The 72,089-nt window shown below is 46.2% G+C and overlaps 1 protein-coding gene and 1 pseudogene across 2 annotated transcripts; both read right to left on the bottom strand.

Moving 5' to 3' along the window:
• Nucleotides 1-2,615: 2,615 nt before the first annotated feature.
• LOC123120519 (putative cysteine-rich receptor-like protein kinase 20) lies at nt 2,616-55,842 on the bottom strand (annotated as a pseudogene).
• Nucleotides 55,843-67,730: 11,888 nt separating this feature from the next.
• LOC123121268 (putative cysteine-rich receptor-like protein kinase 20) lies at nt 67,731-71,557 on the bottom strand. 2 transcript variants are annotated; one of them, XM_044541172.1, is made up of 8 exons: nt 71,044-71,557; nt 70,610-70,665; nt 70,248-70,333; nt 69,457-69,638; nt 69,138-69,339; nt 68,696-68,933; nt 68,450-68,597; nt 67,731-68,306 (listed from the first exon to the last, which is right to left on the bottom strand). In XM_044541172.1, the coding sequence occupies exons 1-8, from the start codon at nt 71,479-71,481 to the stop codon at nt 67,959-67,961; spliced, it is 1,698 nt and encodes a 565-aa protein (XP_044397107.1). In that variant the 5' UTR covers nt 71,482-71,557; the 3' UTR covers nt 67,731-67,958. The 2 variants fall into 2 exon arrangements, with proteins under 2 accessions (XP_044397107.1, XP_044397108.1); XM_044541173.1 differs by having other exon boundaries at nt 70,610-70,662; nt 71,044-71,556.
• Nucleotides 71,558-72,089: the final 532 nt, after the last annotated feature.

Genomic DNA, 72,089 nt, shown 5'->3' on the forward strand with positions numbered 1-72,089 from the left:
TATGACTTGATAGTCGGTACATCAAGGACTTGCTTAGCTCAAAGCTTCACTCACACATACACACAAGAGTTCACCAACCAATGCTACTCGTCAGAAACTGCAACTTTAACTCACCACGACGCCAATGCCTAAAAATCCAAGTCAGCCAAGATTAATTTTACAGGAGGGTCAGCATAGTCTCCAGACGCTAGGCAGCTCACATGATTACTGTGTGTATCGACAAGTTCAATTCTACTCCTTTTTTCCTGCTACAAGCCGGGTAGCAAACGGGCATTTTGGATTTTGCGGCGAGTGCGTTTTACGCTCTGTCTCGTGCCAGAATTGCAGTACATGAGCTTCCTTTTTAGGCTCATCTGCTTTATTTTGATTTATTGAAAATGCCCTTTATTTACTTAAACCCTTACTTAGGACCAGGTGTGGATGTAGTGTAACTATGCCGTACACATCTTAACAAGGTTTTTGGTGCCTAGCTAGATGGAGACTCTGCTGACACTCTTGTAAAATTACTAATGACTGAAAGGGATTGAAAGAACACTAGAAATCTTGGTGATTAAGTGCAGAACCTAGAGATGCAAAGATTAAATGAAACTCATGTGTGAATGGTTTAGGAAGGACTAGCTTAACTCGAAGGCTCACCCACACGGACTCAAGAAAGGAATTGGTTCCTCTGCTTCCTCTGCTTTGCTTCCTCTGATGCAAGACTACCACCAGCAAGCCTGCACTGCTGATGATTTCTTCCTCTGCTTCGATCACCCGAGCGCTCATCCATGGATTTGCATCGCTTGAGCAAAGTCCCGTCGACGAGCCATCTCGAGGAGGTGAGCTTGATAACGCCATGCGTGCTGTCTTGCTTTGAGCAGCTCCTCAGGGGACTTGGTCACGTCGGAGTGATGGATCCAGGGGTCGTTGAACTGCACCGTGTCCGCCATCTGCTCCACCTTTCGCCGGGCCTCTGCTCTGCTGCGCTCGATCTCCTGCCGACGGTTGGCCTCTTCTTTGGAGGCAGAGCGAGCCTTGTCGAGGCGAGCCATGGTGAGGCGAGCTTTCTCGATCAGTTCGCGCATGCTCATCTGCGGCTTCAGTTGCGTCGCGCTCTCCGGAGATTCGGCGACCTGGTTCTTGATTGCGGAGGAGTGGAGCGGATCCTTGCCGCTGCTGGGAGACGGAAGCTTGCTGCCGTTCTTGATGTTGGCGGGGACGGCGACATGGAGCTCGCCCCCGGAGCAGGCACCGCGTACGCGCTTCGCCGGCGGCGGTTGCTCGCCGCGCACGGATCCGGGGCGCTTTGGCTTCTTGGCATCCGCGGGGTTCGCCATCAAGGCGGGGTTCACGCGCACGCGGGAGGAGCAGGAGTGCAGGTCGGCGGCGGCGGCGACGCTACGGCGCGGGAGCAGAGACGGCGGGAGCACCGTGGTGCCGGCCATGGTCGCGGCCGCGGAGTTGATCGAGGAGCAACGATCCGGCGTTGGGAGAGAGAGGAAGATGGATCGAGGGGGGCTGATCGGAGGGCGAGGTCAGATGGATCGGGATTTGGGGAAACACGGCGAGCAAGAAAACAGGGACGCGGGAAGCAATTTGAATCCGAGTCGAAGTCGGCCCAGGCGTAGCTAAAACGCGCACTTTGGTTTTTCAATCCGAGTCGACCCAGGCATGCATAGCTAAAACTGGCGGTAAGAGACTCGGATTCAAATTGCTTTCCAACGCCTGAGAGAAAGCACAAATGAGTTTTCCAAAGCATAAAGGCTAAAGCCCAGAAGAGCAAGATTAAACATAACTAACTACTCATAAAGCACAAATCATAAATCCCTCCTGCCAGTATATAAGAAATCTCCTTTCCCTTTCTAAAAAGAGTACATAAGAAATCTATTCTTGGATTGTAACTCCTCGGAAAGCACAAATGACCTGCAGAAGAATGCCTGCTTGTAGCATTGGGTTCACTTGGCGGTGTGCCAAAATCAGAAGAATGCCTGCTTGTAGCATTGTTTCCCTTACGCTTTGTTAACTTTCAGGCCTTCAGTTCAGAGTTAAACATCTTAACCAGCATGGTGCATTCAGAACTTCTTTTTTATCTTGAACAGCGCTTATTTGGAGATCCTGATGTGTCCACTGTAATACTGTAGTTCAGAGTTCAGAACTTTATCTTGAACAACACTTATTTCGAGATCCTGATGTGTTCGTAGTGTGTGCATCTACAGATCCTTATCTTAACTCTGAGCTCTGTGGTTGCTGCTTGTCAAGTTGAAGTTTGAGGATTTCTCATTTCTCAAGTTGAATGTGCCGGCTAAGTATCAGTTTTGGTTTGCAAACAGTCGTTCTCATGTCAATATAAAAGGACATGCGAATAACTGTTCCCAAACATGAGCAAACCTGGCTAAAGTCACTAAGAACTGGCTAGAGTAGCAGCAGAAAAACATGAAACATTATACGTTTGAATTACAATGTAGCCGATGGGAAATCAGTCTGGTAGCTGGTACCAACCACACACACATGTTTATTTCACTCCACAAAACTGATCTTTGATATCTCGACTATGTACGCCACCTGAGCCGTAAAAAGCCCATAATGCTCGCTCACATTTTTTTAATTATATATGCTACTGAATGTTTGCCATCATATCAAACCTCCGGGTCTAGAATGATTCAAACTCTAGTCGACATTGGAGCTGAACTCGTTATGCTTATGTCTATTGTCCTGCTTGATTGTCCCATGTATGTCGATGTCGTGTCTCTGTCGGCACACCCATGGATCAGCGCAGCGGGCTGCTTAGGCTCCATTGGTAAGCTTATGCTTCCAGAGTTCAACATTGCAGCAACATCTGTCATGGCAGGCCGGTCTTCTGGATCTTCCTGAGCACAAAGCAGTGCCACCTGAGCGCATTTGGTTATCTCAGCGACTTCATATCCGTCTCCTAACAACGGATCCACAAGCTCATGCAACCTTTGGTCCTTCCACATATGCCAGGGCTGAAAGAATACATTTGACTTTAAAGAAATGCAATGTAAATCTAAATCAATGGTAAAGATTAAAACTCCCTTCTTTATTTAGAAACTGTAGTGAGTCTATTTTCTACTAGTATTGAGCAGTGAAAAATGTTTTCATTCACATCTCGGACAAGATCACCAACAGTATCCCCTTGCTTGTCGAGAATGGTATTCTTTCGTCCACTAATAATCACCAGAACCAAGACGCCAAAGCTGAATACATCTGTCTTCAGCGAGTAAACTCCTCGAGATGCATAATCTAGAGCTTTCTAACCACTGAAAAAGTGAAACAAAGGATGTCAAAACTGTAAGATTAGAACATTTGAACACAAATGATGGGAATTTGTGATTATTCATATAGCAGGCAGATGATACCTGGTTCCTGCGACCCTACTCGTGCGCTCTTCTGCTACATCTGAACTCAGTGTTCTAGCTGATCCAAAATCAGTAAGCTTCAGGTTCATGTTATAATCCAAGAGGATATTATGTGGTTTCAAGTCTCTGTGGACAGCCAGAACATGGAGCCTTTATGCAGGTAAACAAGGCCCTCTGTTAACCCTATAATTATCTTGAATCGCTTAGCCCAGTCTAGCAATCGTCCTTTTATTCTGTCTGCAAAAGATAATGCAATTGCAGTTCCTATCAACTGTTGACGTATTGCTCTAAACTAAACTAGAATAGTTTTTATGATTCGAGCAACAAAGAATCAGGTCAGGTGAAAACTAGTTCTGTTGTAGCTTTCCATTTAACAGTAGATGTTTTGAATTTGTGCACATATTTACTAGGAATTAAACAAGGTGTGAGGATTTAGTGGTTGCTACTATGGTCATCAATGAGCACATTTCTAGGCAGTGGCCCAGGTTTAGGGGGTCTGTGAACAAAATTTTGAACTACACTAAATTTGAAAAAGGCGAACATTTTTCGAATTTGTGAACAAAAATTGAAAACAAGAACAATTTTGAAAGCATGGACATTTTTTTAAGTCCCAAATATTTTTTGAAAAAACAAAAAAATTGAATTTGTGAACAAAATTTGAAAATGAAAACATTTTTAAAGTTTTGAACAATTTCTAAAAAACATAAACATTTTTTGACATAAGGAAAAGTAAATTTTAAAAAACAAACAGTAAAAAGGAGACGGAAGAAAAGGAAAAATAAAGAAACAGTAATAAGAACAAGAAACGAAAGAAGGAAAAAATGGTTTAAGAACCTCCTAGAAGGTTCCCAAAATAAAAGAACTGGCTGGGAACCTTCTAGAAGGTTTAGTGGTAGAAACCATTACAGAGAAACCTATGCTAAGGATGGTAAATGGGCCGGCCCACAATGTTACTCACTTCGATCATTCTATGCGTTTAGTCGACAACTTGAGGCAATGAGCGTCAATTAGAAATTCCATATGTTGGGGAGTAGCGTCAAATAGACAGTGCCACGCACCGGAGGCCGCTCGACTGGGCCAGCCAATTGTCGCGCGTGAAAATATGGAATAAATCACCAAAATTACAGTTTTAAGTAACTGTTTTAAATTATGATTTTAAATTCTTTTTATTCAAATATTTATTAAATGCTTTTAAAAAGCATTTACTGTTTTCAATTTTATCTTTTTGTATTTACTAGTTATGTTAAAAACGAATAATAACAGTTTAAAGTACATGTTGGAATTATGATTTTAAATACCTTTTCCTTCAAATTTGGAATGAACCTGCTGGCAAAAGTTTGGGTCATTTCAAAAATATCCAATAATACACCATGTACAATGTAGGGTATTCGGGTAGGCTAGAAGGCTCTATTTGAGAGCACATTGTTTCTCAACATCCGTCAGATGACCCCTTTTTTTATGGCCTTGTATGTCCAACTCAAGGCACCATGCCAATTTGTTTGTATTTTCGACAAGTTTTGCATTTTCTGGAGTTTTCTTGATGAAAAATATCGATAAATGGTCGTACGTGTCGCGATGTGTATAATGTGTCGGAAGTCCTTCAAACCTGGTATGCATACGTACCATGGTCATACCCATATGATGGTAAAAGTTGGGGTCATTTCAAGGATGTAAATTTTTTACCATGTTCAACATAGGCTATTCGGGTAGGCCAGAAGGCTCTGTTTGAGAGCATGTGTTTTTTGACATACGTCAAATGACTTCATTTTTTCCATGGCCTAGGATGACCAATTCAAGGCCCCGTGCCAAGTTGTTTGGATTTTCGACAAGTTTTCAATTTTCTAGAGTTTTCTTGGTCAAAAAGGCCGATAAATGGCTGGACGTGTCGCAACTTGCATACGGTGTCAGAAGTCATTCAAGCCTGGTACGGATGCCTACCATGGGCGTGCCCTAGTGCCCACCTGGTGGAAAGAGTTGGGGTCATTTCAAGGATGTCCACAAAAACACCATGTTCAATAAAGGGTGTTCGGGTAGGCCAGAAAGCTCCACCTGAGAGCATATTGTTTTTCGACATCCTTGAAATGGCCCCAATTTTGTTCCATGACCTTGTATGACAAATTCAAGGTACCAGGGTTTCAACATTTTGCAATTTCTAGAGTTTTCTCGGTCAAAATGCCGATAAATGGTCGGACGTATCGCAACTTGCATACGGTGTGACATGGATGCCTCATATGTCTGTGCTAAGTTGTTGCAAGAAGTTGGGTCATATATGCATAGTCCAAGAAAACCACAATTTGAGAGAAGTGTGCCAAACTAGGCCAGACGGGTGCATCCGTGAGCATGTAGTTTTTCCTAATTTAAATGCTTCTGTTATTTACAATTTTGCATTATCTATCAACATGAACATTTTTTTATATCCTAATCATTTCTTAAAATTTGTCAGAATTTTGGAATTTTAAATAATGCATGAAATATCTAAGAAACTTGAACACTTTTCCAACATTGTAAATAAATACCCAACAATTGACGATTTTTACAACAATTTCAAGCAACATACTTTAAAAAATATCAACTTCTTTTGAAACACAAACATTTTTTTTTAATTTATGAACAATAATATTAAAAAATAGGAATAATTTTGAAATTGCAGATCATTTTTTAAAATTGTAAAAAACATTTGAAAAAAACAAGAACATTTTTGGTATTCCAAACAATATTTCAAAATTTTCTTCTACATTAAAATTGATGATTAGGTGTGATAGACTCTACGTTCACATACAACGGGTGCAAGACAGTTTTGCACATGCAGAATACTTGGGTTAAACTTGACGAGCCTAGCATGTACAGACATGGCCTCGGAACACTGGAGACCGAAAGGTCGAACCCGAATCATATAGTAGATATGATCAATATAGAGATGTTCACCATTGATAACTACTCCTCTCACGTGATGATCAGAGATGGTTTAGTTGATTTGGATCACGTATCACTTAGATGACTTGAGGGATGTCTATTTACATGGGAGTTCTGAAGTAATTTGATTAATTGAACTTAATTTATCATGAACTTAGCCCTGATAGTATTTGCATATCTATGTGGTAGATCAATGGCCCGTGCTACCATTCCCCTGAATTTTAATGCGTTCCTATAAAAAGCTAAGTTGAAAGATGATGTTAGCAACTACACGGACTTGGTCCGTAACTTGAGGATTATCCTCATTGCTGCATAGAAGAATTATGTCCTTGATGCACCGCTAGGTGAAAGACCTGCCGCAGGAGCATATGCTGATGTTTTGATTGTCTGGCAAGCTCGATCTGATGACTACTCGATAGTTCAGTGTGCCATGCTTTACGACTTAGAATCGGGACTTCAAAGATGTTTTGAACGTCATGGAGCATATGAGATGTTCCAGGAGTTGAAGTTAATATTTCAAGCAAATGCCCGTGTTTAGAGATATGAAGTCGCCAACAAGTTCTATATCTGCAAGATGGAGGAGAATGGTTCTGTCAGTGAACACATACTCAAAATGTCTGGGTATCAAGAAGGAGCATCAAGTGTTGATGGTTAACAAGACCACTAGTTTCAAGAAAAAGGGCAAGGGAAAGAAGGGGAACCTTAAGAAGAATGGCAAGCAAGTTTCCACTCCCGGGAAGAAGCCCAAAGCTGGACCCAAGCCTGAAACTGAGTGCTTCTACTGCAAAGGGACTGGTCACTAGAAGCATAACTGCCCCAAGTATTTGGCGGATAAGAAGGATGGCAAAGTGAACAAAGGTATATTTGATATACATGTTATTGATGTGTACCTTACTAATGCTCGTAGTAGCGCCTGGGTATTTGATACTGGTTCAGTTGCTCATATTTGTAACTCGAAACAAGAGCTACGGATTAAACGAAGATTGGCTAAGGACGAGGTGACGATGCGCGCCAGGAATGGTTCCAAGGTCGATGTGATCGCCGTCGGCACGCTACCTCTACATCTACCTTCGGGATTAGTTTTAGACCTGAATAATTGTTATTTGGTGCCAGCGTTGAGCATGAACATTATATCTGGATCTTGTTTAGTGCGAGACGGTTATTCATTTAAATCAGAGAATAATGATTGTTCTATTTATATGAGTAATATCTTTTATGGTCATGCACCCTTGAAGAGTGGTCTATTTTTGTTGAATCTCGATTGTAGTGATACACATATTCATAATATTGATGCCAAAAGATGCAAAGTTGATAATGATAGTGCAACATATTTGTGGCACTGCCATGTAGGTCATATTGGTGTAAAGCGCATGACGAAACTCCATGCAAATGAGCTTTTGGAATCACTTGATTATGAATCATTTGATACTTGCGAACCATGCCTCATGGGAAAGATGACTAAAACTCCGTTCTCCGGAACAATGGAGCGAGCCAATGACTTATTGGAAATAATACATACCGATGTATGCGGTCCAATGAGTGTTGAGGCACGCGATGGGTATCGTTATTTTCTGAACTGCACAGATGATTTGAGTAGATATGGGTATATCTACTTAATGAAACACAAGTCTGAAACATTTGAAAAGTTTAAAGAATTTCAGAGTGAAGTGGACAATCATCGTAATAAGAAAATAAAGTTTCTACGATCTGATCGTGGAGGCAAATATTTAAGTTATGAGTTTGGCCTTCATTTAAAACAATGTGGAATAGTTTCACAACTCACGCCGCCTGGAACACCATAGTGTAATGGTGTGTCTGAACGTCGTAACCGTACTTTATTAGATATGGTGCGATCTATGATGTCTCTTACCGATTTACCACTATCGTTTTGGGGTTATGCATTAGGGACAGCTGCATTCACGTTAAATAGGGCACCGTCTAAATCCGTTGATACGACACCGTATGAGCCGTGGTTTGGCAAGAAACCTAAGCTGTCATTTCTTAAAGTTTGGGGTTGCGGCACTTATGTCAAAAGGCTTCAACATGATAAGCTAGAACCCAAATCAGATAAGTGTGTCTTCATAGGGTACCCTAAGGAAACAATTGGGTACACCTTCTACCACAGATCCTAAGGCAAGATCTTTGTTGCCAAGAATGGAACATTTCTAGAGAAGGAGTTTCGCTTGAAAGAAGTGAGTGGGAGGAACGTTGAACTTGATGAGGTAATTGTACCTTCTCTCAATTTGGAAAGTAGCACATCAGAGAAATCTGTTCCCATGACGCCTACACCAACTAGAGAGGAAGCTAATGATGATGATCATGAAACTTCGGATCAAGTTACTACTGGACCTCGTAGGTCGAACAAAGCACGTTCCGCACCAGAGTGGTACAGTAATCCTGTCCTGGAAGTCATGTTACTAGACCATGACGAACCTACGAACTATGAAGAAGCAATGATGAGCCCAGATTCCGACAGATGGCTTGAGGCCATGAAATCTGAGATAGGGTCCATGTATGAGAACAAAGTATGGACTTTGGTGGACTTGCACGATGATCGGCAAGCCATAGAAAATAAATGGTTCTTCAAGAAGAAGACTGACGCTGATGATAATGTTACTGTCTACAAAGCTCAACTTGTCACAAAAGGTTTTCGACAGTTCAAGGGGTTGACTACAATGAGACTTTCTCACCCGTAGTGATGCTTAAGTCCGTCCGAATCATGTTAGCAATTATCGTATTTTATGATTATGAAATCTGGCAAATGGACGTCAAAACATCATTCCTTAATGGATTTCTTAAAGAAGAGTTGTATATGATGCAACCAGAAGGTTTTGTCGATCCTAAAGGTACTAACAAAGTGTGCAAGCTCCAACGATCCATCTATGGACTGGTGCAAGCATCTCGGAGTTGGAATATACGCTTTGATAAGGTGATCAAAGCATATGGTTTTAGACAGACTTTCGGTGAAGCTTGTATTTACAAGAAAGTGAGTGGGAGCTCTGTAGCATTTATAATATTATATGTAGATGACATATTGTTGATTGGAAATGATATAGAATTTCTGGATAGCATTGATACGTCCATTTTGCATCATGCTTTTATATCGATATTTATTGCATTATGGGCTATTACTTCACATTATATCACAATACTTATGCCTTTTCTCTCTTATTTTACAATGTTTACATGAAGAGGGAGAATGCCAGCAGCTGGAATTCTGGGCTGGAAAAGAAGAAAATATTAGAGACCTATTCTGCACAACTCCAAAAGTCCTGAAACTCCACGAAAGTCAGTTTTGAAATATATTAAAAATATTGGGCGAAGAAAGCACCAGAGGGGGGCCACCCACTGTCCACGAGGGTGGAGGCGCCCCCCCTGCCTCGTGGGCCACCTGGAAGCCCCCTGATGCCCATCTTCTGGTATAAGGTGTCTTTTGCCCTGGAAAAAGTCATAAGGAAGTTTTCGGGACGAAGCGCCGCCATCTCGAGGCGAAACCTTGGCGGAACCAATCTAGGGCTCCAGCGGAGCTGTTCTGCCAGGGAAACATCCCTCCGGGAGGGGGAAATCGTCACCATCATCATCACCATCGATCCTCTCATCGGGAGGGGGTCAATCTCCATCAACATCTTCACCAGCACCATCTCCTCTCAAACCCTAGTTCATCTCTTGTATCCGATTTTTGTCTCAAAACCTTAGATTGGTACATGTGGGTTGCTAGTAGTGTTGATTACTCCTTGTATTTGATGCTAGTTGGTTTATTCGGTGGAAGATTATATGTTTAGATCTTTTATGCACATTAATACCCCTATGATTATAAACATGAATATGATTTGTGAGTAGTTACGTTTGTTCCTGGGGACATGGGAAAAGTCTTATTATAAGTAGTCATGTAAATTTGGTATTCGTTCGATATTTTGATGAGATGTATGTTGTCTTCCTCTAGTGGTGTTATGTGAACGTAGACTACATGACACTTCACCATTGTTTGGGCCTAGGGGAAGGCATTGGGAAGTAATAAGTAGATGATGGGTTTCTAGAGTGACAGAAGCTTAAACCCTAGTTTATGCGTTGCTTCGTAAGGGGCTGATTTGGATCCATATGTTTCATGCTATGGTTAGGTTTACCTTAATTCTTCTTTTGTAGTTGCGGATGCTTGCGAGAGGGGTTAATCATAAGTGGGATGCTTGTCCAAGGAAGGGCAGTACCCAAGCACCGGTCCACGCACATATCAAATTATCAAAGTAACGAACGCGAATCATATAAGCATGATGAAAACTAGCTTGATGATAATTCCCATGTGTCCTCGGGAGCACTTTCCTTTATACTAGAGTTTTTCCAGGCTTGTCCTTTGCTACAAAAAGGATTGGGCCACCTTGCTGCACCTTTGTTACACTTGTTACTTGTTACCCGTTACGAATTACCTTATCAAAAAACTATCTGTTACCGATAATTTCAGTGCTTGCAGAGAATACCTTGCTGAAACTGCTTGTCATTTCCTTCTGCTCCTCGTTGGGTTCGACACTCTTACTTATCAAAAGGACTATGATAGATCCCCTATACTTGTGGGTTATCAAGACTCTTTTCTGGCGCCATTGCCGGGGAGTAAAGCGCCTTTGGTAGGTGGAATTTGGTAAGAAAAAATTTATATAGTGTGCTGAAATTTAATGTCACTTGTTACTATGGAAAATAATCCTTTGAGGGGCTTGTTCGGGGTATCTTCACCCCTACCAGTAGAGCAAAGAGTTGCTCCTAAACCTACTGAACCTACTGAAAAATGTTTACTTTGAATTCCTTCGGGTATGATAGAGAAACTGCTAGCTAATCCTTTTACAGGAGATGGAACATTACATCCCGATATGCACCTAGACTATGTGGATGAAGTTTGTGGATTATTTAAGCTTGCAGGTATGCCCGAGGATGTTATCAATAAAAAGTTCTTCCCTTTATCTTTGAAGGTAAAGGCATTGACATGGTTTAGGCTATGTGACGATATTGGATCATGGAACTACAACCGATTGAAATTGGAATTTCATCAGAAGTTTTATCCTATGCATCTGGTTCATCGTGATCGTAATTATATATATAATTTTTGGCCTCGCGAAGGAGAAAGTATCGCTCAAGCTTGGGGGAGGCTTAAGTCAATGTTATATTCATGCTCCAATCATGAGCTCTCAAGAGAAATTATTATTCAAATTTTTTATGCTCGGCTTTCTCTCAATAATCGCTCCATGCTCGATACTTCTTGTACTGGTTCTTTTATGATGAAGACTATTGAATTCAGATGGGATTTATTGGAAAGAATTAAACGCAACTCTGAAGATTGGGAACTCGACGAAGGTAAGGAGTTAGGTATAACACCTAAGTTTGATTGTGTTAAATCTTTTATGGATACCGGTGCTTTTCGTGAATTTAGCACTAAATATGGACTTGACTCTAAGATAGTAGATTCTTTCTGTGAATCATTTGCTACTCATGTTGATCTCCCTAAGGAGAAGTGGTTTAAATATCATCCTCCCATTGAAGTAAAAGTAGTTGAACCTATTAAATTTGAATAAAATACTATCACTTATAATGTTGATCCTATTGTTCCTACCGCTCATATTGAGAAACCACCTTTCCCTGTTAGAATAAAGGATCATGCTAAAGCTTCAACTGTGGTTCGTAAGAGTAATGCTAGAACACCTACACCCTCTGAGCAAATTAAAGTTGAACCTAGTATTGCTATGGTTAAATATCTCTTAGTTGATAATATTGATGGGCATGTTATTTACTTCTATAATGAAGCTGCTAGAATTGCTAGACCCGATACTAAAGGTAAACATAGACCTGTTGTTGGCATGCCTGTTGTTTCTATTAAAATAGGAGATCATTGTTATCATGGCTAATGTGATATGGGTGCTAGCGCGAGTGCAATACCTCATTCTTTATATAAAGAAATTATGCATGATATTACACCTGCTGAAATAGAAGGTATTGATGTTACTATTAAGCTTGCCAATAGAGATACTATTTCACAAATTGGGATTGTTAGTGATGTTGAAGTCTTATGTGGGAAAGTTAAATATCCTACTGATTTTCTTATTCTTGGTTCCCCACAAGATGACTTTTGTCCCATTATATTTGGTAGACCCTTCTTGAATACTGCTAATGCTAGGATAGATTGCGAAAAGGATATTGTTACTGTTGGTTTAGGGGATATGTCTCACGAGTTTAATTTTGCTAAATTTCGTAGACAACACCATGATAAAGAATTGCCTAGTAAAGATGAAATTATTGGTCTTGCTTCTATTGCCGTGCCTCCTAATGATCCTTTAGAACAATATTTGCTAGACCATGAAAATGATATGTTTATGAATGAAAGAAGGGAGATAGATGAAGTATTCTTTAAACAGGGACCTTTATTGAAGCACAACTTGCCTGTTGAAATCCTAGGGGATCCTCCTCCACCCAATGGTGATCCCGTGTTTGAGCTTAAACCATTACCTGATACTCTTAAATATGCTTATCTTGATGAAAAGAAGATATATCCTGTTATTATTAGTGCTAACCTTTCAGAGCAGGAAGAAGAGAAATTATTGAAAACTCTGAAGAAGCACCGTGCTGCTATTGGATATACTATTGATGATCTTAAGGGCATTAGTCCCACTCTATGCCAGCACAAGATAAAATTGGAGAAAGACGCTAAACCGTTTGTCGATCACCAATGACGATTAAATCCTAAGATGAAAGAAGTGGTAAGAAATGAAATACTAAAGCTTCTGGAGGCAGGTATAATTTATCCTGTTGCTGATAGTCAGTGGGTAAGTCCTGTCCATTGTGTCCCTAAGAAGGGAGGTATTACTGTTGTTCCTAATGATAAAGATGAATTGATCCCACAAAGAATTGTTTCAGGTTATAGAATGGTAATTGACTTCCGCAAATTAAATAAAGCTACTAGAAAAGATCATTACCCTTTAACTTTTATTGATCAAATGCTAGAAAGATTATCCAAACATACACATTTTTGCTTTCTAGACGGTTATTCTGGTTTCTCTCAAATACCTGTGTCAAAAGAGGATCAGGAAAGACCACTTTTACTTGGCCTTTCGGTATCTTTGCTTATAGACGTATGCCTTTTGGTTTATGTAATGCACCTGCTACCTTTCAAAGATGTATGACTGCTATATTCTCTGACTTTTGTGAAAAGATTGTTGAGGTTTTCATGGATGATTTCTCCGTGTATGGAACTTCTTGGTCATGAATTGGGAGAAGTGCCACTTTATGGTTAATGAAGGTATTGTCTTGGGGCATAAAATTTCTGAAAGAGGTATTGAAGTTGATAAAGCTAAAGTTGATGCTATTAAAAAGATGTCGTGTCCTAAGGACATTAAAGGTATAAGAAGTTTCCTTGGTCATGCCGGTTTTTATAGGAGGTTCATTAAAGACTTCTCAAAAATTTCTAGGCCTCTGACTAATCTCTTACAAAAAGATGTTCCTTTTGTCTTTGATGATGATTGTGTAGAAGCATTTGAAATAATTAAGAAAGCCTTGATTTCTGCACCTATTGTTCAGCCACCTGATTGGAATTTACCCTTTGAAATTATGTGCGATGCTAGTGATTATGCTGTAGGTGCTGTTATAGGACAAAGAGTTGATAAGAAATTAAATGTTATCCAATATGCTAGTAAAACTCTAGACAGTGCCCAGAGAAATTATGCTACTACTGAAAAAGAATTTTTAGCAGTTGTATTTGCTTGTGATAAGTTCAGACCTTATATTGTTGATTCTAAAGTAACTGTTCACACTGATCATGCTACTATTAAATACCTTATGGAAAAGAAAGATGCTAAACCTAGACTTATTAGATGGGTTCTCTTGCTACAAGAATTTGATTTGCATATTATTGATAGGAAGGGAGCTGAGAACCCCGTTGCAGAAAACTTGTCTAGGTTAGAAAATTTTCTTGATGACCCACTCCCTATTGATGATAGTTTTCCTGATGAAAAATTAGCTGTCATAAATGCTTCTCGTACTGCTCCATGGTATGCTGATTATGTTAATTACATTGTTGCTAAATTTATACCACCTAGTTTCACATACCAGCAAAAGAAAAAGTTTTTCTATGATTTAAGACATTACTTATGGGATGATCCACACCTTTATAAAGGAGTAGATGGTGTTATTAGACGTTGTGTACCTGAGCATGAACAGGAACAGATCCTACGCAAGTGTCACTCCGAGGCATATGGAGGACACCATGCTGGAGATAGAACTGCACATAAGGTATTACAATCCGGTTTTTCTTGGCCTACTCTTTTCAAAGATGCCCATAAGTTTGTCTTGTCTTGCGATGAATGTCAAAGAATTGGTAATATTAGTAGACGCCAAGAAATGCCTATGAACTATTCACTTGTTATTGAACCATTTGATGTTAGGGGCTTTGATTATATGGGACCGTTTCCTTCCTCTAATGGGTATACACATATTTTAGTTGTTGTTGATTACGTTACTAAGTGGGTAAAAGCTATTCCACCTAGTAGTGCTGATCATAACACCTCTATTAAGATGCTTAAAGAAGATATTTTTCCGAGGTTTGGAGTCCCTAGATAATTAATGACTGATGGTGGTTCTCATTTTATTCATGGTGCTTTTCGTAAAATGCTTGCTAAGTATGATGTTAATCATAGAATTGCATCTCCATACCACCCACAATCTGGTGGTCAAGTAGAACTGAGTAATAGAGAGATTAAGTTAATTTTGCAAAAGACTATTAATAGATCTAGAAAGAATTGGTCCAAGAAACTTGATGATACATTATGGGCCTATAGAACTGCATATAAAAATCCTATGGGTATGTCTCCGTATAAAATGGTTTATGGAAAAGCATGTCACTTACCTCTCGAACTAGAATATAAGGCATATTGGGCCATTAAAGAGCTCAGTTATGATTTCAAACTTGTCGGTGAGAAGAGACTATTTGACATTAGCTCACTTGATGAGTGGAGAACCCAGGCCTATGAGAATGCCAAACTGTTTGAAGAAAAAGTTAAAAGATGGCATGACAAAAGGATACAAAAGCGTGATTTTAATGTAGGTGATTATGTTTTGTTATACAACTCTCGTTTAAGATTTTTTGTAGGAAAACTCCTCTCTAAATGTGAAGGTCCTTACGTTATAGAGGAGGTCTATCGTTCTGGTGCCATAAAAATCAACAACTTCGAAGGCACAAATCCGAAGGTGGTGAACGGTCAAAGAATCAAACATTATATCTCAGGTAATCCCATAAATGTTGAAACCAATGTTATTGACACCGTAACCCCGGAGGAGTACATAAGGGACACTTTCCAGAACATTTCAGACTCCGAAAAGGAATAGGTATGTGCTACGGTAAGTAAACCGACTCCAAAACAGTTCTAATATCAATTTTTCTCCGTTTTGGAATATTAAAAAAATAGGAAAATAAGAAGTAGTCCGAAAGGGACACGAGGCATCCACGAGGGTGGAGGGCGCGCCCTACCCACCTGGGCGCGCCCCCTGCCTCGTGGGCACCTCGTGTGCCCTCCGGACTCCGTTTTCTTGCACGATATTTCTTTTGGTCGGTAAAAATTCATTATATGATCTCCCGAAGGTTTTGACCACCGTACCACGACAAAATCCTCTGTTTTTGTTTTGAGTTGTTTCTGTCGCAGATTAGAGCAATATGTTGTCCTAGGATTCGGAGGGAGAAAGCTATGTGGCTGATTACCTTGCAGACCCTAAGGTCTACGGGAACTTGGAGCATTGTGGTTGGACCATGGAGGAAGAAGAAGACTATGATCCTAGGGGAAAGGAGGAGACGAGCTCAGATGAAGATGAAGTCCCATTACCTCAACCAGGGGACATGCATGTGGAGTTCAAAAAGTCAAGCCTCCTTGATAGAGCAAAGAAACCTAAGATCGAGTTTATCCCTTTTCGCCTCTTGCAGAAGAACAAATAGGAACTATGCAAAAAAGATATTAAGCCTTGAGCAGGAGATCGATGACCTAAGGTAGCAAAATTCTATCCTCAAGCGCAAATTAAGGAAGAAGCCTACATCATCAACAACTCCATCATCACCACCTCCGAAGAAAGAGACATAAATACATGGGTATGGGCACTCCCTTTGGCAACTGCCAAGCTTGGGGGAGGTGCCCCGGTATCGTATCATCATCACACTTCTATCTTTACCATTTTTCTTAGTTCGATCCTTTTGGTTATATCTTGATCTAGTAGAATAAAGTTTAGTATGAACTAGCTTTGAGTTTTTGTGTTGATCCTTATCTATGTAATCGAGTCCGTGAGCTATATATAATAAAGATTAGTCTTGAGTCGAGGGCTTGGTTATCTTGCTATGATCTTGAGGGAATAAAAGAAAAAATAAATAATAAAAAGAAATAAAGAGATCATATTGATCTTATGGAGAGTAATGACTTCACATATAAAGAGTATGATGAATAAAAGATGTTGAGAGTTGACAAACATAGTTTTGGTCATCGTTGCAATTAATAGGAAGTAATAAAGAAAGAGAGGTTTTCACATATAAATATACTATCTTGGGCATCTTTTATGATTGTGAGCACTCATTAAAATATGACATGCTAAAAAGTTGACGTTGGACAAGGAAGACAACGTAATGGGTTATGTTTTCTTATATCCGAAATAAATTATATTGTCATGGATCATCCAACATGTTGAGCTTGCCTTTCCCCCTCATGCTAGCCAAATTCTTTGCACCAAGTAGAGATACTACTTCTGCTTCCAAATATCCTTAAACCCAGTTTTGCCATGAGAGTCCACCATATCTACCTATGGATTGAGTAAGATCCTTCAAGTAAGTTGTCATTGTTGCAAGCAATAAAAATTGCTCTCTAAATATGTATGATCTATTAGTGTGGAGAAAATAAGCTTTATACGAGCTTGTGATATGGAAGAAATAAAAGCGATAGACTGCATAATAAAGGTCCCTATCACAAGTGGCAATATAAAGTGACGTTCTTTTGCATTAAGATTTTGTGCATCCAACCATAAAAGCACATGACAACCTCTGCTTCCCTCTGCGAAGGGCCTATGTTTTATTTTTGTCTTATACCTTATACAAGAGTCATGGTGATCTTCACCTTTCCTTTTTACACTTTATCCTTTGGCAAGCACTATGTGTTGGAAAGATCCTGATATATATATATCCAATTGGATGTGGGTTTTCATAAAGCATTATTGTTGACGTTACCATTGAGGTAAAAGGTTGGGAGGCAAAACTATAAGCCCCTATCTTTCTCTATGTCCGATTAAAACTTCATACCCATAAGTATTGCATGAGTGTTAGCAATTGTGAAAGACTAAATGATAGTTGAGTATGTGGACTTTCTGAAAAGCTCTTATATTGACACTTTCCGATGTTATGATAAATTGCAATTGCTTCAATGACTGAGATTATTGTTTGCTAATTTTTCAATGAAGTTTCTGATTCATACATTACATTGTGAATATATTGTTACTTCAGCATAAGAAATCATATGACAATATATATATATATATATATATATATATATATATGTTGCTATTCTAAGAATGATCATGATGCCCTCATGTCCGTATTTTATTTTATCGACACCTCTATCTCTAAACATGTGGACATATTTTTTGATATCGGCTTCCGCTTGAGGACAAGCGAGGTCTAGCTTGGGGGAGTAGATACGTCCATTTTGCATCATGCTTTTATATCGATATTTATTGCATTATGGGATATTACTTCACATTATGTCACAATTATTTTACAAGGTTTACATGAAGAGGGAGAATGCCGGCAGCTGGAATTCTGGGCTGGAAAAGGAGCAAATATTAGAGACCTATTCTGCACAACTCCAAAAGTCCTGAAACTCCACGAAAGTCAGTTTTGGAATATAATAAAAATATTGGGCGAAGAAAGCACCAGAGGGAGGCCACCCACTGTCCACTGATACGTCTCCGTCGTATCTATAATTTTTGATTGTTCCATGCCAATATTATACAACTTTCATATACTTTTGGCAACTTTTTATACTATTTTTGGGACTAACATATTGATCCAGGGCCTAGTGCCAGTTCCTGTTTGTTGCATGTTTTTTGTTTCGCAGAAAATCCATAACAAACAGAGTCCAATGGGATAAAAACTGACGAAGATTTTTTCGGAATATATGTGAATTTTGGGAAGTGGAATCAACGCGAGACGATGCCCGAGGGGGCCACGAGGCAGGGGGCGCGCCCCTGACCCTCGTGGACACCCCGTAAGGCAGTTGTTGCCCTTCTTTCGCCGCAAGAAAGCTAATATCCGGATAGAGATTGTGTCCAAAATTCAGCCCAATCGGAGTTACGGATCTCCGGGAATATAAGAAACGGTGAAAGGGCAGAATCTGGAACGCAGAAACAGAGAGAGACAGAGAGACATATCCAATCTCAGAGGGGCTCTCGCCCACCCCACGCCATGGAGACCAAGGACTAGAGGGAGAACCCTTCTCCCACCTAGGGAGAAGGCCAAGGAAGAAGGAGAAGGAGGGGGGTTCTCTCCCCCTCGCTTCCGGTGGCGCCGTAGTGCCACCGGGGCCATCATCGTCACCGCAATCTACACCAACAACTTCACCGCCGTCATCACCAACTCTTCCCCCCTCTATGCATCGGTGTAACCCCTCTTTTACCCGCTGTAATCTCTGCTTAAACATGGTGCTCAACGCTATATATTATTTCTCAATGATGTATGGCTATCCTATGATGTTTGAGTAGATCCGTTTTGTCCTATGGGTTAATTGATGATCGTGATTGGTTTGAGTTGCATGTTTTATTATTGGTGCTGTCCTATGGTGCTCTCCGTGTCGCGCAAGCGTGAGGGATCCCCACTGTAGGGTTTGCAATATGTTCATGGTTTGCTTATTGTCTGTGTTGCGTGAGTGACTGAAACACAAACACGGATAAGTGGGTCATGGCGTATGGGAATAAAGAGGACTTGATACTTTAATGCTATGGTTGGGTTTTACCTTAATGATCTTTAGTAGTTGCGGATGCTTGCTAGAGTTCCAATCAGAAGTGGATATGATCCAAGAAGAGAAAGTATATGCCTCTCCCTCAAATAAAATTGCAATAGTGATTACCCGTCTAGTTATCGATTGCCTAGGGACAAATAACTTTCTCGTGACAAAAAGCTCTCTACTAAAACTAACTTAGTTGTGTATTTATCTAAACAGCCCCTAGCTTTTATTTACGTGCTCTTTATTATCTTGCAAACCTATCCAACTACACCTACAAAGTATTTCTAGTTTCGTACTTGTTTTAGGTAAAGCGAACATCAAGCGTGCGTAGAGTTGTATCGGTGGTCGATAGAACTTGAGGGAATATTTGTTCTACCTTTAGCTCCTTGTTGGGTTCGACACTCTTACTTATCGAAAGAGGCTACAATTGATCCCCTATACTTGTGGGTTATCAAGACCTTTTTCTGGCGCCGTTGCCGGGGAGTTATAGCGTGGGGTGAATATTCTCGTGTGTGCTTGTTTGCTTTATCACTAAGTAGTTTTTATTTTCTGTTCTAAGTTGTTCTCTATCTTTAGTTTTGGATATGGAACACGAAATACCAAAAAAATTAGGTTTACTTGCTACTCATGGAGATGGGGAACCTCCTAAAACCCTCGATGCTCATTATGTGAAAGATAGTATGTACTACTTTGATAATCCTGAGAAAACCCCATTCACCTTTGTAATGGGAGACACGTTGGATCAACGTGAATACTTTAGGGATTATCGCTTGTCTCAAAAAGGGAAACTATTATGGGATCAAATTTCTATGTTACATTGGTATGCTCGAAAACTATGCTTGAGATATGATTATACTTGTTTCTCTAGGTTGAAGGCTCCACACCTTCCCTTTTCATGCAAATTTAATGATGATAAAACCTTGGCTTCTTATGCTAATGGTATACTCCCTCCGTTCCTTTATCTAAGGTGCATTTTGTTTTACAAAAATTTCACAATGTAAGGTGTATTTATTGTAATCTCACTTAATCCCTCTTTTACCCCTCCACCGCCACATACATGGTAGCTATCCTCCTGATGCTAAAATCAAGCCAAGCACTTAATGCGTTTGTTGGGAAAAAAAGGGCCCCATCATTAATTAGGAAAATGTATATCCTCCCATCCCATGCAATCCCATTATTTTAGTGTTTCCTTTTGAGAGCGTATAGAACAATTTTCTCTACCTGATTACTATGATGTGGAACAAATAGAAGAATTCGTTGCTTTTATGGGTGCTTATGAAATTGAATCTTTGTTTAAAGAGTTTGAAGATTTTGATGATTCAGTTTATAGACCTGAATATTTAGCTATCCTTAAATATTGCTATGAGAATTATGAATTCAATTCCTATATTGATGATTTTATTCAAAGAGTCTCCGCTGTCCAAGAAGAGACTAATATTTTGCAGGAGTCTATGGAAGAAGAAATTGATGAAACTGTGAGCTCATTGGATGAAAAAGATGAGGAGGAGAGCGAAGAACAAAATGAGGAAGAGCGGATTAGCTACCCGTGCCCACCTTCTAATGAGAGTAACTCTTCAACTCGTACATTGTTTAATTTCCCTTCGTGCTTACCGAAGGATGATTGCAATGATAATTGCTATGATCCCTTTGATTCTTTTGAAATATCCCTTTTTGATGATGCTTGCTATGCTTGTGGCCAAGATGCCAATATGAATTATGCTCATGGAGATGAACTTGCTATAGTTCCTTATGTTAAACATGAAATTGTTGCTATTGCACCCACGCATGATAGTCCTATTATCTTTTTGAATTCTCCCGACTACACTATATCGGAGAAGTTTTCCCTTATTAAGGATTATATTGATGGGTTGCGTTTTACTACTACACATGATGATTTTGATGAATATAATATGCATGTGCTTGCTGCTCCTACTTGCAATTATTATGAGAGAGGAACTACATCTCCGCCTCTCCATGTTTCCAATAAGATAAAATTGCAAGAAACTGTTTATACTATGCATTGGCCTTTACTATGTGTGCATGAATTGTTCTTTTATGACATGCCGATGCATAGGAAGAGAGTTAGACTTCGTTGTTGCATGATATATGTTACTTTGTGCTCACTACTAAATTCCAAATCATTGTTAATAAAAATTGGCTTTGATATACCTTGGGATCCGGGTGGATCCATTATTTGAGCACTTTATGCCTAGCTTAATGGCTTTAAAGAAAGCGCTGCCAGGGAGACAACCCGGAAGTTTTAGAGAGTTGTTTATTTCTGTTGAGTGCTTTTATATAGTTTAAAAACAAAAAAATAAAGAGGGAACCCAAAACTTTTCAAAAAAGAAAAGCGAAAGTGAGAAAGACGAGCATTGTTAAAGTGGGAGCTAGCCTTGAACTTTGTTCATGCTCACGGAAACTTTGTGAATCTTGATTACAGAAACTTTTCAAAAAAAATAATTATCCCCTTGTACAATTCCATTGTATAATAAAAAAATGTGCCAAGGTTTGCCTTTAGGATGTTTACAATGCTTGTTGGTTTGTGCGGTGCAGGACAGAAACTTTGGCTGTAGTGCGTGATTTTACATTTTTTACTGGAACGTCAAATTGTTCTGAAACTTTTTGCACTATCTTTATATACAAATTTTTTATTTTTACTAATTTTGGCAGAATCTTTTGAGTAACAGAAGTATGGTGAATGTTCAGATTACTACAGACTGTCCTGTTTAAGACAGATTCTGTTTTTGATGCATAGTTTGCTTGTTTTGATGAAACTATCAATTTCTATCAGTGGATTAAGCCATGGAAAAGTTATATTACAGTAGCTAAAATGCAAAAACAAAATATGAATTGGTTTTCAACAGTACTTATAGTAGTAATTTTCTTTATTATACTAACGGATCTTACCGAGCTTTCTGTTGAAGTTTTGTGTGGATGAAGTGTTCGAAGATCGAGGAGGTCTCGATGTGAGGAGAAGGAGGAGAGGCAAGAGCTCAAGCTTGGGGATGCCCAAGGCACCCCAAGTAAATATTCAAGGAGACTCAAGCGTCTAAGCTTGGGGATGCCCCGGAAGGCATCCCATCTTTCTTCAACAAGTATCGGTATGTTTTCGGACTCGTTTCGTTCATGCGATATGTGCAAATCTTGGAGCGTCTTTTGCATCTAGTTTTAACTTTTCTTTTATGCACCATGCTGGTATGAGATAGTCCTTGGTTGATTTGTAGAATGCTCTTTGCACTACACTTATATCTTTTGAGTATGGCTTTATAGAATGCTTCATGTGCTTCACTTATATCATTTGAAGTTTGGATTGCCTGTTTCTCTTCACATAGAAAACCGCCATTTGTAGAATGCTCTTTTGCTTCACTTATATTTGTTAGAGCGTGGGCATATATTTTGTAGAAAGAATTAAACTCTCTTGATTCATTTATATCTATTTAGAGAGATGACAAGAATTGGTCATTCACATGGTTAGTCATAAAATCCTACATAGAACTTGTAGAAGTAGATCACTGAATATGATATGTTTGATTCCTTGAAATAGTTTTGCGATATAAAGGTGGTGATATTAGAGTCCTGCTAGTGAGTAATTGTGTATTAGTAGAAATACTTGTGCTGAGGTTTGTGATTCCCGAAGCATGCACATATGGTGAACCGTTATGTGATGAAGTCGGCGCATGATTTATTTTTTGATTGTCATCCTTTGTGTGGAGGTCGGGATCGCGCGATGGTTAACTCCTACCAACCCTTCCCCTAGGAGCATGCGTGTAGTACTTTGTTTCGATGGATAATAAATTTTTGCAATAAGTATGTGAGTTCTTTATGACTAATGTTGAGTCCATGGATTATACGCACTCTCACCCTTCCATCATTGCTAGCCTCTTCGGTACCGTGGATTGCGCTTTCTCACCTCGAGAGTTGGTGCAAACTTCGCCGGTGCATCCAAACCCCATGATACGATACACTCTATCACACATAAGCCTCCTTATATCTTCCTCAAAACAGCCACCATACCTACATATCATGGCATTTCCATAGCCATTCCGAGATATATTGCCATGCAACTTCCATCATCATCATACACATGACTTGAGCATTCATTGTCATATTGCTTTGCATGATCGTAAGATAGCTAGCATGATGTTTTCATGGCTTGTCCATTTTTTGATATCTTTGCTATGCTAGATCATTGCACATCCTGGTACACTGCCAGAGGCATTCATATAGAGTCATATCTTTGTTCTAGATATCGAGTTGTAATATTGAGTTGTAAGTAAATAAAGTGTGATGATCATCATTATTAGAGCATTGTCCCATGTGAGGAAAGATGATGGAAGCAATGATTCCCTCACAAGTTGGGATGAGTCTCCGGACTTTATGAAAAATAAAAGAGGCCAAAGAAGCCAAAAAAAGAGGCCGAAGAAGCCCACCAAAAAAATAAAAAAAAATAAAATAATGAGAGAAAAAGAGAGAAGGGGCAATGCTACTATCCTTTTACCACACTTGTGCTTCAAAGTAGCACCATGTTCTTCATATAGAGAGTCTCTTCAGATATCACTTTCATATACTAGTGGGAATTTTCATTATAGAACTTGGCTTGTATATTCCGATGATGGACTTCCTCAAATGCCCGAGGTCTTCATGAGCAAGCAAGTTGGATGCACACCCACTTAGTTTCCAGTTTGAGCTTTCATACACTTATAGCTCTTAGTTCATCTGTTGCATGGCAATCCCTACTCCTCACATTGACATCAATTGATGGGCATCTCCATAGCCCATTGATTAGCCACGTCGGTGTGGGACTTTCTTCCTTTTTTATCTTCTCCACACAACCTCCACCATCATATTCTATTCCACCTATAGTGCTATATCCATGGCTCACGCACATGTATTGCGTGAAAGTTGAAAAAGTTTGAGAATACTAAAGTATGAAACAATTGCTTGGCTAAAACCGGGGTTGTGCATGATTTAAATACTTTGTGTGGTGAAGATGGAGCATAGCCAGATCATATGATTTTGTAGGGATAACTTTCTTTGACCATGTTATTTTGAAAAGACATGATTGCTTTATTAGTATGCTTGAAGTATTACTGTCTTAATGTCAAATGATAGACTATTGCTTTGAATCACTCGTGTCTTAATATTCATGCCATGATTAGATTACATGATCAAGATTATGCTAGGTAGCATTCCATATCAAAAATTATCTTTTTTATCATTTACCTACTCGAGGACGAGCAGGAATTAAGCTTGGGGATGCTGATACGTCTCCGTCGTATCTATAATTTTTTATTGTTCCATGCCAATATTATACAACTTTCATATACTTTTGGCAACTTTTTATACTATTTTTGGGACTAACATATTGATCCAGTGCCTAGTGCCAGTTCCTGTTTGTTGCATGTTTTTTGTTTCATAGAAAATCCATATCAAACGGAGTCCAAACGGGATAAAAACTGACGGTGATTTTTTTTGGAATATATGTGAATTTTGGGAAGTGGAATCAACGCGAGACGATGCCTGGGGGGGCCACGAGGCAGGGGGCGCGCCCCTGACCCTTCTGGACACCCCGTAAGGCGGTTGTTGCCCTTCTTTCGCCGCAAGAAATCTAATATCCGGATAGAGATCATGTCCAAAATTCATCCCAATTGGAGTTACTGATCTCCGGGAATATAAGAAACGGTGAAAGGGCAGAATCTGGAACGCAGAAACAGAGAGAGACAGATCCAATCTCGGAGGGGCTCTCGCCCCTCCCACGCCATGGAGACCAAGGACCAGAGGGAGAACCCTTCTCCCACCTAGGGAGAAGGCCAAGGAAGAAGGAGAAGGAGGGGGGCTCTCTCCCCCTCGCTTCCGGTGGCGCCGGAGTGCCACCGGGGCCATCATCGTCACCGCAATCTACACCAACAACTTCACCACCGTCATCACCAACTCTTCCCCCCTCTATGCAGCGGTGTAACCCCTCTTTTACCTGCTGTAATCTCTACTTAAACATGGTGCTCAACGCTATATATTATTTCCCAATGATGTATGGCTATCCTATGATGTTTGAGTAGATCCGTTTTGTCCTATGGGTTAATTGATGATCGTGATTGGTTTGAGTTGCATGTTTTATTATTGGTGCTGTCCTATGGTGCTCTCCGTGTCGCGCAAGCGTGAGGGATCCCCGCTGTAGGGTTTGCAATATGTTCATGGTTTGCTTATTGTCTGCGTTGCGTGAGTGACTGAAACACAAACACGGATAAGTGGGTCATGGCGTATGGGAATAAAGAGGACTTGATACTTTAATGCTATGGTTGGGTTTTACCTTAATGATCTTTAGTAGTTGCGAATGCTTGCTAGAGTTCCAATCATAACTGCATATGATCCAAGAAGAGAAAGTATGTTAGCTTATGACTCTCCCTCAAATAAAATTGCAATAGTGATTATGGGTCTAGTTATCGATTGCCTAGGGACAAATAACTTTCTTGTGACAAAAAGCTCTCTACTAAAACTAACTTAGTTCTGTCTTTATCTAAACAGCCCCTATCTTTTATTTATGTGCTCTTTATTATCTTGCAAACCTATCCAACAATACCTACAAAGTATTTCTAGTTTCGTACTTGTTTTAGGTAAAGCGAACGTCAAGCGTGCGTAGAGTTGTATCGGTGGTCGATAGAACTTGAGGGAATATTTGTTCTACCTTTAGCTCCTCGTTGGGTTCGATACTCTTACTTATCGAAAGAGGCTAAAATTGATCCCCTATACTTGTGGGTTATCATCCACGAGGGTGGAGGGCGCGCCCCCCTGCCTCGTGGGCCACCTGGAAGCCCCCCGATGCCCATCATCTGGTATAAGGTGTCTTTTGCCCTGGAAAAAATCATAAGGAAGTTTTCAAGATGAAGCGTCGCCGTCTTGAGGCGGAACCTTGGCGGAACCAATCTAGGGCTCAAGTTGTGCTGTTCTACCGGGGAACATCCCTCCGCAAGGGGGAAATCGTCACCATCGTCATCACCATCGATCCTCTCATCGGGAGGGGGTCAATCTCCATCAACATCTTCACCAGCACCATCTCCTCTCAAACCCTAGTTCATCTCTTGTATCCGATCTTTGTCTCAAAAACTCAGATTGGTACCTGTGGGTTGCTAGTAGTGTTGATTACTCCTTGTAGTTGATGCTAGTTGGTTTATTCGGTGGAAGATTATATGTTCAGATCCTTTATGCACATTAATACCCCTCTGATTATGAACATGAATATGATTTGTGAGTAGTTACGTTTGTTCCTGAGGACATGGGAGAAGTATTGTTATAAGTAGTCATGTGAATTTGGTATTCGTTCGATATTTTGATGAGATGTATGTTGTCTTTCCTCTAGTGGTGTTATGTGAACGTAGACTACATGAAACTTCACCATTGTTTGGGCCTAGGGGAAGGCATTGGGAAGTAATAAGTAGATGATGGGCTGCTAGAGTGACAGAAGCTTAAACCCTAGTTTATGCATTGCTTCGTAAGGGGCTGATTTGGATCCATATGTTTCATGCTATGGTTAGGTTTACCTTAATTCTTCTTTCGTAGTTGCGGATGCTTGCGAGAGGGGTTAATCATAAGTGGGATGCTTGTCCAAGGAAGGGCAGTACCCAAGCACCGGTCCACCCACATATCAAATTATCAAAGTAACGAAGGCGAATCATATGAGCATGATTGACGGTGTCCTGGACGAGGGGGGACTCACCATGTCATCTCCCGACCAGCTGGATCGGGCAGAGGACCCCCATGGCGGTTCAATCATGGGCCACTTCGGGCAGCCCACGCCACATACAAGGAAGATCCCACAAGACTTGGCGCCCAAGACAAGGATTCCTCTAAACCCTAGGTCTACGGTGCATATATAAACCGAGGCCAGGCTAGTCAGTAGACAATCTCATTACTATCATCTTGTGGTAGAAACATGTACTTTGTACTATACCCATATCAATACAATCAAAAGTAGGATGTAGGGTATTATCTCTTCGAGAGAGCCCGAACCTGGGTAAAACCCTGTGTCCATGTTACCATCGCTCTAAGACGCCTAGCTTAGGACCCCTACTACGAGATACGCCGGATATAGAACCGACATTGGTGCTTTCATTGAGAGCCTGCTCGACGTTTGCCGCGGATCGGTGGGATGATCAGGTGCTATTTTTTCAATCAGATTCGTCTTACACGAATCGAATTCTTTGAGATTATTGTTGTTGGATTGCAATTTTATTCCGCAGGCTTGTCCGGGATCGACTTCGATCGTAAATCGGATCAACGAATTTATGCGTCAGGCAGCCGCTAAGCGTCAAGGGATCAGCACAACCGAGGACAAGAGCGTTGTCATCGCCGGCTAAGCGCTGGCCTCGTGTGATCCCGAGTCCCAAACGGCCACGGTGGGCCAGAAGCCGCCCTCCTCGGGCAGTGCACGCATAGGGATGATCCTCTCCTTTTCTTTTATTGTTATTTTATTATTAAGATAGCAACACTGCCGCTAGTTAGATGGTGCAGTTTTGTTGAATTCCTCCCTGGCTACTACTTCACGTGGGGGTCAAATCAGCCTTTCAAGAGACAAAACGACGCTGGGGCGCGTGAAGAACCAAAACGCTTTGGACTACTAGTACAAATCCATGGGGAGTTCACGTATAGGACTCCACTCAAAATTACTAATCAATCATCACATCGTTTGAGGTCTCATTGATCCCCGGAAAGGGCAGTACTAGTCCGATCAGTTTAGGCTTTTTCAACTCGGATTTCAACTCCTCGCTACTCGAACAAGAATACCAGGTTCTATTTTTCCAATTACTTGTACCGTATATATTAGTTCCACACAATATATTTTTCTGCCGGTTTGCATGATTTTTCTTGTATAGATTTTTCTGCGGCTGGTCCACAATTTTGTCCGCTGACCTGCTATCGACATGATGGTCTAGACGATTCAAACATGGCCAGCTCCTGGCCGGCCGGCGTCACCCGTAGTCCGGCGAGCACCGAACTACGTCGAGGAGTCACTGCATCTCGCGGTCATGCCATCAATCCAACCTCGAACGCCCAGGCCATATTTACCAGATTATTCACTTCGCATAAATTAATTATGTATCTTTTTTCAATCATTATTATTATTTCTAGCTTGCACTGTCTATATGTGGGCAGGGAAGCTACCTTGCCTGCGCCCCCCTAGTGAAGACCAGTATGCGTCGTCACCACGGCGGGCCACCTTGTGCTGGCATCGCTGCACCGTCGCTTCTCAAGCCGATGTCCATCATGCCGACCAGCTTCGACATGTCGGCTGACATAGGGGTTCCAGCTTCACCCATCACGCGCAGTGGAGCACGTGAGGCCGACAAGAATTCTGTTCGGCGGCAATCCAGGGAGATCCTCTCCTTCTTATATTTGTTCCTTTTGCTTTATTTTTTATTCGGCACCCGGTCTCTGATCGTCCGTTAATAGTGTCCTTTCCTTGGTAAAAGGAGTACACTTGATTGCTAGTTTTGCAGCCAATCTACACATACGTTGATGACTATTTGTCCAATTAGTACTACTGCATGCATACTAGATCAACTGGTGCTACGTCCGCACTCCAATTCCTGATGATTGTTGGAGCTATTTCAAAACAGATCTGGTTTTTTATATTTTTCTTCGGCCTGTTATAGCCGTCGTCGCAATAATGCCAGTTTTCATTTTTCCTAGGTAACTCTATACAATGCAGAATATTTTCGGTTGGTTCGTACAGCATAATTCATTGCAGAGATATTTTGCCGGTGCTTGTACAGGCGTTTTCGGTCTGCGTCAATCTGGCAGCTAGTCAACCTACATTCACCTCGGCGCACGGAGTCGTCCTCTCGTCTCCATTAACCAAATTCCACCGTGACCATGGTGTGATACCTTGTGTCGCCATTATCGCGTCGTCGCTTCATCAAACTGACGTCCACCATGCCGACCTGTTTCGACACGTCGACTAACGTGGGGGCTTCATTGTCACACGGCCGAACTACTCTGTCTCCTCGGCTGGACCGGGGGCCTCACCTCGGCACTTCGGCATTGTCGTGCTATCACTTCATCAAGCCGAGATCTTCACTCGGGTACGTCAAGACCGACTTGGGGGTTGGGATGAGCCGCTACAAGCTCGGCCCACGTCACATTAACCAGCTAAGTCGCTTTCATGCTCAAAAACTTTCAGTTTTATATTTTGTTCGGTTCGACCAAGCATTATACTTTTTTGACAAAAAGTCGTTTGCGAAAAACTTTCTTTGTCAAAACCTTGTTTATCACAAACAAATTCGAATACCCCGTTTACTTGGGGGCTTCCTTTATGAAGCTTTTTCTCTTGCATATGATTATACTTGTATGGCTTCGTTCCTTGTTCGTGTATTACGCCACAATATGCACCATGTTGACTTAAGTGTTCCGCAAGCTGGGTTGTCTTGCTCCTGTGTTTACCCCTACGTTCCCGATTGTTCGGCTAAGGAGTAAAGGGAGTACCTCTGTGATTGTCACGATCGGGTCATCCGAGCTCGGACCTCAGACTGGGTGAAGCCGAAAGCTAGCGCTCTTATTGTTTTCAATCATGGTCGGCACACAACGGAAATCATGAGTACAAAAAATCTATTGCACAAGTCTCATAGTAACAATGAGCAACCAAAGAAAGGTATCGGTGGGGGTACTATTTTCTTCAAAGATGCTTCTTACACTTCGTTAGTAATATAGCATAAGTTCCCTGAGCGTGCTTTGTCTGTTACAGCCCTATGGCCTGATTGCCTGGTTATCGGAAACACCATCGATATTCTCGACAGGTGGAGTACATAACACTTTTCGGCCCTTGACCGAAGAGGGAGAAGCCGACGGTCGGTTAAGACACGTTTAAAGTTTGGGTGAACACATATATGATATAAGTACTTCGGTACATACAATCATTATACATAAAATTCTTTTACCCAAGTCGCTTGGGGGCTCTTGAATTAGTATGAGCCGTTTTTACTAGTCGATGCATAGTCTTTTTCTACCACTCCTTTCTCGACTCAGGTGTATGATCAATAGCCGGATAGCCTGGTTTCTCTCTGAAGCCTCTCGCGTTTAGTTCGCTAAACTGGCCTGAGAAACACTCCGCCTTCGGGATAGGGAGGTTGAAGCCGAGGGCTGACCAACTCGAAGTCTAGAGATAAGACGTGTCATGTCAAAGCATGACGAAACTACAATTTTAAGACCAATTTCATATTGGCACCAAAACAGCTTGATTCAATCTAGACGTAAAGTTTTTTACACATGTTTCTTGGCCTTTTTCTTAGCTTATAACATCTTTCACCTATTTTATGTTTCAGGAAGCAGGACATTCTCTTGGTTGAGGTGTTCGGCGTGAAACTCTTTTCTAAAACTACAGTTCGGCATCTTTCCTGCTGAACTCCACCTCGGTATTGTCAAAACATACATGACAGTTGAACTTGTTCCCGAGGAGGTACGATCCTAGGGTCGGCCATTTTTTCCAACCCAATTCTCGAGGGCTACTGCATTGACAATCCAATGCAGAAAACTTAAGTGCAATATAGCTTTCGAGGAGATTATGATCCTCAGGTTGGTCGGCCGCACCCAACCTCAGTCTCGAGGACTTTGCACACCGCTTTTTGTGTCCCGAAGTATTCTGCCGAGTTAGGAGTTGATCCTCATGCCGATTTTGCGAATCAACCTGAGTCTTAGGGGCTACTGGGATCAGCGGTCTTGTGTCATCCTTCAGGTGCATCTCGGGTTTTAGACCGATACACACCTTGAGGGCTACTGGCTATATATCTCGGCAGAGAATAAATTGCACCAATCAAAAATATTGACAAAAAATCGGCCCACAGACGGGGTGGTGCACCACCTCGGAAGCAGTCCGGCATAAAGCTCAGGCGCTAGTGGCTGGCTCCATAGAGGGCATTTCCGGCATTAAGCTCGGCTAAACTCCTTCAACTTTTTTTGAACCAAGGTGATTTATGACACCTCGGATACAGTCCGGCGTTGGAGCTTGGACATAGTCCGGTGCTGGAGCTTGGACCTAGTCCGGCGTTGGAACTCGGATACAGTCCGGTGTTAGAGCTTGGACATAGTCCGATGCTACCTCTTGAGCACTGCGTTGGTTTTTCCCTTGAAGAGGAAAGGGTGATGTAGTAAAGTAGCGTAAGTATTTCCCTCAGTTTTTGAGAACTAAGGTATCAATCCAGTAGGAGGCTACGCTCGAGTCCCACACACCTACACAAAACAAATAAGAACCTCGCAACCAACGTGATAAAGGGGTTGTCAATCCCTTCACGGTCATTACGAGAGTGAGATCTGATAGATATGATAAGATAATATTTTTGGTATTTTTATGATAAAGAAAAATAAAGATGCAAAGTAAAATAAAAGGCAATAGAAATAGCTAAGTGTTGGAGATTAATATGATAGAGAATAGACCCGGGGGCCATAGGTTTCACTAGTGGCTTCTCTCAAGAGCATAAGTATTACGGTGGGTGAACAAATTACTGTCGAGAAATTGATAGAATTGAGCATAGTTATGAGAATATCTAGGTATGATCATGTATATAGGCATCACGTCCGTGACAAGTAGACCGAAACGATTCTGCATCTAATACTATTACTCCACACATCGACCGCTATCCAGCATGCATCTAGAGTATTAAGTTCATAAGAACAGAGTAATGCTTTAAGTATGATGACATGATGTAGAGGGATAAACTCATGCAATATGATATAAACCCCACCTTGTTATCCTCGATGGCAACAATACAATACGTGTCGTTTCCCCTACTCTCACTGGGATCGAGCACCGCAAGATTGAACCCAAAGCTAAGCACTTCTCCCATTGCAAGAAAGATCAATCTAGTAGGCCAAACCAAACTGATAATTCGAAGAGACTTGCAAAGATAACCAATCATACATAAAAGAATTCAGAGAAGATTCAAATATTGTTCATAGATAATCTTGATCATAAACCCACAATTCATCGGTCTCGACAAACACACCACAAAAGAAGATTACATCGAATAGATTTCCATGAGAATCAAGGAGAACTTTGTATTGAGATCCAAAGAGAGAGAAAAAGCCATCTAGCTAATAACTATGGACCCGAAGGTCTGAGGTAAACTACTCACACATTATCGGAGAGGCTATGGTGTTGATGTAGAAGCCCTCCGTGATCAATGCCCCCTCCGTCAGGACGCCGGAAAAGGCCCCAAGATGGGATCTCATGGGTACAGAAGGTTGCGGTGATGGAATTAGGTTTTCATGGATGCCTCTGATGGTTTGGGGTACGTAGGTATATATAGGAGGAAGAAGTACGTCGGTGGAGAAATGTGGGCCCCACGAGGGCGGAGGGCGCGCCTGGGGGGGTAGGCGCCCCCCTGCCTCGTGCTCTCCTCGTTGATTACTTTACGTGGACTCCAAGTCCTCTGGATCACGTTTGTTCCGAAAATCACGTTCCCGAAGGTTTCATTCCGTTTGGACTCCGTTTGATATTCTTTTTCGGCGAAACTCTGAAATAGGCAAAAAAATAGCAATTTGGGCTGGGCCTCCGGTTAATAGGTTAGTCCCAAAAATAATATAAAAGTGTATAAATAAGCCCATTAAACATCCAAAACAGAATATATAATAGCATGGAACAATCAAAAATTATAGATACGTTGGAGACGTATCAAGCATCCCCAAGCTTAACTCCTGCTCGTCCTCGAGTAGGTAAATGGTAAAAACAGAATTTTTGATGTGGAATGCTTCTTGGCATACTTCTAAATGTAATCCTTCTTATTGTGGCATGAATATTTAGGTCCGAAAGATTCAAGATAAAAGTTTAATGTTGACATAAAAGCAATAATACTTCAAACATGCTAACCAAGCAATTATGTCTTATCAAAATAACATAGCCAAAGAAAGCTTATCCCTACAAAATCATATAGTTAGGCTATGTTTCAATATTGTCACACAAACGCTTTCATCATGCATAACCCCGATGACAAGCCGAGCAATTGGTTCATACTTTTAACGCGCTTCAGCCTTTTCAACTCTTACGCAATACATGAGCGAAAGCCATGGATATAGCACTATGGGTGGAGGAAATTATAATGACAGGGGTTATGAGAGAAGACAAAAAGGTAGAAAGTCTTGTTGGAAATATGCCCTAGAGGCAATAATAAATGGTTATTATTATATTTCTTTGTTCATGATAATTGTCTATTGTTCATGCTATAATTGTGTTATCCGGAAATCGTAATACATGTGTGAATACATAGACCACAATGTGTCCCTAGTAAGCCTCTAGTTGACTGGCTCGTTGATCAACAGATAGTCATGGTTTCCTGACTATGGACATTGGATGTCATTGATAACGGGATCACATCATTAGGAGAATGATGTGATGGACAAGACCCAATCCTAAGCATAGCTCAAAGATCGTGTAGTTCGTTTGCTAGAGCTTTTCCAATGTCAAGTATCTTTTCCTTAGACCATGAGATCGTGCAACTCCCGGATACCGTAGGAGTGCTTTGGGTGTGCCAAACGTCACAACGTAACTGGGTGACTATAAAGGTACACTACGGGTATCTCCGAAAGTGTCTGTTGAGTTGGCACGGATCGAGACTGGGATTTGTCACTCCGTATGACGGAGAGGTATCTCTGGGCCCACTCGGTAATGCATCATCATAATGAGCTCAATGTGACTAAGGAGTTAGTCACGGGATCATGCATTACGGTACGAGTAAAGAGACTTGCCGGTAACGAGATTGAACAAGGTATTGGGATACCGACGATCGAACCTCGGGCAAGTAGCATACCGATTGACAAAGGGAATTGTATACGGGATTGATTGAATCCTCGACATTGTGGTTCATCCGATGAGATCATCGTGGAACATGTGGGAGCCAACATGGGTATCCAGATCCCGCTATTGGTTATTGACCGGAGAGGCGTCTCGGTCATGTCTGCATGTCTCCCGAACCTGTAGGGTCTACACACTTAAGGTTCGGTGACGCTAGGGTTGTAGAGATATTAGTATGCAGAAACCCGAAAGTTGTTCGGAGTCCCGGATGAGATCCCGGACATCACGAGGAGGTCCGGAATGGTCCGGAGGTGAAGAATTATATATAGGAAGTCCAGTTTCGGCCACCGGGAAAGTTTCGGGGGTTATCGGTATTGTACCGGGACCACCGGAAGGGTCCCGGGGGGTCCACCGGGTGAGGCCACCTATCCCGGAGGGCCCCATGGGCTGAAGTGGGAAGGGAACCAGCCCTTAGTGGGCTGGTGTGACCCCCTTGGGCCTCCCCCTGCGCCTAGGGTTGGAAACCCTAGGGGTGGGGGCGCCCCACTTAGCTTGGGGGGAAGCCACCCCCCTTCCCCCTTGGCCGCCGCCCCCCATGTAGATGGGTTCCAGGGCTGGCGCCCCCCTCCAGGGGGCCTATTAATAGTGGGGGGCGAGGGAGGGCAGCAGCACCACAGCCCCTGGCGCCTCCCTCTCCCCTTGCAACACCTCTCCCTCTCGCAGAAGCTTGGCGAAGCCCTGCCGAGACCCCGCTACTTCCACCACCACGCCGTCGTGCTGCTGGATCTCCATCAACCTCTCCTTCCCCCTTGCTGGATCAAGAAGGAGGAGACGTCGCTGCTCCGTACGTGTGTTGAACGCGGAGGTGCCGTCCGTTCGGCACTCGGTCATCGGTGATTTGGATCACGGCGAGTACGACTCCATCAACCTCGTTCATTGGAACGCTTCCGCTCGCGATCTACAAGGGTATGTAGATGCAGTCCTTTCGCCTCGTTGCTAGTATACTCCATAGATGGATCTTGGTGATGCGTAGGAAATTTTAAAATTCTGCTACGATCCCCAATAGTGGCATCATGAGCCAGGCCTATGCGTAGTTACTATTCACGAGTAGAACACAAAGCAGTTGTGGGCGTAGATGTTGCCAATTCTTCTTGCCGCTACTAGTCTTATCTTGTTTCAGCGGTATTGTGGGATGATGCGGCCCGGACCGACCTTACACGTACGCGAGACAGGTTCCACCGACTGACATGCACTAGTTGCATAAGGTGGCTAGCGGGTGTCTGTCTCTCCCACTTTAGTCGGAACGGATTCGATGAAAAGGGTCCTTATGAAGGGTAAATAGAAATTGGCATATCACATTGTGGTTCTACGTAGGTAAGAAACGTTCTTGCTAGAAACCTATACAAGCCACGTAAAAACTTGCAACAGCAATTAGAGGACGTCTAACTTGTTTTTGCAGCATGTGCTATGTGATGTGATATGGCCAGAAGATGTGATGAATGATATATGTGATGTATGAGATTGATCATATTCTTGTAATCGGAATCACGACTTTCATGTCGATGAGTATGACAACCGGCAGGAGCCATAGGAGTTGTCTTTATTTTTTGTATGACCTGCGTGTCATTGAATAACGCCATGTAAATTACTTTACTTTATTGCTAAACGCGTTAGCCATGTAAGTAGAAGTAATCGTTGGCGTGACAACTTCATGAAGACACGATGATGGAGATCATGGTGTCATGCCGGTGACGAAGATGATCATGGTGCCCCGAAGATGGAGATCAAAGGAGCAAAAATGATATTGGCCATATCATGTCACTATTTGATTGCATGTGATGTTTATCATGTTTTGCATCTTATTTGCTTAGAACGACGGTAGTAAGTAAGATGATCCCTTATAATAATTTCAAGAAAGTGTTCCCCCTAACTGTGCACCGTTGCGAAGGTTCGTTTTTTCGAAGCACCACGTGATGATCGGGTGTGATAGATTCTAACGTTCGCATACAACGGGTGTTGACGAGCCTAGCATGTACAGACATGGCCTCGGAACACACGCAATATACTTAGGTTGACTTGACGAGCCTAGCATGTACAGACATGGCCTCAGAACACGGAGGACCGAAAGGTCGAGCATGAGTCGTATAGAAGATACGATCAACATGGAGATGTTCACCGATCTTGACTAGTCCGTCTCATGTGATGATCGGACACGGCCTAGTTAACTCGGATCATGTTTCACTTAGATGACTAGAGGGATGTCTATCTGAGTGGGAGTCTTAACTATCATGAACTTAGTCTAAAATCTTTACAATATGTCTTGTAGATCAAATGACCCACGTTGTCCTCAACTTCAACGCGTTCCTAGAGAAAACCAAGCTGAAAGATGATGGCAGTAACTATACGGAGTGGGTCCGGAACCTGAGGATCATCCTCATAGCTGCCAAGAAAGATTATGTCCTAGAAGCACCGCTAGGTGAAGCACCAATCCCAAAGAACCAAGACGTTATGAACGCTTGGCAATCACGTGCTGATGATTACTCCCTCATTCAGTGCGGCATGCTTTACAGCTTAGAACCGGGGCTCCAAAAGCGTTTTGAGAAGCATGGAGCATATGAGATGTTCGAAGAGCTGAAAATGGTTTTCCAAGCTCATGCCCGGTCGAGAGATTTGAAGTCTCCGACAAGTTCTTCAGCTATAAAATGGAGGAGAATAGTTCTGTTAGTGAGCACATACTCAGAATGTCTGGATTGCACAACCGCTTGTCTCAGCTGGGAGTTAATCTCCCGGATGACGCGGTCATTGACAGAATCCTTCAGTCGCTTCCACCAAGCTACAAGAGCTTTGTGATGAACTTCAATATGCAGGGGATGGAAAAGACCATTCCCGAGGTATATTCAATGCTGAAATCAGCGGAGGTGGAGATCAAAAAGGAACATCAAGTGTTGATGGTGAATAAAACCACTAAGTTCAAGAAAGGCAAGGGCAAGAAGAACTTCAAGAAGGACGGCAAGGGAGTTGCCGCGCCCGGTAAGCTAGTTACTGGGAAGAAGTCAAGGAATGGACCCAAGCCTGAGACTGAGTGCTTTTATTGCAAGGGAAGTGGTCACTGGAAGCGGAACTGCCCCAAATACTTAGCGGACAAGAAGGCTGGCAACACCAAAGGTATATGTGATATACATGTAATTGATGTGTACCTTACCAGTACTCGTAGTAGCTCCTGGGTATTTGATACCGGTGCGGTTGCTCATATTTGTAACTGAAAACAGGAACTGCGGAATAAACGGAGACTGGCAAAGGACGAGGTGACGATGCGCGTCGGGAATGGTTCCAAGGTCGATGTGATCGCCGTCGGCACGCTACCTCTGCATTTACCTACGGGATTAGTTTTAAACCTCAATAATTGTTATTTAGTGCCAGCTTTGAGCATGAACATTGTATCTGGATCTCGTTTAATTCGAGATGGCTACTCATTTAAATCCGAGAATAATGGTTGTTCTATTTATATGAGAGATATGTTTTATGGTCATGCCCCGCTGGTCAATGGTTTATTCTTGATGAATCTCGAACGTGATGTTACACATATTCATAGTGTGAATACCAAAAGATGTAAAGTTGATAAAGATAGTCCCACATACTTGTGGCACTGCCACCTTGGTCACATTGGTGTCAAGCGCATGAAGAAGCTCCATGCAGATGGACTTTTGGAGTCTCTTGATTACGAATCATTTGACACGTGCGAACCATGCCTCATGGGTAAGATGGCCAAGACTCCGTTCTCCGGAACAATGGAGCGAGCAACCAATTTATTGGAAATCATACATACCAATGTGTGCGGTCCAATGAGTGTTGAGGCTTGCAGAGGATATTGTTATGTTCTCACTCTCACTGATGACTTAAGTAGATATGGGTATGTCTACCTAATGAAACACAAGTCTGAAACCTTTGAAGAGTTCAAGGAATTTCAGAGTGAGGTTGAGAATTAACGTGACAGAAAAATAAAATTCTTACGATCAGATCGTGGTGGAGAATATTTAAGTCACGAATTTGGTACGCACTTAAGGAAATGTGGAATCGTTTCACAACTCACGCCGCCTGGAACACCTCAGCGAAATGGTGTGTCCGAACGTCGTAATCGCACTCTATTGGATATGGTGCAATCTATGATGTCTCTTACCGATCTACCGCTCTCATTTTGGGGCTATGCTTTAGAGACTGCCGCATTCACTTTAAATAGGGCTCCGTCAAAATCCGTTGAGACGACACCGTATGAATTATGGTTTGGGAAGAAACCTAAGCTGTCGTTTCTAAAAGTTTGGGGATGCGATGCTTATGTCAAGAAACTTCAACCTGAAAAGCTCGAACCCAAGTCGGAAAAATGCGTCTTCATAGGATACCCCAAGGAAACCATTGGGTATACCTTCTACCTCAGATCCAAAGGCAAGATCTTTGTTGCCAAGAATGGGTCCTTTCTGGAGAAAGAGTTTCTCTCGAAAGAATTAAGTGGGAGGAAAGTGGAACTTGATGAGGTGATAGTCACCCCTTCCGAACCGGAAAGTAGCGCAGCGCGGGAAGATGTTCTTGTGGTGCCTACACCGACTAGGGAGGAAGTTAATGATGATGATCATGAAGCTTCAGATCAAGTTACTGCTAAACTTCGTAGGTCCACAAGGACACGTTCCGCACCAGAGTGGTACGGCAACCCTGTCCTGGAAATCATGTTGTTGGACAACGGTGAACCTTCGAACTATGAAGAAGCGATGGCGGGCCCGGATTCCGACAAATGGTTAGAAGCCATGAAATCCGAGATAGGATCCATGTATGAAAACAAAGTATGGAATTTGACTGACTTGCCCGATGATCGGCGAGCCATAGAAAACAAATGGATCTTTAAGAAGAAGACAGACGCGGATGGTAATGTGACCATCTATAAGGCTCGACTTGTCGCTAAGGGTTATCGACAAGTTCAAGGGGTTGACTATGATGAGACTTTCTCACCCGTAGCGAAGCTGAAGTCCGTCCCAATCATGTTAGCAATTGCCGCATTCTATGATTATGAGATATGGCAAATGGACGTCAAAACGGCATTCCTTAACGGCTTTCTTAAGGAAGAATTGTATATGATGCAGCCGGAAGGTTTTGTCGATCCTAAGAATGCTAACAAGGTATGCAAGCTCCAGCGCTCCATCTATGGACTGGTGCAAGCATCTCGGAGTTGGAACATCCGCTTTGATGAGATGATCAAAGCGTTTGGGTTTACACAGACTTATGGAGAAGCCTGTGTTTACAAGAAAGTGAGTGGGAGCTCTGTAGCATTTCTCTTATTATATGTGGATGACATACTATTGATGGGAAATGATACAGAATTCTTGGAAAGTATAAAGGCCTACTTGAATAAGTGTTTTTCAATGAAGGACCTTGGAGAAGCTGCTTATATATTAGGCATCAAGATCTATAGAGATAGATCAAGACGCCTCATTGGTCTTTCACAGAGTAGGTACCTCGACAAGATATTGAAGAAGTTCAATATGGATCAGTCCAAGAAGGGGTTCTTGCCTGTATTGCAAGGTGTGCAATTGAGCACGGCTCAATGCCCGACCACGGCAGAAGATAGAGAAAAGATGAGTGTCATCCCCTATGCCTCGGCCATAGGGTCTATTATGTATGCCATGCTGTGTACCAGACCTCATGTAAACCTTGCCGTAAGTTTGGTAGGAAGGTACCAAAGTAATCCCGGCATGGAACACTGGACAACGGTCAAGAATATCCTAAAGTACCTGAAGAGGACTAAGGATATGTTTCTCGTTTATGGAGGTGACGAAGAGCTCGTCGTAAAGGGTTACGTCGATGCTAGCTTCGACACAGATCTGGATGACTCGAAGTCACAAACCGGATACGTGTATATTTTGAATGGAGGAGCAGTAAGCTGGTGCAGTTGCAAGCAAAGTGTCGTGGCGGGATCTACATGTGAAGCGGAGTACATGGTGGCCTTAGAGGAAGCACAGGAAGCAGTCTGGATAAAGGAGTTCATTACCGACCTAGGGGTGATTCCCAATGCGTCGGGCCCGATGACTCTCTTCTTTGACAACACTGGAGCCATTGCCCTTGCCAAGGAGCCCAGGTTTCACAGGAAGACCAGGCATATCAAGCGTCGCTTCAACTCCATTCGTGAAAGTGTTCAAAATGGAGACATAGATATTTGTAAAGTACATACGGACCTGAATGTAGCAGACCCGTTGACTAAACCTCTCCCTAGAGCAAAACATGATCAACACCAGAACGCTATGGGTGTTCGATTCATCACAATGTAACTAGATTATTGACTCTAGTGCAAGTGGGAGACTGTTGGAAATATGCCCTAGAGGCAATAATAAATGGTTATTATTATATTTCTTTGTTCATGATAATTGTCTATTGTTCATGCTATAATTGTGTTATCCGGAAATCGTAATACATGTGTGAATACATAGACCACAATGTGTCCCTAGTAAGCCTCTAGTTGACTGGCTCGTTGATCAACAGATAGTCATGGTTTCCTGATTATGGACATTGGATGTCATTGATAACGGGATCACATCATTAGGAGAATGATGTGATGGACAAGACCCAATCCTAAGCATAGCTCAAAGATCGTGTAGTTCGTTTGCTAGAGCTTTTCCAATGTCAAGTATCTTTTCCTTAGACCATGAGATCGTGCAACTCCCGGATACCGTAGGAGTGCTTTGGGTGTGCCAAACGTCACAACGTAACTGGGTGACTATAAAGGTACACTACGGGTATCTCCGAAAGTGTCTGTTGAGTTGGCACGGATCGAGACTGGGATTTGTCACTCCGTATGACGGAGAGGTATCTCTGGGCCCACTCGGTAATGCATCATCATAATGAGCTCAATGTGACTAAGGAGTTAGTCACGGGATCATGCATTACGGTACGAGTAAAGAGACTTGCCGGTAACGAGATTGAACAAGGTATTGGGATACCGACGATCGAACCTCGGGCAAGTAGCATACCGATTGACAAAGGGAATTGTATACGGGATTGATTGAATCCTCGACATCGTGGTTCATCCGATGAGATCATCGTGGAACATGTGGGAGCCAACATGGGTATCCAGATCCCGCTATTGGTTATTGACCGGAGAGGCGTCTCGGTCATGTCTGCATGTCTCCCGAACCCGTAGGGTCTACACACTTAAGGTTCGGTGACGCTAGGGTTGTAGAGATATTAGTATGCGGAAACCCGAAAGTTGTTCGGAGTCCTGGATGAGATCCCGGACGTCACGAGGAGTTCCGGAATGGTCCGGAGGTGAAGAATTATATATAGGAAGTCCAGTTTCGGCCATCGGGAAAGTTTCGGGGGTTATCGGTATTATACCAGGACCACCGGAAGGGTCCCGGGGGTCCACCAGGTGGGGCCACCTATCCCGGAGGGCCCCATGGGCTGAAGTGGGAAGGGAACCAGCCCTTAGTGGGCTGGGGCGCCCCCCTTGGGCCTCCCCCTGCGCCTAGGGTTGGAAACCCTAGGGGTGGGGGGCGCCCCACTTGGCTTGGGGGGGAAGCCACCCCCCTTCCCCCTTGGCCGACGCCCCCCCCCATGTAGATGGGTTCCAGGGCTGGCGCCCCCTCCAGGGGGCCTATAAATAGTGGGGGGGAGGGAGGGCAGCAGCACCACAGCCCCTGGCGCCTCCCTCTCCCCTTGCAACACCTCTCCCTCTCGCAGAAGCTTGGCGAAGCCCTGCCGAGACCCCGCTACTTCCACCACCACGCCGTCGTGCTGCTGGATCTCCATCAACCTCTCCTTCCCCCTTGCTGGATCAAGAAGGAGGAGACGTCGCTGCTCCATACGTGTGTTGAACGCGGAGGTGCCGTCCGTTCGGCACTCGGTCATCGGTGATTTGGATCACGGCGAGTACGACTCCATCAACCTCGTTCATTGGAACGCTTCCGCTCGCGATCTATGTAGATGCACTCCTTTCCCCTTGTTGCTAGTATACTCCATAGATGGATCTTGGTGATGCGTAGGAAATTTTAAAATTCTGCTACGATCCCCAACAAGTCTCACATTGACGCGGCTAATCAATAGGCTATGGAGATGCCCATCAATTGATGTCAATGAGAGGAGTAGGGATTGCCATGCAACGGATGCACTAGAGCTATAAATATATGAAAGCTCAACAGAAGAAACTAAGTGGGTGTGCATCCAACTTGCTTGCTCACGAAGACCTAGGGCATTTTGAGGAAGCCCATCATTGGAATATACAAGCCAAGTTCTATAATGAAAAATTCCCACTAGTATATAAAAGTGACAACATAGGAGACTCTCTATCATGAAAATCATGGTGCTACTTTGAAGCACAAGTGTGGAAAAGGATAGTAACATTGTCCCGTCTCTATTTTTCTCTCATTTTTTTGTTTGTTTTTTTTTGTTTGGGCCTTCTCTCTTTTTTTCTCTTTGGCCTTTTTTTATATATATTAGTCTGGAATCTCATCCCGACTTGTGGGGGAATCATAGTCTCCATCATCCTTTCCTCACATGGGACAATGCTCTAATAATGATGATCATCACACTTTTATTACTTACAACTCATCAATTACAACTCAATACTTAGAACAAGATATGACTGTATGTGAATGCCTCCGGCGGTGTACCGGGATATGCGATGAATCAAGAGTGACATGTATGAAAGAATTATGAATAGTGGCTTTGCCACAAAATACGATGTCAACTACATGATCATGCAAAGCAACATGACAATGATGGAACGTGTCATAATAAACGGAACGGTGGAAAGTTGCATGGCAATATATCTTGGAATGGCTATGGAAATGCCATAATAGGTAGGTATGGTGGCTGTTTTGAGGAAGATATAAGGAGGCTTATGTGTGATAGAGCGTATCGTATCACGGGGTTTGGATGCACGGCGAAGTTTGCACCAAATCTCAATGTGAGAAAGGGCAATGCGCGGTACCGTAGAGGCTAGAAAATTGTGGAAGGTTGAGACTGTGTATAATCCATGGACTCACATTAGTCATAAAGAACTCATATACTTATTGCAAAAGTTTATTAGCCCTCTAAGCAAAGTACTACTACGCATGCCCCTAGAGGGATAGATTGGTAGGAAAAGACCATCGCTCGTCCCCGACCGCCACTCATAAGGAAAGAAATAAAAGAACACCTATGTGTCAAAATTGTTACACAACTTTTACCATACGTGCATGCTACGGGACTTGCCAACTTTAACACAAGTATTTCTCAATTTCACAATTACTCAACTAGCACACTCTAATATTACCACCTTTATATCTCAAAACACTTATCAAGTATCTAACTTCTCATGATATTTAACGGACTCAATGTGGAAGATTAATTTTCATGATTAAAGCAAATTACCATGCTGTTTAAGACTCTCAAAATAATATAAGTGAAGCATGAGAGTTCAATAATTTCTATAAAATATAACCACCGCCATGCTCTAAAAGATATAAGTGAAGCACTAGAGCAAAACTATATAGCTCAAAGAATATAAGTGAAGCACATAGAGTATTCTAACAAATTCTGAATCATGTGTGTCTCTCTCAAAAGGTGTGTACAGCAAGGATGATTGTGGAAAACTAACAAATAAAGACTCAAATCATACAAGACTCTCCAAGCAAAACACATATCATGTGGTGAATAAAAATATAGCTCCAAGTAAATTTACCGATGGATGAGGACGAAAGAAGGGATGCCTTCCGGGGCATCCCCAAGCTTTGGCTTTTTGGTGTTATTAGATTATCTTGGGGTGCCATGAGCATCCCCAAGCTTAGCCTCTTGCTACTCCTTGTTCCATACTCCATCAAATCTTTACCCAAAACTTGAAAACTTCACAACACAAAACTTAACAGAAAATCTCGTGAGCTCCGTTAGCGAAAGAAAACAAAACACCACTTCAAGGTACTGTATTGAACTCATTCTTTATTTATATTGGTGTTAAACCTACTGTATTCAAACTTCTCTATGGTTTATAAACTATCTTACTAGCCATAGATTCATCAAAATAAGCAAACAACACACGAAAAACAGAATCTGTCAAAAACAGAACAGTCTGTAGTAATCTGTAACTAACGCAAACTTCTGGAACTCAAAAAATTCAGCCAAAATAGGAAGACCTAAATAATTTGTTTATTGATCTGCTGCAATTGGAATAAATATTTTATCAAGTTCTGGTGATTTTTAACAATTGTTTTCGTGAATAGAAAGTTTCTGGAATTTTCTGCAAGATCAAATAACTATCATCCAAGAAGATCCTATAGGTTTAACTTGGCACAAACACTAATTAAAACAAAAAAACAAATCTAATCAGAGGCTAGATCAAAGATTTATTCCTAAGCAGAAGCAAAAAGCAAAAAAAAACTAAAAATAAAATTGGGTTGCCTCCCAATAAGCGCTATTGTTTAACGCCCCTAGCTAGGCATAAAAATGCGGATAGATCTAGGTATTGCCATCTTTGGTATTTATCTTTTTAATGGAGTTATGCTCGAATCCAGGAGGTTCCTTACGTTTCCCTTCATACTCAGAGATTCTTAGATCTAGAGCATCCAACCGTTTATTGCAAAGTGTGATCAAAGTATTCATACGATTGAGGTTCCCTCCAACATTTTTAAGGGGTTCAAAAGATTTTTGCAATTCACCCAATTTTTCTAAAATTTGGGTTCCCTCAAGACTGAGAGTTAATCCTTTTGGTGGGGGAAGTATTCCCACTATCCCCTCTATAATTTCATAACCAGAACTAGGATCAATTTCAATAAAATTCCCTTTGGCGGCAAAATCAAGGAGTTGTCTATGGGATAAGGTTAGCCCAACATAAAAATTACGAAGTAAAACCTTGAAATCTCCCTCTATAGTGCAGCCACGATAGGATTCTATCAATCTATACCAAGCATCTTTTAAATTTTCTCCTTGTTTTTGTTTGAAGTGAAGAACTTCAAACTCGAGGGACAGAGGAGTAGATAAAGGACTAGCCATAATGACAAAGAAGGCGAAAAAGAGGCGAACGGAAAAGAGAGGGCGAATAAAACGGCAAGGGTGAAGTGGGGGAGAGGAAAACGAGAGGCAAATGGCAAATAATGTAATGCGAGGGATAAGGGTTTGTGATGGGTACTTGGTATGTTGACTTTTGCGTAGACTCCCCGGCGATGGCGCCAGAAATCCTTCTTGCTACCTGTCGTGGTGGGCGCACGGCAGATGCCAAGGGATGGCTAAAGAGAGGAGGAGGCTCGAGGGCGCTGGTGGGCTCCAGAGGCGAGGTTGGCATGAGCGGGCGCGGGACGCCGGACATACCCAGGTTCGGGGCTCTCCGGAGAGATAATACCCCTAGTCCTACCGAGTGTAGTTGGATGATCGATAGTACAATGTTGCTCCTGGAGCTGTATGAAGGAGGAAGGAAGCTGGCCAAGGCTTGGGCTGCTCCTTCTCTCCGGTGTTGCTGTTTTCGTGGCTAGTCCTCCTGCTTCGCCTCCCGAATGATCGTGGGCTCCCGGGGGTTTTATAGTCCAACCCCTCGGGGGTACAATGGTAATGTTATAAGTCGGTGGGTCCGTGTAGTCGGTGTCCGGGGACCCGGGCTGGGCCCCGCTGAGGGCTTGTGGTTCGCCGGGTTCCCCTAGGTGCGGGCCCCGCAAGCCTAGGGGGACTGTGCGTCGTCTTGTCGATCGTCAGGGCGTGGCCGAGTCGAGCCGCGTACAGTGCTCTCCGTCAGGTTGCCGCTTGCTGTCGTCAGCGGTGAGGGTGGGGGCACTGTTGCCACGCCGGCCCTGGTCAGCGGGTAGGTGAGGGGCACTGTTGCCACGTTCCTGCTGACCAGAGGCATGGGCGGGGCACTGTTGCCTCGGTCATCGTTGATTGAAGTCTTGTCCCCGTCATACGGCCTGGATGGGACGGGAGTTGACCCGCGGCTGGATTGCGTAGCACGCCATGGGTGGCGCTGGCTTGGTGAGGAGGCCTTGGCCGTGCCGGGTTCGGCTGTCTTGCGCCAGTTGTTGGGGCCGAGTCGACGTGTCTTGCCGGGTCGGCTAGTCTGGCCGGCTTGGGGGGCTTGGCCGGGTCGAGCGACCCGGCCAAGCGCGCGCCGGTATTGAGGGGCGGTGCCAGCCCCGTTGTTTTTGAAGAGGATCCGGGTTCCGTTGCCTGCCCGGGGTCCATCCCCCCGACAGTAGTCCCCGAAGCTGTGAAGGTCCGCCGTCTTCGGATGAGTGGGCCTTCGCAGTTTCCCCCTTAAGCAAGGTGGATTCTGCGAGCGCCAGGTCCGGCAACACCCACTGTGTGCCGGTTTTCTCGGAAACCGGATCGCGGCGTCTCGGTCGTGGCGGGGACCGAGAAGTCCGCCGAATCTTGGGGCAATCCCTTGGGCTCTGCGCGGGCGCCACATGGTGCCCGGAAGCCGGAGGGGCCTGACAGGCCACGCGCGTGACGGGACCGGGCGACGGGCTGGGGCCCGCCGCCGCGCGCCCTCGGCCCAAGCGCGCGGATTTATTGCGGCGTCCGGGGGCCGGTTGCTCTTCCCCGGGCAGTTACTGCGCGTGTACGCACGCACTTATTGCGGGGTAGTGGAACGGGCGCATGCAGACGATCCCACTTCCCCACTTCCCCACGTTCAAACCGAGGGTTATAAATCGGGGGGGGCAGGGGGCGGCGGACATTATTCTCGCTCGTGCCCTCCTGTCCCTTTGCTCTCGCTCCGCTCTTCGCAACATACGCACTGCGGCGCCCGCTGCTCCGAGCAGAACTCCTTCGCCGTCCATCTTCCTTCTTCTTCCTTCGATCATGTCGCTGCCATCGGGCTCCTGGATGGGCTCGAACGTCACCTCCGAGGACATCACCCAACTCCGGGCGACGCGGCGCCTGCCGCGGGAGACGGACGTTGGCGTCCGCCTGCCGCACGGCGAGCAGAGGCCTCGGCCCGAGGGGCAGGAGCGCGTGGTCTTCCTCACGCACTTCGAGCGCGGGTTCGGGCTGCCGGCGAGCACCTTCTTCCGCGCTTTCCTGGAGTTCTTCGGGCTCCAGCCGCATCATCTTGGCGCCGGTGCCATTGTCCAGCTCTCCGGCTTCGTCACCCTCTGCGAGGGGTACCTGGGGGTCGAGCCTACGATCGACCTCTGGGCGCGCTTCTTCTCCTTGAAGCAGCAGGGCCCGTCGGCCGGGGAGTTCGCCGATTGCGGCGCCGCCGTCATCTCGAAGCGGTCGGGGGCGGATTTCCCCAAGATCCCGCTGGAGGACTCTCCCAAGAAGTGGCAGAACTCCTTCTTCTACGTCCGCAACCTTGGAGCGGATCGTATCAATCTGCCGGCCTTTGCCATCGCACCGCCGCGGGCGAAGACGAACTGGGGCTACTCGCCCAAGCGCCCGTCGCAAGAGATCGTTAATCTCTGCGAGCGGGTGACGGTGATGAGGACGCAGGAGGGGCTCACCGGCACCGACCTCCTCGCCGCGTTCATCATGCGCCGGGTCCTTCCGCTTCAGGGGCGCTCCTGCCTCATCGGCGAAATGGTCGGCCTTCAAGACCCCAACCGCATGGGGTCGACGCGGCTGTCCGCGGAGCAGGTCGCGCGCGGCGTGAACGACATCTCCAAGGCCAACCTTGGGGAGGACTGGCGGTTCGGCAAGGCGCCGTACAGCCAGTCGAACCCGGCGCCGCAGGTGAGTGTCTGGTCTTCTCACTTTGCTGCCGTGCACCTTCTCATCCGTCCTGACGCGACGCGGGGGGTACTTCTGAACGCGATTCGGCATCCTTACGCCCGGGCTCCATCGCAGGTGGAGCCGGTGGCGCCAGAGGAGCCCGTGGCTCGTGGCGGGGAGGAGGAGGCCGAGTCCGACGCCGGCGCTGGGCGTCGCGCGGGTAAGTCTCACGTTTCTCTTCATGTGTCTTGAATTGCTGACCGCGGCACGGAACGGCCGGTGCTGACGCCAGTTGTTGGTGTAGTGGCGTTGGGTGGGGGAGGCGGCGACGCGGGCGGAGCCGGGTCCTCGCATGGGGCGGCGCCGAGCCGCCCTCATGGGAAAGACAGCGTCGCGCCACGACCCCGGGCCCTGAAGCGCACGGTGGCCCGGGCCGGGGCCGGGAGGCCGGCCAAGAGGAAGCGCGGCGGCGGGCACGGGAGGCCAACCCCGGTCCCGGTCTTGGCAGGGTGAGCTTCATCTCTTGTTTGCGCTCAGGTTTTTTTTCTTGAGCTAGTCTTGTTTCTTTTCTGCTCATTCTGTCTTCTTCTCTAGGTCGCCAATCACGCTGGCGAGGGCGGCGGCGGAAGCCGCGACCGCCGGAGGGGCCGCGTTCCGCAGGAGCCGGTCCGACCTTGCCGACCAGGCCGAGGCGAAGGGACGGGCCGACTCGGACCTCGGCCTGGATCCGAATGACGCCGAAGCCTTGGCCTGGCGGGACAGGAACCGGGCCGAGGCGGAGCTGGAGGTGGCGTCGGTCCGGCTTGGACCGACGCGGCGGCGGCATGGGCGCGACCCGGCGCGGAGCCGGTCTGGCGCGAGATGCCGGAGGGCACGGTGGTGGCGGCGACGGTCTTTGAGCCGTCGTCGGTGAGGGAGCGCGGCCGTGGAGGCCGGGCTGAGGTGGTGATCCCCGACCGGGGGGTCGTGGAGGTGGAGGATGACACCCCGCCGCGGGCCGACGTGGCCGAGCGAGCGGGGACTGATGGTGGTGGAGGCGGCGTCGTTTTGGAAGAGACGCTGCGGGCGGCGGCGTCGGAGGCGCCGCCGGTTTTGGAGGAGGCACCGCGGGCGGCGGTGCCGGAGGTCACCCCGGCAGCTGGGCCGGAGACGGCGACGCAGGGCGTCCCGGCGTCCGGGTCAGGGTCGGCGACGCAGGGCGTCCCGGAGGAGGTGCTGGCCGCGTCGCGAGCGGCCAGCGAGGAGCACGCCTTGGTGCCCCGGCAGGGAGAGCGCCGAGCTGCCGTGCCGCAGCCGGCGCGGAGCGGGGGCGCCGTTGTCTTCGGGCCTCAGACCCAGGAGGAGGCGGCGCTGGACGCCGTCAGTCGCCGCCTGCGAGGCCGGACGGAACGGCTCGAGGCCTTCGCCCAGGCCGAGGTGGAGCGGACACGCGACCTGGAGCGCGCCGTCCTGGTAAGTCTTCTTGCAATTTTCTTCTTTGTGGGGGCGCGCTAGCGCACCCACTGGGTGTAGGCCCCGAGGTTCGGGCCAACTACATAGTAGTTGGGTCGAATCTTTAGAGTGTTGGCCTTGTTCTGATTTCTGCTCTCTTCAGCATCTCGACGCCTTCCGGGTCGCCGCCTACAATCGTCTCCTGGGCAAGCACCGGGAGCTCGTGGAGCGGCTTGCCGCCAAGGAGGAGGAGCTCCGCGTCGTCGCAGGTATCCTTGTGCTCTTTTCTAGTGGGGGCGTGCTAGCTCACCCACTGGGTGTAGCCCCTGAGATTCGGGCCAACTGTGTAACAGTTGGGCCAAATCTTAGGTCTTGCTTTTTTCTTCTACTGAGTCCTTTTTTTCGCAGCCGAGGTGCTGTCCTGGCGGACTCGTCTGCTCCGGGCCGTCCATCACTACGACCGGCTCGTTGCCGACACCGCCGTCTTGGCGTCGAGGCGGCGCAGGCGAGGGCGGAGGCGGCCGCGGCTCGGCGATCTCTCGACGAGGCCAACCGGCTGCATGAGCAGCTGGCGGGTCACAAGAGCCGCCTCGAGGCCGAGGTGGAGCTCCTTAAGGCGGAAGCCACCAAGGTGGTAGAGGCGCAGCAGGCCCTGGTGGAGGCGGGCCGGCAGCGCGGCCAGCTGGCGACGACAAGGGCCGGCTCCAGGCCGAGGTGGATCGCCTGCGGGGGCAGGTCACCACGGCTGAGGGGGCCCGTCAGGACGAGGCCCGTCGCCGCGAGGCGGCCAAAGACAAGGACGTCGAGCTGAAGGCGGCCCTTGCCAAGGCGGCCGATCTGGAGAAGGCGCTCGAGGAGCGCGACCGCGCCATCGAGCGGGAGCGGCGCGGTACGTTGCTTGAGGCATAGCACCTGGAAGAGTCCTTCTCGAGTAAGTGCTTTTTTCTTGTCGTTTGCCAGGTCGGGATTCGGCCTTTCTTCCTTGTTGTTCTTCTTCTAACTCGCTTCTTCCTTTGCGGCAGGGGCCTTCCCAGAGACGCAGCGGCTGCGGAGGAAGCCGTCCGCTATCAGCGTGACCCGACCGGCGTCGTTGGGTCCGGGACGGATCCGCGGGTGGCCTGGACCTTCCCGGAGATCATCGCCGCCGCTGAGGCCCGCCTGCAGGTTCTGGGAACACAGTTGGGGCGGTTTTCCCAGGCCGGCACCGTGATGACGGCGGCCCTATGGTCGGACTCCGTCCAACCGAGCAGCTTCTCGCGCCTGGCGCATTGGTTGGAGATGGGGCCGGACCGGCTTGGCGAGTGGCGCGTCTCCGCCGCTCGTGCCAGTGCTGAGATGGCGCTCCGGTTCGCGCCGTCCTGGCATCCGGACCTGCAGCTGGACGCGTTGATGGGCCAGCGGGCCGGTTCGAAGCAGCTCTTGCAGGAGCAAGCTGGCCGGATCGCCTCCCGGGCCAGCTACATCACCGAGTTCGCCTTCCACGACGAGTTCCATCCGGAGCGGACGGAAGACAGCGGGGTCGTGGACGGCGACGACTACGTCTTGCTCCTCCATGATCCGCAGGGGAGCTCGAAGGAGACGGGCGTCTACCGCGACGCGGATGCTGAGGAGGGCACCGGCACCTCGCTGGACCCGGAGGCCGCGAGGGGAGAGCCGTCGATGTCGTGACGCGGCGCTGGAGATGCCTGAGACACTTTGTGTAAAATTTGTTAAATAGCAGGTCCATCCACTCACTGGGGGTTTTAGGGTGTAATGAACTCGGGCCGTGGGCCTTTTCTTAAATACTTGCAGATGTCGTGGGAGCTTTTGCTTTTTTGCCTTCCGTTTTTGGACCGATTTCATGCGATTTTCCTTTCTCAAACCTCCCCCCCGCGAGCCAGACGGCCGAGGCTCCGGTCCGTGACATGGAGTTCGGTTCTTTGAGAGGAGCGCGCAGGACTTGGGTCCCTCGAAACGTTGAGCGCGAGCGAAACACCCACTGGGCTGGCTGGCGGCAATCCGGCGAAGCCGGTTGGCGAGCAGCCGGTCGTGCGGCTGTTCATTTGATGAATGGCGGACCGGGTTGATCGACCCGGCGACCTTTGGCTTAGTGTATGAAGCGTAAAGGAGCTTTGGCCCGTTGTGCTTGCCAGCCGACAGCCAAAGCTGGATCTGTGGCTTTAGGGCGAAGTGGGCGTCCCATTCGCCGGAGCATTGCTACACCACCAGGTCCGAGTCGCCGTAGCACAGGATGCGCCAGATGCCGAGTTCCTTGGCCAGCCGGAGGCCGTGCACAAGGGCTTCATACTCGGCGACGTTGTTGGAGGCGGCGAAGTGGATCTGGAGCGCGTAGCGGAGCCGGTCGCCCTTCGGGGACGACAGTACGATGCCGGCCCCCAAACCGAGTCACATCTTGGACCCGTCGAAGTGCATGCGCCAATGCGCCGAATCGGGAGGCGGCGGCAAGTATTGGGTTTCGGTCCAGTCGACGAGGAAGTCGGCCAGGGCTTGAGACTTGATCGCGGTGGGGGGCTCGTAGAGGATGGTGTGACCGGCTAGCTGGATCGCCCATTTGGCAACCCGGCCAGAGGCATCCCGACACCCGATGATTTCTCCGATAGGCGCCGTGCTGACCACGGTGACGACGTGCTCTTGGAAATACTGCTTCAGCTTCTTGGCGGTGAAGTACACGCCGTAACACATCTTCTGGTAGTGCGGGTAGTTCTGCTTGGAGATGGAGAGCACCTCGCTCAGGTAGTAGACTGGGCGCTGGACGGCTTGGATCTTGCCCTTCTCTGGTCGCTCGACCACCAGCACCGTGCTGACCGCCCGCGAGGTCGCGGCTATGTAGAGCAACAGCGGCTCCTTGTCGGTCGGCGCGGCCAGGACTGGCGTGGTGGAGAGCATGCGCTTGAGGTCTTGGAAGGCCTCGTCTGCCTTGCCGTTCCATTCGAACGGGCTCGTCTTCTTCATCAGCTGGTACAGGGGTAGCGCCCTCTCGCCCAGCCGGCTTAGAAACCGGCTGACCGAGGCCAAGCATCCGGTGAACTTCTGGACATCGCGCAGCCGAGCCGGCTTGCGCATGCGCTCGGTGGCCTTGATCTTCTCCGGGTTCGCCTCAATGCCGCGTTCCGAGACGAGGAAGCCGAGTAGCTTTCCGGCCGGGACGCCGAAGACGCATTTTTCCGGGTTAAGCTTGACCTTGTATTCGCAGAGGTTGGCGAAGGTTTCCTTCAAATCGTCGAGGAGCGTGAGGTACTGCTTGGTCTTCACCACGATGTCGTCCACGTATACGTGGATATTACGGCCGAGTTGCGGCAGCAGACATTTCTGCATGCAGCGCTGGAACGTGGCGCCGGCGTTCTTCAAGCCGAACGACATGGTGATGTAGCAATACTCCCCAAAGGGCGTGATGAAGGACGTCGTCAGGGCGTCGGCCGGGTCCAGCTTGATCTGGTGGTAGCCGGAGTAAGCGTCCAGGAAGGACAAGAGCTCACACCCGGCGGTCGAGTCGATGACTTGGTCGATCTGCGGGAGGACGAACGGATCCTTGGGACAGGCCTTATTGAGGCTGGTGTAGTCGATACACATGCCCCAGGTCTTGTTCTTCTTCAGGACAAGGACTTGGTTGGCCAGCCACTCGGGGTGAAATACTTCCATTATGAAGCCGGCCGCCAAAAGCTTGGCGACCTCTTCACCAATGGTTCTTCTCTTCTCTTCGGAAAATCGTCGTAGGGGTTGACGGACAGGCTTGGCGTCCTTGCGGACGTGAAGTTTGTGCTCGGCGTACTTCCTCGGGATACCCGACATGTCCTTGGGGGTCCATGCGAAGATATCCGGATTCTCACGGAGGAAGTCGACGAGCTCGCCTTCCTATTTGCTGTCGAGGCGGGCGCCTACGATAATGTACTTGCTGCAGCTGGGGTCTTCTGGGTTGAGCTTCACTTTCTTGGTCTCCTTGGAGGGCTTGAAGGCGGCCTCGTCGGCCGGGTCCGGGGTCGGGATTGACGCGGTGGAGGCCTCGCCTGCCAGGGCGATGATCCGGTCAAGCTGGCACCGCTCCTCGGCAATGACCAGCGACTCGGCCAACTTGGAGCCGTCTCGGGCGCACTCCAGGGACTTGCGGTAATCGCCGGCGATGGTGATGAGGCCTTGGGACCCGGCATCTTCATCTTCAGATACGCGTAGTGGGGAACCGCCATGAACTTGGCGAGCGCGGGCCGGCCCAGCAACGCGTGATACGCGCTGGACAGGTCCACCACCTCGAACCAGATCGGTTCGCGCCAGAAGTGGCCGCTGTCACCGAACAGGACATCTAGCCGGACCCGGCCAATGGGGGAGCAGGAGAGGCCGGGTACGATGCCGTGGAAGATCGTTCGGGTTGGCTCCAGGTCCTCGGCCTTGAGGCCGAGCTTGGTCATCGTGTTGCGGTAGAGGATGTTGATGCTGCTGCCGCCGTCGATGAGGACCCGGGAGAACTTGCATGTGCGCCGCGCGATGATGGTGGGGTTGAGGACGAGGGCGTAACCACCCGGGCTCGGCATGACTGCCGGGTGATCCTCCCGGGTCCAGGTGATCGGGCGATCCGACCAATGCATGAACTCCGGTTTGGCCGGGACGACGGTGTTCACCTCCTGCCGAAGGAGGCGCTCGCTGCGCTTGTCGTCGCCGAGGCTGGTGAAGACGACGTAGGCCGCACTCTGGTCCGGGTAGGCGTCGTCGCGCATCGCACCGCCAGCCGGAGGCGGCGATGGAGGCGGAGGCGGTTGTCCCACACCTGGAGGCAGAGCCGGAGGAGGCGGGACGTCGCCCCTCATGATGCGCTTGGTGATGGCGCACTGCCGAACCGTGTGCGTGGAGGGTCTTGCGCCGCTGTGGTGCTTGCAGGGGGCGTCGAGCATCTGCTCGAAGCTCATGGCGGGTTGCCATACCGTCTTGCCGGTTTGCCGGCGCTTCGCCGCCGGGTCCGCCGCGGGCTCGGTGGCCACGACGAACCGGTTGTCGTGACGCGGCGCCGGCTGGTCGGCCTTGCGCTTGTTGTTCTAGTGATGCTGCTGCCGTCTGCTTTCGCCGACCGGCTTTGGAAGGGGAACCGGCTTCGCCTTGCCGGCTTCATCCAGCGTCACCTGGATCTTCATGGCGGAGTCGGCGTTGGCGTACTTGTCCGCCGTCACCATGAGCGCGGCCATGGTGGCCGGCTCGGAGCGTAAGAGCTTGTGCTTGAGGAGGGTGCCGTCTCGGCACCCGCTGACGAAGTACTGGATCGCCTGGACTTCATGGACGCCCTCGCAGCTGTTCCGGAGCTCGGTCCAGCGTTCGAGGTACTCGCGGCCGGTCTCCGTAGGCCCTTGCACGCACATGGCGAGCTGGCTAGGGCGGCCGGGTCGTTTGTAGGTCCCCGTGAAGTTGCGGACGAAGGCTTCCTTGAAGTCCACCCACGTGTTGATGCTGCCCATCGGCAGGCTGTTCAACCACGTGCGGGCCGACCCTTGGAGCATGAGTGGTGCGTAGCGCACGGCGAGACGACGATTGGCACTGGTGATGCCAATGGTCGTGGTGTAGTCGGTGAGCCAGTCTTCTAGCTTCACCGTCCCATTGTACTTGGGGGTGTCGCGGGGGAGCATGAATCCTTTGGGGAAGGGCTCCTCCCGGATGCGCGGGCCGAAGCACGCCGGCCCGATAGCGCCGCTCTCCTCCACCTCCAGGGAGCGAGCGAGCTGATCGAGGCGGTGGCGAGCGTCGGTGTCGTCGATGGCGCGCGGGCCGAGTCGACTTGCGGCCAGGCCACGGGGGGCCGGGTCGGTTGGAGCCGGACGCCGGCCATGTTGGCCGGGTCCGTGCTGGGTCTCTAGGACGGGCTCGTTGCCCAATCCGCCGGCGGCTGTAGCGGCCAGAACGCGCCGAGTCCGGGCTTGGCCGGAGTCCGCCTCGCCGGGTGGCGAGGAAGCGGTGTGCAGAAGCTCGCCGGGCCCGCCAAGGCGGGCGGAGCCGGACCCCGCCGGCTTGGCGAGCTGGTTGAGGCGGTCCTGCTGGGTGTTGGCGGCGTGGAGGAGTTCGCGCATCCGCCCGATGCGCTCTTTCAGCTCCTCACCCGCGAGCTGGTCCAGGCCGACTGCGGCTGCCTGGGCAGCGCGCATGTTCTTCGCTGGGGTCTCGTAGGCGGTTGGGACGGCGCCGAGGGCCCGGCCGATCGCTCCTCCCCGGGCACGCACATCGGCGACCCGGCTTGGCTCGGCCGCGGCGGGCGTGAATCCGTAGGCGGCGTCGCGCTCCAGCTGAGCGGCGTCCAGGCGACGCTGAGTGGCGGCGAGCGTCTCAGATAGGTCCAGCATCTGCTGGCGCCTTTCCTCGAGCTGGGTTCGGGCCTCAGCGACGTTGTTGGCGTCGACGTCGGTGCCGATGGGGATACGGAGGCTCTGCATCGCGGCGCGCAACGGATCGGGCGGCTCGATCCGATCTGTTGCGGCCCTGGCTTCGGCAGCCTTACTCGTCTTGCTCAATGAGGAGGAGGCACCGTCGCGGTGACGAAGACCTCCACATGGACGTCCATTGCCCCGGCGGAAACGCCGCCACCGAGGGAGAGGGGAGAGTCGGAGTAGCTGAGCACCTCGCTGGGGTACTCGTCGGCCGCGAACGCATCAGAGATGCGCAGTGCGGCGAAGGAGGCGACAAGCGCGCCGACGACGTCGTCCGCCAGAGCGATGGACTCGTCGGCGTAGGAGAAGGGCTCCGTCCGAAGCATGCTCCCGGCCAACTCCTCGAGCTGCCCCACGGTGGGCGCCAACTGTCGTGGTGGGCGCACGGCAGATGCCAAGGGATGGCTAAAGAGAGGAGGAGGCTCGAGGGCGCTGGTGGGCTCCAGAGGCGAGGTTGGCATGAGCGGGCGCGGGACGCCGGACATACCCAGGTTCGGGGCTCTCCGGAGAGATAATACCCCTAGTCCTGCCGAGTGTAGTTGGATGATCGATAGTACAATGTTGCTCCTGGAGCTGTATGAAGGAGGAAGGAAGCTGGCCAAGGCTTGGGCTGCTCCTTCTCTCCGGTGTTGCTGTTTCGTGGCTAGTCCTCTTGCTTCGCCCCCGAATGATCGTGGGCTCCCGGGGGTTTTATAGTCCAACCCCTCGGGGGTACAATGGTAATGTTATAAGTCGGTGGGTCCGTGTAGTCGGTGTCCGGGGACCCGGGCTGGGCCCCGTTGAGGGCTTGTGGTTCGCCGGGTTCCCCTAGGTGCGGGCCCGCCAGCCTAGGGGGACTGTGCGTCGTCTTGTCGATCGTCAGGGCGTGGCTGAGTCAAGCCGCGTACAGTGCTCTCCGTCAGGTTGCCGCTTGCTGTCGTCAGCGGTGAGGGTGGGGGCACTGTTGCCACGCCGCCCTGGTCAGCGGGTAGGTGAGGGGCACTGTTGCCACGTTCCTGCTGACCAGAGGCATGGGCGGGGCATTGTTGCCTCAGTCATCGTTGATTGAAGTCTTGTCCCCGTCATACGGTCTGGATGGGACGGGAGTTGACCCACGGCTGGATTGCGTAGCACGCCATGGGTGGCGCTGGCTTGGTGGGGAGGCCTTGGCCGTGCCGGGTTCGGCTGTCTTGCGCTAGTTGTTGGGGCCGAGTCGACGTGTCTTGCCGGGTCGGCTAGTCTCGCCGGCTTGGGGGGCTTGGCCGGGTCGAGCGACCCGGCCAAGCGCGCACCGGTATTGAGGGGCGATGCCAGCCCCATTGTTTTTGAAGAGGATCTGGGTTCCGTTGCCTGCCCGGAGTCCATCCCCCCGACACTACCTCTTGAGCACTGTGTTGGTTTTTCCCTTGAAGAGGAAAGGGTGATGCAGTAAAGTAGCGTAAGTATTTCCCTCAGTTTTTTAGAACCAAGGTATCAATCCAGTAGGAGGCTACGCTCGAGTCCCACGCACCTACACAAAACAAATAAGAACCTCGCAACCAACGTGATAAAGGGGTTGTCAATCCCTTCACGGTCACTTACGAGAGTGAGATCTGATAGATATGATAAGATAATATTTTTGGTATTTTTATGATAAAGAAAAATAAAGATGCAAAGTAAAATAAAAGGCAATAGAAATAGCTAAGTGTTGGAAGATTAATATGATAGAGAATAGACCCGGGGGCCGTAGGTTTCACTAGTGGCTTCTCTCAAGAGCATAAGTATTATGGTGGGTGAACAAATTACTGTCGAGCAATTGATAGAATTGAGCATAGTTATGAGAATATCTAGGTATGATCATGTATATAGGCATCACGTCCGTGACAAGTAGACCGAAACGATTCTGCATCTACTACTATTACACCACACATCGACCGCTATCCAGCATGCATCTAGAGTATTAAGTTCATAAGAACAGAGTAATGCTTTAAGTATGATGACATGATGTAGAGGGATAAACTCATGCAATATGATATAAACCCCATCTTGTTATCCTCGATGGCAACAATACAATACGTGTCGTTTCCCCTACTGTCACTGGGATCGAGCACCGCAAGATTGAACCCAAAGCTAAGCACTTCTCCCATTGCAAGAAAGATCAATCTAGTAGGCCAAACCAAACTGATAATTCGAAGAGACTTGCAAAGATAACCAATCATACATAAAAGAATTCAGAGAAGATTCAAATATTGTTCATAGATAATCTTGATCATAAACTCACAATTCATCGGTCTCGACAAACACACCGCAAAAGAAGATTACATCGAATAGATCTCCATGAGAATCGAGGAGAACTTTGTATTGAGATCCAAAGAGAGAGAAGAAGCCATCTAGCTAATAACTATGGACCTGAAGGTCTGAGGTAAACTACTCACACATCATCGGAGAGGCTATGGTGTTGATGTAGAAGCCCTCCGTGATCAATGCCCCCTCCGGCAAGACGCCGGAAAAGCCCCAAGATGGGATCTCACGGGTATAGAAGGTTGCGACGGTGGAATTAGGTTTTCGTGGATGCCTCTGATGGTTTGGGGTACGTAGGTATATATAGGAGGAAGAAGTACGTCGGTGGAGCAACGTGGGCCCCACGAGGGCGGAGGGCGCGCCTGGGGAGGGTAGGCTCCCCCTGCCTCGTGCTCTCCTCGTTGATTACTTTACGTGGACTCCAAGTCCTCTGGATCACGTTTGTTCCGAAAAACACGTTCCCGAAGGTTTCATTCCGTTTGGACTCCGTTTGATATTCTTTTTCTGCGAAACTCTGAAATAGGCAAAAAACAGCAATTTGGGCTGGGCCTCCGGTTAATAGGTTAGTCCCAAAATAATATAAAAGTGTATAAATAAGCCCATTAAACATCCAAAACAGAATATATAATAGCATGGAACAATCAAAAATTATAGATACGTTGGAGACGTATCATCCGGCGCTGGAGCTTGGACATAGTCCGGCGTTGGAGCTCGGATACAGTCCGGCGTTGGAGCTTGGACATAGTCCGGCGTTGGAACTCGGATATAGTCCGGCGTTGGAGCTGGGATACAGTCCGGCGTTGGAGCTTGGACATAGTCCAGCGTTGGAGCTCGGATACAGTCCGGCATTGGGGCTCGGATACATTCCGGCGTTAGAGCTCGGAAGCGGTCCGGCGTTGGTGCTCGGCTACTAAAGATACCTCGAATGTTGTCCGGTGTTGGAGCTCGGACGCAAGAGGACGCTGCCACCCGGGAACAACTTCAAACCCGAGGTGTGGCATAAAAATAACAAGGCATTGATAAAGGGCGGAAACTTAAAGGGGCTCCTCGGATACCCGACGTGTAAACTCTTCGGATGCACTTCGGCGATCCTCAAGATCGAAGATGAGAAGATTTGTTGAACCAGTTTTCAAGACCGATGACCGAAGATGAAGAACAGTTCGGAAGAATCGAGGAGCTTCCCCAACTTCAAGAACGGTCAAGGGGCTACTGACGGTGTCCTGGACAAGGGGGGACTCACCACGTCGTCTCCCGACCAGCTGGATCGGGTCGAGGACCCCCATGGCGGTTCACTCATGGGCCACTTCGGGCAGCCCACGCCGCATACAAGGAAGATCCCACGGGACTTGGCGCCCAAGACAAGGATTCCTCTAACCCCTAGGTCTACGGTGCATATATAAACCGAGGCCAGGCTAGTCAGTAGACAATCTCATTACTATCGTCTTGTGGTAGAAACATGTACTCTGTACTATACCCATATCAATACAATCAAAAGCAGGATGTAGGGTATTGTCTCTTTGAGAGAGCCCGAACCTGGGTAAAACCCTGTGTCCATGTTACCATCGCTCCAAGACGCCTAGCTTAGGACCCCTACTACGAGATACGCCGGATATAGAACCGACAATGATGAAAACTAGCTTGACGATAATTCCCATGTGTCCTCGGGAGCGCTTTCCTTTATATAAGAGTTTGTCCATGCTTGTCCTTTGCTACAAAAAGGATTGGGCCACCTTGCTGCACCTTGTTTACTTTTGTTACTTGTTACCCGTTACGAATTACCTTATCACAAAACTATCTGTTATCGATAATTTCAGTGCTTGCAGAGAATACCTTACTGAAAACTGCTTGTCATTTCCTTCTGCTCCTCATTGGGTTCGACACTCTTACTTATCGAAAGGACTATGATAGATCCCCTATACTTGTGGGTTATCAAGCATAAAAGGATACTTGAATAAGAGTTTTTCAATGAAAGACCTCGGTGAAGCTGCTTATATATTGGGCATCAAGATCTATAGAGAAAGATCAAGACGCTTAATAGGACTTTCACAAAGCACATACCTTGACAAAGTTTTGAAAAAGTTCATAATGGATCAGTCAAAGAAAGGGTTCTTGCCTGTGTTGCAAGATATGAAGTTGAGTCAGACTCAAAGCTCTACCACTTCAGAAGATAGAGAGAAAATGAAAGTCATTACCTATGCCTCAGCCATAGGTTCTATCATGTGCTATGCTGTCTACCAGACCTGATGTGCGCCTTGCCATAAGTCTGGCAGGTAGGTACCAAAGTAATCCAGGAGTGGATCACTGGACAGCGGTCAAGAACATCCTGAAGTACCTGAAAAGGACGAAGGATATGTTTCTCGTTTATGGAGGTGCCAAAGAGCTCGTCGTAAATGGTTACGTCGATGCTAGCTTTGACACTGATCCGGATGACTCTAAGTCACAAAACGGATACGTATTTATATTGAATGGTGGAGCTGTCAGTTGGTGCAGTTCCAAGCAGAGCGTCGTGGCGGGATCTACGTGTGAAGCGGAGTATATAGTTGCTTCCGAAGCAGCAAATGAAGGAGTCTGGATGAAGGAGTTCATATCCAATCTAGGTGTAATACCTAGTGCATCGGGTCCAATGAAAATCTTTTGTGACAATACTGGAGTGATTGCCTTGGCAAAGGAATCCAGATTTCACAAGGGAACCAAACACATCAAGAGACGCTTCAACTCCATCCATGAACAAGTCAAGGAGGGAGACATAGAAATTTGCAAAATACATAAGGATCTGAATGTAGCAGACCCGTTGACTAAGCCTCTTCCGCGAGCAAAACATGATCAGCACCAATGGGTGTTAGATTCATTACAATGTAATCTAGATTATTGACTCTAGTGCAAGTGGGAGACTGAAGGAATATGCCCTAGAGGCAATAATAAAGTTGTTATTTTATATTTCCTTATTCATGATAAAGGTTTATTATTCATGCTTGAATTGTATTGAGAAACTTAAATACATGTGTGAATACATAAACAAACACCGTGTCCCTAGTAAGCCTCTACTTGACTGGCTCGTTGATCAAAGATGGTTAAGGTTTCCTAACCATGGACATGAGTTGTCATTTGATAACGCGATCACATCATTAGGAGAATGATGTGATGGACAAGACCCATCCGTTAGCTTAGCATTATGATCGTTCAGTTTTATTGCTATTGCTTTCTTCATGTCAAATACATATTCCTTCGACTATGAGATTATGCAACTCCCGGATACTGTAGGAATGCCTTGTGTGCTATCAAACGTCACAACGTAACTGGGTGATTATAAAGATGCTCTACAGGTATCTCCGAAGGTGTTTGTTGAGTTGGCATAGATCGAGATTAGGATTTGTCACTCCGAGTATCGGAGAGGTATCTCTGGGCCCTCTCGGTAATACACATCATAAGCTTGCAAGCAAACGACTAAGAAGTTAGTCACGAGATGATGTATTATGGAACAAGTAAAGAGACTTGCCGGTAACGAGATTAAACTAGGTATGAAGATACCTACGTGTGAATCCATCGTGAATTCGTGATGCCTCGCCTCTGCCCGAAAAAGTGTTTCTACCGGAACCGGTAGCTACCAGTTCAACTTCAGGCAATCACCTCGCACCACCACATTGTGTAGTTTATACCACATGCAGTATAACACTGTTTGCATTTATTTACTAAATGTTGGTATTCCAACACTCTGGCCCACCACGTGATGTCATTCACATGCATGCATTGCAAGAACATGACAACTCTCTTCTCTTACATAATAAATCCATACTTTTATTTCACCTTTGCTAATTTAACTCATCTGTATCTTTTAAACCATAATTTCATTATTAAGTTTATTCAATATATTTGAACTCATGGCGTTCAGACCTTTAAAACAAGACTAGTCTTGAATATATTTCAAACATGTTTAAATTTGAATGTTTCAATTGATTTATTTCACTTTAACTATTTCAGTCAGTTGAAATCCCGATTTCATTTCTTTCAAAACATATTTTGAATTATTTCAAAAAATCATTTCAAAAACCAGATTCATATATTATTTCACTTGGTTCAAGAATTCAGTTTCAATTTTTTCTTACAACCATTTAAATTATTTCAGATGTATTACACTTTTTTAGAATGCTATTTCATTTATTTCAAATAAGACTCCATAATTCAAAAATAATGAGTTACTACAATTCAATAATTTCATAACATATTCACTTTTTCAAAATACTTTTAAAAATTCACTCTTTTGAAACAAACTAATTTCACTAGAAAACCTTCACTCCTTTTCAGAAACACATGTTTCGCACATTCCAAAAATATAATTTCACAAAAAATGAAAACCTATTTCACTCATTGGTCTTGTTCTAAGCAGCTCCCAATATCGTGATGTCATCCACATATTTCATACTGTATATCACAGATCTAGATAAGAATATCTTTATTTCACAAATCGGAACCAAAACCTATTTCCATATTTCATAGAGCATGTTTTAGAGTTTCAATATTTCGCTCTTTCATTAACAAGTTAACAAAACATAAAATAAGTATGTCACTTTTTTGCGTGGTAATATGTCACATATTACAAAAATCACTTTCACAAAACACATATTACAAAAGTCACTTTCACAAAATATATTTCAGAATTTCAAATTCGCTATTTAACAAAACACATTTCACTATTTCATTATCAATTTCACGTATTTCAGAGAACCTACAAAAAACTATTTCACTTATCACCAAAATCCCCTTCACAAAGAAGTATTTCAGATATCACAAGATGAAACCAAAATCACTTTCTTTCACAAATCTGAACCAAAATATCTTCCTTATCACAAGATTGTCCATATATTGTTCATTAAAAAAAATGTTCAAAAAAATATCTTCCATATTTCACAAAACATATTTCACTATTTCAATACTTCATTAGCATTTTAGCATATTTCAGATATTATTTTACCTATTTCACTAGTTTCAAACATGTGAAATCAATTTTAGCTAATTGCAATAACCCATTGCACATATTTGAAATAAAAATCACTGGAATGCTTTTCATATATTTGAAAAAAAAATATCAGTTTCATATATTTGAACTTGTATTTCACATAGTGAAACGAGTATAAAATATATTCAAAATTGGTCTTGTTCTAAAGTTCTTGCATCGGGATTACACACACACACACACACACACACACACACAAATTGGAAAACGAAGTTGTAGTTTAAAAGATATGATTGATTGAAATTGTGAAAGAGAAAATAAATGGCATGGATTTGTTGAGATGCAGAGGAGAAATAATGGATGCACCTGCATGGGACCTACCGTAGCTTTCTATGACAAAAACTAACAGGAGTACACACGTGGGCCTGTTGCTTGTCCAAGTCAGAGATGTAATGCACAGTATTCAAATCGAAATAATTAATCTTGCTATTATACGGAGCACGGCGGCATGAATCTCAGCATGCACACGAGCGGTGGATTGTTCGACGCTACATACCGCCACCGGTAAAAACTAAAAAGAGCTTCGCGCGCCTCCGCCTTCCCCGCCAGCCCGCACACGCTGACGTAGTGACGTCCCCGCTTCTTCTCCCTCCTCCACGCCGGCCGCGAGCTTGTGTGCTTCGGGCGTACGTTGCTGAAACCATTCCTGATGACACGCCTCTACTCCACCACGGCGTGCGCGTCCCGCGTCCGCATCCGCTGCCGCTGCCACCTCTCCTCCACCACCACCTCGGCGCCCTCGCGCTCCTGGTCGCCCCGCGCCGCCTTCGCCGCGGCCACAGAGCGCGTCCGTTCAGGCACGCTCGGCCGACCAGACGCACACCGCCTGTTCGACGAATTGTTACGGCGGGACACCCCGGTCCCCAGCCGCCCCCTGAACGACCTCCCTCCCGTGCTCGCCCGCGCCACGTCCTCCGCATCCTGCGTCACAGATGGGCCCGCCCTCGCCGTCGCCCTCTTCAGCCGCGTGCTCCGAGCGGAAGCCGGTCCGTGGGTGGCGCGTCCCACAGCGTACACCTACGGCATCCTCACGGACTGCTGCTGCTCGCCTTTCTTGGCCGTCTCCTCAGTACGGGCCTCAACGCAGACCAGGTCGTCGCCAACAGCTTCCTCAAGTGCCTCTGCTGCGCCAAGCGGACCGACGAGGCCGTCGAGGTACTGCTTCATAGGATGCCCACACGGCACATACAACATACACTAGTTCTTAAGAGGTTATGTGAGGATGGAAGGAGCCAGGGGGCACTCGGCCTGCTCCACACGGTGGCGAAACAGGGAGGTGGCTACCAGTATAAGAAATCTAGACTGCCTGCTTGTAGCATTGAGTTCATTTTGCGGTGTGCTAAAATCGGAAAAAATGTGAAATGCCTATGACCCTGTTAATCTTCGAGGAAAGGTAATCTAACATGACAGGTTGCAATTTTAGGGATGATGGGCTCTGATTTCCATTGGGGATGGTACACACATATAATCTTCCACCAGGAGCACAATGAATAGAGATGCAATCTTTTGTAGGTATGTGCAACTACAGTCTACAGGTCTTAACACTTGAACTCTGTGATTGCTGCTTGTTGAGTTGAGTTTGATGGTTCTCAAGTTTTGGTTTGCCATCTATGATCTCAGAAACTTGATTGATCCAGGTTAGATTCTGAGATCACTATTATGGATGTAGTAGAAAATAGGATCAATAGTTGATTTCGGATCAAACCACTTATGATGAAGCAAAGAAAACAAATGAAAGAAAAAGGCTGAAATGAAGAATGACCTTGTTTGTATAGTGACATGGAGAACACTAGTCCCATACGTCCGTGATGGCTAGTATTCTGAATGTCTTGCTGGAAGTTCTGCCTTGAGAATTGGAGATAAATGACTGGTGATAGCCAAATGGGGGCAAAGATGGATCGTTCAAGTTGATCATACTATCTTTTCAACTAGTAGTTCATTTAACTACTGATGACAAGTGCTATTTAGGGAAGGAAACATCAATATTAACCCTGAAGTTCAGAGCTGCTACAAGTTCAGGATTGTTTTGTGCCTACATCATCTTGAGGTTCCAAGCTATGCTTAAAGGAGGTCTAGCTCTTAGAAATAAGCCCCTTTATTAGCACACAAGATACAAACAAACTACTGGCGTTCACAGAGGAAAAAGAATCTGTCACCCCAGGAGCTACAAAACTTGTACAGAGCAGAGCTAATCTTTCCATTTCCAAGCGTGTTAAAGTGCGCACTCGTGATTTCTCTTCAGGAAAAAAAGCCGAGAAGTTGCGGATGACGCTGAAGGTACAGAGGAGGAAGAACTGCAATACCTGTGGATGTTGCCAACGTTTCTCATTGTAGCTGAGTTGATTTCCAATGAAGCTGTGTAGTTTGAATTCAGATGATGGATCATGCATTCTAATTCCCTTACCTCAACGGATCCATGTCAAGGAATATGTTAATTAAATGCAGTAAACACCATTGCCGTCAAGTACTATTGATTTTCTCTGCAGTGTGACATGAAACTAGTCTGGCATATATACCAATTGTATTGAATGAAATTTGCAGCAGTTGCAAAATTCAGACAGCATATATGTTCTTCCCCAGGAAATAGCAGTCATCTGGAATAGTAGTTAAGCACAGAAGTGATCTTCCTGATGTGCTTGCATCCATCAGATCCAATGCTTGCATACAACAGACTGAAAAATACAACAGACCGAAAACATAGAAAGAGATCTGGTGCTACTTGCATACATCAGAACAATCCAAGTCACAGACCGAAAACATAGAAAGAGATCTGGTTCTTTTTCAGATTCTTGACTAGTTACTCTTTTCTGAACATGGTTATGTGCATCACCACTCAAACGAAGTATTGTGAAATCAGAGATGAATCCATTGGATCTGTGCCTCAGTACACACTTTTCCGACTAGAGCAGCAGAATGCTTTAAGAAGCCACAGAAGCATACAAGAATAAATAGATACGAAAAGATTACTCAAATGCTCTGCAAAATTCAGACCAACAATTTTCTCATTCATATCCAAAATTGATTACAGTATGACTTGATAGTCGGTACATCAAGGACTTGCTTAGCTCAAAGCTTCACTCACACATACACACAAGAGTTCACCAACCAATGCTACTCGTCAGAAACTGCAACTATAACTCACCACGACGCCAATGCCTAAGAATCCAAGTCAGCCAAGATTAATTTTACAGGAGGGTCAGCATAGTCTCCAGACGCTAGGCAGCTCACATGATTACTGTGTGTATCGACAAGTTCAATTCTACTCCTTTTTTCCTGCTACAAGCCGGGTAGCAAACGGGCGTTTTGGATTTTGCGGCGAGTGCGTTGTACGCTCTGTCTCGTGCCGGAATTGCAGTACATGAGCTTCCTTTTTAGGCTCATCTGCTTTACTTTGATTTATTGAAAATGCCCTTTATTTACTTAAACCCTTACTTAGGACCAGGTGTGGATGTAGTGTAACTATGCCGTACACATCTTAACAAGGTTTTTGCTGCCTAGCCAGATGGAGATTCTGCTGACACTCTTGTAAAATTACTAATGACTGAAAGGGATTGAAAGAACACTAGAAATCTTGGTGATTAAGTGCAGAACCTAGAGATGCAAAGATTAAATGAAACTCATGTGTGAATGGTTTAGGAAGGACTAGCTTAACTCGAAGGCTCACCCACACGGACTCAAGAAAGGAATTGGTTCCTCTGCTTCCTCTGCTTTGCTTCCTCTGATGCAAGACTACCACCAGCAAGCCTGCACTGCTGATGATTTCTTCCTCTGCTCCTTCGATCACCCGTGGGTTGCAGTCATCCGTGGATTTGCATCGCTTGAGCAAAGTCCCGTCGACGAGCCATCTCGAGGAGGTGAGCTTGATAACGCCATGCGTGCTGTCTTGCTTTGAGAAGCTCCTCAGGGGACTTGGTCACGTCGGAGTGATGGATCCAGGGGTCGTTGAACTGCACCGTGTCCGCCATCTGCTCCACCTTTCGCCGGGCCTCTGCTCTGCTGCGCTCGATCTCCTGCCGACGGTTGGCCACGTCTTTGGAGGCAGAGCGAGCCTTGTCGAGGCGAGCCATGGTGAGGCGAGCTTTCTCGATCAGTTCGCGCATGCTCATCTGCGGCTTCGATTGCGTCGCGGCAGCCGGAGATTCGGCGACCTGGTTATTGATTGCGGAGAAGTGGAGTGGATCCTTGCCGCTGCTGGGAGACGGAAGCTTGCTGCCGTTCTTGATGTTGGCGGGGACGGCGACATGGAGCTCGCCCCCAGAGCAGGCACCGCGTACGCGCTTCGCCGGCGGCGGTTGCTCGTCGCGCACGGATCCGGGGCGCTTTGGCTTCTTGGCAGCCGCGGGGTTCGCCATCAAGGCGGGGTTCACGCGCACGCGGGAGGAGCAGGAGTGCAGGTCCGCGGAGGCGGCGGCGCTACGGCGCGGGAGCAGAGACGGCGGGAGCACCGTGGTGCCGGCCATGGTCGCGGCCGCGGAGTTGATCGAGGAGCAACGATCCGGCGTTGGGAGGGAGAGGAAGATGGATCGAGGGAGGCTGATCGGAGGGCGAGGTCAGATGGATCGGGATTTGGGGAAATCGGGGCGATCAAGAAAACAGGAACGCGGGCGGCAAGCGATTTGAATCCGAGTCGAAGTCGGCCCAGGCATAGTTAAAACGCGCACTTTCGTTTTTGAATCCGAGTCGGCATGGCTTCTGATTACTATGTGTCGTTGCTTACGTCTCTCTGCTTCAGTTCAGAGTTCCTGATGTGTTTGTATGGAGATATTCAGGCGCATCAGGGTCTTTTTTCAATCCAGAACAGCGCTTATTTGGAGATCCTGATGTGTTTGTAGTGTGTGCAGCTACAGATCTTAACTCTGAGCTCTGTAGTTGCTGCTTGTCAAGTTGAAATCTGATTATGCGCAAAAAAAACAGAAAAAAAAATGAGTTGAAGTCTGATTATTCTCAAGTTGAACATGCCAGCTTTTGGTTTGCCATGTATGATCTCAGAAACCTGAAGATCAAGCTTGCAAAGATTTTGGTAGTTGGTACTACAGAATCATGTTTATTTTCACTATACAAAACTGGTCTTAATATCTCGAATATATACACTACCTGAGCCGTAAAAAGACCATAATCCTTGCTTACATTTTTTTGGTATATATATGCTACTACTGAATGTTCTCCATTATATCAAACCTCCGGGTCTAGAATGATTCGAACTCTGGTCGACATTGGAGCTGAACTCGTTATCGTTATGTCTATTGTCCTGCTTGATTGGCTCACATATGTTGATGTCGTGTCTCTCTCGGCACACCCATGGATCAGCGCAGCGGGCTGCTTAGGCTCCATTGGTAAGCTTATACTTTCAGAGTTCAGCATTGCAGCAACATCTGTCATGGTGGGCCGATCTGTTGGATCTTCCTGAGCACAAAGTAGTGCCACCTGAGCACATTTCGTTATCTCAGAGACTTCATATCCATCCCCTAACAATGGATCCACAAGCTCATGCAACTTTTGGTCCTTCCACATACGCCAGGCCTGAAATAGTTTTTCAACAAGCTGGACATGAGAGAACTGCAGTGCAGAAGAAGGAAAATAATCTGGCAACAAAAGTAAACATCCCGTGAATGTGAACTAGCATAAGAAATCTTGCTTTAAATATATATGTTCAGTTCACTCACATCTCGTACAAGATCACCAACCCCTCGCTTGTCGAGTATGGTATTCTTTCGGCCACTAATAATCACCAGAACCAAAACGCCAAAGCTGAACACATCTGTCTTCATCGAGTAAACTCCTCGAGATGCATACTCCGGAGCCTTGTAACCACTGAAAATGAAACAAAAGATATCGAAACTGTAAGATTAGAACATCTGAAGATAAAATGGTGGGAATCTGTGATGATTGATATATTAGGTAGCTGATACCTGGTTCCCACGACCCTACTCGTGCGCTCTTCTGCTAGTTCTGAACTCAGAGCTCTAGCTGATCCAAAATCAGCAATCTTTGGGAGCATGTTACAATCCAAGAGGACATTATGTGGTTTCAAGTCTCTGTGGACAAGCCAGAACATGGAGTGCTTATGCAGGTAAACAATTCCCTCTGTTAACCCTGTAATTATCTTGAATCGCTTAGACCAGTTTAGCATTGGCCCTTTTGTTCTGTCTGCAAAATGTTCGAAGAATGATTATTTTTTTGGAATCTTTTCTTCTGCTCTAAATCAAATTACAATAGTTTCAAATCAATTATGATATGGAATTAGGGTTGTTGTAGTCTTGATTTAATCGTAGACGGTTTGCATTCGTGCACATACATACTTGGAATTAAATGAGGCGCGCTTGGAAATAACTTACAGTAGGGAAAACTTACCGCATAGGTAACGATCCAAGGAACCATTTTGCATGAACTCATACACTAGAATCCTTTCTTTCCCATGGATGCACCACCCCAATAACCTAATCACATTGGCATGCTGAAGCTTTGCAAGCTGCAATTCACTGTTGACTTCAAGCATTGCTGCGTGCTCATCAGCTCTTTTGATGGCAACATTAAGTCCACCAGGCAACTGGCCCTGCAATTTTTAAAAAGGGAGTTAAAATTAACTTTCTCTAAGCAGACATCCACACTTTATTAGGAGGACAAGGGAGATATGCATTCACTTTGTTAACTTGTTTCTATGTTGGCTTACCTTGTACACCTTCCCAAATCCTCCCCACCCAACTATCATCTTCTCTGAGAAATTGTCTGTAGCATCCAAGATCTGACAGAAACCGAACCTTGTGAATCCCGAGCAAGCCTCTTCCATACGGGTACAAAGTTCCACAAGTTCTTCAATGTCAACGATATTCTGTTCTCGCAGGTCCACTTTTCCTGACTCACAGATAATCTATCCTTGTCACCAATGGAGATTTAACGAACATTGACACTACTAAAAGTATACAAATTATTGATAAAATGCTCCAGTTTGTTTGTGTTTCATGTGATTACTAATGGATTAAATACTTATGTGCTAAAGGAATTTCTCAAGTCCAGAACTGTAGTTTGATTGAAGTTCTTATTTTGTACTCCCTCCGTTCCTAAATATAAGTCTTTTTAGAGATTCCACTATAGAGACTGCATTCGGATGTATATAGACGCCTTTTAGAGTATATGTTCACTCATTTTGCTCCGTATGTAGTCTAAAGTGGAAACGGAGGGAGTACATGTACAATTGCTTTCACTAGCTAGTGCTCTTCCATGATACATGTGCTTATTAACTTCTATTTTTTACCACAATTAAATTCTATGTGGTGACACAAAATTTATTCATGAAAAAGTATGCATGTGTATAACAAAAGTAATATCAATATCATTATCGACATAACGAAGAAATTCTGAAATCCTTGAAACTTACAACATTGACATGAAACTTAAGCCTATTAGATTCCATACATCCGAGTCCACGATTAAGCCCAATAGGAAATTCACTTAAGTGCTTACCTACAAATGGTTGTTCTCCAGCATTGCAGAGTTCAGTAGCTCCTTGAATGCGGATTTTGGTCAACTCCAAAGATTTTGTTCGAAACCTAAACGTAGGTAAATCTCATCATTAATGTGCCACCCACCTTTGGTTTCAACAGTCATAAGAAGTGGGAAGCCTAATGCATTTTAGTCTGTATAGCTGAACTTATGGCACGGTTACATAACTTGAGCATGACACTGACTCAACTTAACAAGGAAAAATCATGCTTATTGACGAAAGTGCTAGGAATATGTCAAATCATTTTGTATATTAAGTCAAACAAATTCATTGATCTGGTGTAAATCCTGTAATAAGCTACATAATGGAAGAATAAGCTGACCTGATGTGACGATTTGAACTATCTGTGACTACAGAGAGCACCCCCTCATCAGCCTGCTAGACAATATCAAATATCATCGTTATTGATATACACTAACCAGCACAGATTGTATGATTGAGGTTAGCTGTAGCCCCTCATTCCCCCAATCTCCAATACTATTGGTCCACGATTAATTAGTCCGTTAAACCAGTAAGCAATCCCCCGTAGCTCTAGCATCACTCATTGTAAATTCATATCGAATTGTTTAACTGGCAATTAACCTTTAACAATCTGCAATTTGACCCCAATTCAGACGCAGTCACTTGAATAGATCAGTTCAACCGAATTTAAGTAAAATCGCTCTGAAATTAGTGATTTTCCTCAACCAGACAGGTTTCAGTTTTGATATCAGCTCTGAAATCAGTGATTGCCCCAATTTTGATACTAGTACTAACCTTGACACGGCGACTATCTGCAGTAGAATTGTCGACGAGGGCGATGAGCGGGATGAGGCGGATGAACATGTCGATCTCTTGCTGTGCCACGCGGAGCTCGTCGGCCATCCGGGCACCCAGGAGCAGGCGGCGGAGGTAGCCGCAGTCCTGGCACGCCGTGACCAGCGCGTAGCACCGCCGCAGAGCGCTGCCGAGCTGCTCCAGCGGCCGCCTGGTGGCCTCCCGCCGCATCAGCTCGGCGAGCTCCAGCTCCCTTAGCAGGCCGCCGACGAGCTCCACGTGCTGCGCGAGCCGCAAGCAGGCATCCCGGTGGCGGCGCGCCACCAGGGCGGCCTGCAAGACCATGGAGACCAGCCCGAGCACGTCCACGCCCACCAGCTGCGCCATGGTGGAGGCTTGCCCCAGGGCGCCCCACAGGCTGCTCGACGGGCTCGCCATGCTCGCTGCTCCCCGCTGCAGTCCTCGTTGCCGCCATTGACGGGCGCGGGTGTATCTATGGGTGAGCTTGTGTGTGGATCGGCGACTTTGACTAAGCGTGGTATATGTGTGGACTTTCGTTGCATTTTTTTCACGAACTTTTCTTTGCATTCTAGTGCCACATTTCTTCTTAATTTGGGGCCAATGGTCTTTTCAAACTATAAGGACCCCTTTTAAAAAAAAATCTAGGTCTATTATAAAAGTTCATAAAAAATATAAAGGATTTCACACATAATAAAAATTACATTAAGATTTCTAGACCACCGAACAACCACTACTGGCCCTACAATGAGTCGCCAATGCATCGTTATCCTTGTTGAAATATTAGGGTGGGCCTAAAGCCCAGCTAACAATTTCAGAAAATCTCTAAAGGCCTGTGTGGGTTATATGGCATTAGGTGTGGTGAGAAGTATTCTAAAAAAAGGTGTGGTGTGAAGTTTAATCTCATGCCGCTAGTTGTAGAGGAGTTGGACCTCGTTATAAGGGATTCTTTTCCGCATGCTATTGGAGCTTGAGAAGAGAAATGTTCCCGCGCTCCTTCTTCGCCGCCTGCCTTGCCACGACACATC

The sequence above is a fragment of the Triticum aestivum genome, chromosome 5D (assembly GCF_018294505.1).
Source record: "Triticum aestivum cultivar Chinese Spring chromosome 5D, IWGSC CS RefSeq v2.1, whole genome shotgun sequence".
Lineage (NCBI taxonomy): Eukaryota > Viridiplantae > Streptophyta > Magnoliopsida > Poales > Poaceae > Triticum > Triticum aestivum.

Bases quoted from the DNA above. Each gene is read 5' to 3' on its own strand.
- LOC123121268 (XM_044541172.1), bottom strand. From the start codon at position 71,481: ATGGCGAGCCCGTCGAGCAGCCTGTGGGGCGCCCTGGGGCAAGCCTCC. The intron at 70,666-71,043 runs GTTAGTACTAGT...GATATTGTCTAG, and splicing joins CAGATAGTCGCCGTGTCAAG to CAGGCTGATGAGGGGGTGCT. The intron at 68,934-69,137 runs GTAAGTTTTCCC...AACATTTTGCAG, and splicing joins CTTGGATCGTTACCTATGCG to ACAGAACAAAAGGGCCAATG.